At 49.1% G+C, this 72,089-nt stretch overlaps 2 protein-coding genes across 2 annotated transcripts; one reads left to right on the top strand and one right to left on the bottom strand.

The window, feature by feature from the left end:
• Positions 1-23,992: 23,992 nt before the first annotated feature.
• Positions 23,993-41,670, bottom strand: LOC100500963 (uncharacterized). Its single transcript, XM_023300693.1, has 5 exons — positions 41,455-41,670; positions 41,065-41,194; positions 39,420-39,500; positions 25,589-25,691; positions 23,993-24,456 (listed from the first exon to the last, which is right to left on the bottom strand). The coding sequence occupies exons 1-5, from the start codon at positions 41,668-41,670 to the stop codon at positions 24,261-24,263; spliced, it is 726 nt and encodes a 241-aa protein (XP_023156461.1). The 3' UTR covers positions 23,993-24,260.
• LOC103632744 (uncharacterized) lies at positions 25,926-32,131 on the top strand. The gene is made up of 2 exons (XM_008654484.4): positions 25,926-31,169; positions 31,265-32,131. The coding sequence occupies exon 1, from the start codon at positions 28,939-28,941 to the stop codon at positions 30,964-30,966; it is 2,028 nt and encodes a 675-aa protein (XP_008652706.1). The 5' UTR covers positions 25,926-28,938; the 3' UTR covers positions 30,967-31,169; positions 31,265-32,131.
• Positions 41,671-72,089: the final 30,419 nt, after the last annotated feature.

The following is a 72,089-nucleotide window of genomic DNA, read 5'->3' on the forward strand; positions in this document are numbered from 1 at the left end:
GCTAGGTGGGCTTTGACATTGGCACGATGGGACCTTGCCCCCTGGCTGTCTGTCCTGGCACGCGGTGATGCCCTGACTACGGTGGATTGAAGCTTCAGAAGACGGACGCAGACGACGCAACAACTGTCCGACAGACGACACAACAACTAGGCCACATGCAACGCTATGACAATTAGCCGGTCAAATCTAGGTACCTAGCTGCGCTGCGGAGCCACAATGGCGCAACAAAGGTGTTGGTGTCTCCATGGCACGTGGGGCTAAAAGACGTGACCACGACTTGGTGACTGGCGCATCTGATGGCTCTGTCATGGTGCGACTACAATAGGGTTTGAGGATTTTTTTGCCGTGGGGTATTGAGGTGGGCTTTGTCGCTCCGTTGGGCCTCATGGTCCACGACAAACACTACAGGAAACACATAAATTTTCGTGGGCCAGAATATTTTCGTGGGCCAGCCCACGAAAATACGGCAGTTATTTTCGTCGGCCTCTTGACCGATGAAAATGTGGAATATTTTCGTGGGCCGGGCAAAAATAGCCTTTTTTCGTCGGTTTATGCTTATTTTCGTGGGTTTTTGACCCACGAAAATATATGTGTTTCCTGTAGTGAAACTATTAGGTTAGTTAGGTATGAAAAGTAGAAAGGAGATATTTTGGTCCAAATTAACAGAATTCCTTAATTTATTTGATTCATTTTCCATTCATGCATATATACTATATACATGTATATATATTGAAGTTCTTTTATCAAAAATAATGGGTATTCATTTGAATACCCTTGAATTCAATAGGGCCCGCCCCTGGTCTTAGCTTTGGCACAAGAAGAATGAGAAATATTGCATTTGTACCAAATGAAAGAGATATGGTCAAAGGTATATACATGAGCTATGTGTGTAAGATTTCAATCAAAGTTCCGAGAATCTAGGATATTTAGTTCATTCCTAGGCTTGCTAAAAGTCTTTTCATCCAGGGGCTCGGTGAAGATATCGGCTAATTGGTTGTGGGTGCTAACATAAGCAATTTTGATATCCCCTTTCGTTGGTGATCTCTCAGAAAGTGATATCGGATGTCTATGTGCTTAGTGCGGTTGTGTTCAACAGGATTATCCGCCATACAGATTGCACTCTCATTATCACATAGGAGAGGGACTTTGCTCAACTTGTAGCCAGTCTCTGAGGGTTTGCCTCATCCGTAGTAATTGTGCACAACAATGTCCTAAAGCAATATACTTGGCTTCAACGGTGGATAGAGCTACTGAATTTTGTTTATTTGAAGCCCAAGACACCAGGGATCTCCCTAGAAACTGACAAGTTTCTGATGTGCTCTTCCTATCAATTTTACATCCGGCATAATCGGCATCGGAATACCCAATTATATCAACGGTAGATCCCTTGGGGTACCAAATCCCAAACTTAGGAGTGCAAACTAAATATCTCATGATTCTTTTCACGTCCCTAAGTTGAACTTCCTTAGGATTTGCCTAGAACCTTGCACACATGCATACATAAAGCATAATATCTAGTCATGAAGCACATAAATAGAGTAAAGAACCTATCAGCGACTGGTATACCTTTTGATCTACAGATTTACCTCCCATGTCGAGGTCGAGATGCCCATTTGTTCCCATGGGAGTCTTGATGGGTTTGGCATTCTTAATTTCAAACTTCTTGAGTATATCTTGAATGTACTTAGTTTGGCAGATGAAGGTGCCCTCTTGGAGTTGCTTGATTTGGAATCCAAGAAAATACTTCAACTCCCCCATCATAGACATCTCAAATTTATGTATCATAATCCTACTAAACTCTTCACACGAGTTGTTAGTAGACCCAAATATAATATCATCAACATAAATTTGGCATATAAACAAGTTTTTAGCAATTGTTTTGGTGAAGAGAGTAGGGTTAGCTTTTCTAACTTTGAAGCCATTAGTGATAAGAAAATCTCTTAGGCATTCATACCATGCTCTTGGGGCTTGTTTGAGCCTATAAAGCGCCTTTGAGAGCTTATAATCATGTGTAGGATACTCACTATCTTCAAAGCCGGGAGGTTGCTCAACATATACCTCTTCCTTGATAGGGCCATTGAGGAAGGCACTTTTCATGTCCATTTGATACAACTTAAAGCCATGATAAGTAGCATAGGCAAGTAATATACAAATTGTCTCAAGCCTAGCTACGGATGCATAGGTTTCATCAAAATCAAAACCTTCGACTTGTGAATATCCCTTGGCAACAAGTCGGGCTTCCTTCCTAGTCATCACACCATGCTCATCTTGTTTGTTGTGGAATACCCACTTGGTACCTATAACATTTTAGTTAGGACGTGGAACTAAATGCCATACCTCATTCCTCGTGAAGTTGTTGAGCTCCTCTTGTATTGCCACCACCTAGTCCGGATCTCTAAGTGCATTCTCTATCCTGTATGGCTCAATAGAAGACACAAAAGAGTAATGTTCATAAAAAATGAGCAACTCGAGATCGAGTGGTTACCCCTTGTGAATGTCACCAAGAATGGAGTTGATGGGGTAATCTTTTTGAATTGCTTGGTGAACTCTTGGATGTGGTGGTCTTTGATCTTGAATTTCTTGATCATCTTCCTTGTCTTGATCATCTTCATCTCCCCCTTGATCAAAGTCCTCCTCTTGAGATGGCTCATCGTCTTGATCTTCATCCTCTTCTTCTTGAGCCATTTCCTCATCTTGAGTTGGTGGAGATGCTTGTATGGAAGATGATGGTTGATCTTATGCTTGTGAAGGCTCTTCGGATTCTTATGCTTGTGAATGGACATGTTCCTTAGCGCAAAGCACAGAGCCTCTTCATCATCTAACTCATCAAGATCAACTTGATCTACTTGAGAGCCATTAGTCTCATCAAACACAATGTCATAAGAAACTTCAACTAATCCAGTGGACTTGTTGAAGACTCCATATGCCCTTGTGTTTGAGTCATAACCAAGTAAAAAACCTTCTACTGCTTTAGGAGCAAATTTAGAATTTTTACCTCTTTTAATAAGAATAAAGCATTTGCTCCCAAAAACTCTAAAATAAGAAACATTGGGCTTTTTACCAGTGAGGAGTTCATACGATGTTTTCTTGAGGATTCAGTGTAGGTAGAGACAGTTGATGGAGTAGCAGGCAGTGTTAATCGCCTCCGCCCAAAACCGATCAGGTGTCTTGTACTCATCAAGCATAGTCCTTGTCATATCCAATAGAGTTCTATTCTTTCTCTCTACAACACTGTTTTGTTGAGCTATGTAGGGAGAAGAGAACTCATGCTTGATGCCCTCCTCCTCAAGAAATCCTTCAATTTGAGAGTTCTTGAACTCTATTCTATTGTCGCTTCTTATCTTATTGATTCTCAATCCAAACTCATTTTGAGCTCGTTTCAAGAATATTTTTAAGGTCACTTGGGTTTAAGATTTTTCCTGCAAAAAGAATACCCAAGTGAAGCGAGAATAATCATCTACATCACAAGACAATACTTACTCATGTCGATGCTTATGTAAACAATCGGGCCGAATAGATCCATGTGGAGTAGCTCAGACGGCCTTTCGGTCGTCATGATGTTCTTGTGTGGATGATGAGCTCCAACCTGCTTACCTGCTTGACATGCGCTACAAATCATGTCTTTCTCAAAATGAACATTGGTTAGTCCTAAATGTGCTCCCCTTTAGAATCTTGTGAAGATTCTTCGTTCCAACATGAGCAAGTCGGCGATGCCAGAGCCAGCACATGTTAGTCTTAGCAATTAAGCAAGTGTCTAGTTCAACATTGTTATCATTTAAATCAACTAAATATAGCTGACCATCTAACACTCCCTCAAAAGCTATTGAATCATCTTTTCTTCTAAAGACGGTAACACCAACATCAATAAATAAACAGTTGTAGCCCATTTTACATAATTGAGAAACAGATAACAAGTTGTAATCTAAAGAATCAACAAGAAAAACATTAGAAATGGAATGGTCAGGAGATATAGCAATTTTACCCAAACCTTTGACCAAACCTTGATTTCCACCACCGAATGTGATTGCCCTTTGGAGATCATCGTTTTTCTCATATGAGGAGAACATCCTTTTCTCCCCTATCATGTGGTTTGTGCACCCGCTATCAATTGTCCAACTTGTCTCGCCGGATCCATAAATCTACAAAACAAATTTAGGCCTTGTTCTTAGGTACCCAAATGTCTTGGGTCCTTTCACATTAGAAACAAGCACCTTGGGTACCCAAACACAAGTCTTGGGACTCTTGTGTTTGCCCCCAACATATTTGGCAACTACCTTGCCTGATTTGTTAGTAAGCACAAAAGATGAATCAAAAGTCTTAAATGAGATGCTATGTTCATTTGATGCATTAGCAATCTTCTTTTTAGGCAATTTGATATGGGTTGTATGCCTAGAGCTAGAAGCCTCATTACTATACATGTAAGCATGATGAGAAACAGAATGAGATTTTCTAACATGAATTCTTCTAATCTTGTGCTCAGAATAGTTCTCAGGATATAAAATGTAACCTTCCCTATCTTGAACCATGGGAGCCTTGCCCTTAATAAAGTTAGAAAGCTTGTTTTTAGGGGCATTAAGTTTGATGTTGCTTTGGCTTTCTTGTTGGAAACCAATATCATCCTTAATGCCCGGACATCTCCCATTATAAAGCATAGTACGAGCAAATTTAAATTTTTCATTTTCTAACTCATGCTCAGCAATTTTAGCATTTAATTTAGCTATGTGATCATTTTATTATTTAATTATAGCAAGGTGATCATTCATAGCATCAATATTAACATCTCTACATCTAGTACAAATAGTGACATGCTCAACAGTAGATGTAGAAACATTGCAAGCATTCAATTCTTCAATCTTAGCAATTAAACTAGCATTTTCAGTTCTAAGACAAGAAATTGAATCATTGCAAATATCAAGCTCTTTAGACAAGTTTTCACATTTTTCTACTGCAAGAGCATAGTCATCTTTGAGCTTACAAATTTCTTATTTTCCTTAATGAGCAAGTCCTTTTGGCTTTCCAAGATGTCATCCTTCTCGTTAATGGTTTTTATCAATTCATTGATCTTCTTCTTTTTATCTTTGGTAAGGTTTCCAAAAAGAGCAGTTAAATCATCATTATCATCACTAGAGCTACCCTCATCATCGGAAGTATTGTATTTGGGGGTATCTCTAGAATGTACCTTCGTCTTTTTGTTGTCCTTAGCCATGAGGCATTTGTGGCCGACATTGGGGAAGAGAAGCCCTTCGTTGACGACAATGTTGGCGGTGTCCTCGTCGGAGGAGGAGTCAGTGGAGCTCTCGTCGGAGTCTCATTCCTGCCCCATGTGTGCTTCGCTACCCTTCTTGTTGTAATTTCTTTTCTTCTCCATCTTCTTATTCCCTCTCTTGTCGTCGTCCCTGTCACTATCACTTGTATATGAACATTTACCTATAAAGTGATTGGAATTACCACACCTGTAGCACACCCTCTTGGAACGGGGTTTGTAGTCCTTCCCCTTCCTTTGCTTGACGATTTGTCGAAAGCTCTTGATGATAAGAGCCATCTCCTCGTTGTCGAGCTTGGAGGCATTGATTGGGAGTCTACTTGGTGTAGACTCTTCCTTCTTTTCTTCTGTTGCTTTGAATGCAACGGGTTGCACCTCGGGCGTGCAGGTGGCGCCTTGCTCCAAGTTGACAATGTGTTTGGAGTCTTTGATCATAAGTTCTAAGCTCACAAACTTGCCAATGACCTCCTCAGGAGACATCTGTTTATATCTAGGATCTCCATGAATTAGTTGAACTTGAGTGGGATTACGAAAAAAAGAGATCTTAGAATAACCTTGACCATTTCATGGTCATCCCACTTGGTGCTCCCGAGGTTGTGGACTTGGTTGACCATCGTTTTGAGTCGGTTGTACATTGCTTGTGGCTCCTCTCCTTTGTTGAGGACGAATCGACCGAGTTCTCCCTCAATCGTTTCGCGCTTGGTGATTTTGGTCACCTCGTCCCCTTCATGCGCCATTTTGAGGACGTCCCAAATTTCTTTAGCACTCTTCAACCCTTGCACCTTGTTATACTCCTCTCGACACAAGGAAGCGAGGAGTATAGAGGTGGCTTGGGAACTAAAGTGCCTTATTTGCGCGGCCTCATCGGAGTCGTAGTCCTCATCGCCCACCTATGGTGCCTGTACTCCAAACTCAACAATATCCCATATACTTTCGTGGAGTGAGGTTAGATGGTGGCATGGTGCCTCATTTTATCACTCCACATACAATAGTCTTCACCATCAAAATATGGTGGTTTGCCTAGGGGTACGGAAAGTAGAGGAGCACATTTAGGATTGCAAGGATAGCGAAAAGGCATCTTACTATACTTTTTACGCTCTTGGCGCTTCGAAGATGTGGACTCAGCGTCGGATGTGGAACGTGAGGAAGAATCGGTCTCGTAGTAGACCACCTTCTTCATTTCTTTTTCTTCTTGTCACCCTTCCTATGTGACTTGATGGAGCCGGCTGATTCCTCCTTGTGCTTGTCATTGGCCTCCTTCGATGGAGTCCATTCTTCGTTCTTCTTTCCCGAAGATTCAGGCTTTTCCCCGGTCACCATCTCTCTTTTGGCGTGTTCTCCCGACATTACTTCGAGTTGTTAAACTCTAATGAAGCATTAGGCTTTGATACTAATTGAAAGTCGCCTAGAGGGGGGTGAATAGGTGAAACCTGAAAATTATAAACTTTGAACACGCACTTCACCAGGGGTTAGGGTTAGAAATAAATAATAGCGAGTTCGGAGTGTAGAAGATAATTCCTCTTGCTATGAGTTGCTCAATCAATGTGGATATCTTTGGGAGCCAACTCAAAATAATATGAGCAAGAGAACTTTAGAGAGAGAGGAGAGGGAAGAAACAAATCGAGTGATGTAGATGAACACAAATGAACACTGTGATTTTTTCCCGAGGTTAGGTCCCAAGAAACCTACTCCCTGTTGAGGAGGCCATAAAGGCCAGGTCTATTCCAACCTTTTCCCTCTCTCAATCGGTCACTTAGACCGATCGAGTGCTTCTTCTTAATCACATGGGTCACTAAGACCCCGCAAGGATCACCACACAATTAGGTGTCTCTTGCTTGCTTTACAAAGTACTTGAGAAGTTTAGGATGAGAAGAAGAAAGCAACCAAGCAACAAAACAAACACACATCACCCTCTCTCAAGTCACTAAACGCTTTTGATCACTTGACTTGATTTTGGAACTTGGAGAGGATTGAATGCTTTGATTGTGTCTTTGGAGTGTATTCTTTGCTCTTGTATTGAATAAGAAGAGTGAGAAGCTTGGATAGCTTGAATGGTGGTTGTTGGGGGGTATTTATAGCCCCAACCACTTTTCCAGTCGTTGCTTCCGATGGGCACACCAGACAGTCTGGTGGTGCACCGGACACTCTACTGTTCACTGTCCGATGAGTGCCATGTCAGCCGACAGTTGGGGTTTGGAGCGGTTGACCGTTGAAGTCTTCTGTCTTCTTGCTGCACCGGATAGTCTGGTGGCACACCAAACAGTCCGGTGCATTCTGACTTTGCAGACTGACTTCTAACTTCTGCGCTGCAGACTGCATGTAGTCAGCGTAGTCGATCGTTGGGCAAAGTTGACCGTTGCTTCGTTGTCTCACTGGACAGTCCGGTGGCACACCAGACAGTCCGATGAATTTTAGTGGATTCGCGCTGAGAAAACCCGAGAGCGGCCAGTTCGCGAGGGGCTACAGCCTATGCACCGGACAGTGTCCGGTGCGCCACTTGCTGCACCAAATCTTATATGCTCCAAACTTTGTAGAATTCCCTCAAATCTTTTTCTTTGTATGTTTATGTTGAACTTTATGCACCTGAGAAAAACATCCACTAGGCAAACTAGTTAGTCTATATGGTTTGTGATGGACATCAAACACCAAAATCAATTACAGGAAATGTTCAGGTCATTTCCCTTTCAGATCTAGAATAGCAGACCCACCGTGGATCTGAATCCACCTTAGATTTATCGAGGAAATGTTTGGGTACACAACAGTTCTATTTCATGTAAGAGCATTTTAGTTGGAATTACTTTTTTGCCCTTGTGATAGACCCCACGTGTCAGTTTCTATCATACTTTCTTCCTCCGACCAAAAAACCGGGATAGCGTGGTCAGGGCCGATCAGGCGGTCGGCTGTGGCAAGCACAACGTGTGGCTAGACTGGGGCTAGGGACAAGCACATAGCTAGGCCGAGGCTTGGGGAAAGCGTGACCAGGCTAGGGCTAGGGGAGTGCGTGGCTAGTGTCACTGAGGTGGATATGCAGAGGTGGGGTGAGTGCGGACAAGGTTGGGGTAGAAAAGTTGAGGAAGAATAAGAGGCGCCTAATAATGAAACATGAATAAAAATGAATGGGTATAGGGAAAGGATTTGTAACCAATGGTATGGCGGGTAATTTTATCCAACTCTACCAAACTTGAGTTGGTGGAGCACCCCTTGAGGAGCTTGACCAAAATGGTGAATCTGCCACTTAGATCCACCATTTTGGTGAATTTTAATTTGGTGGATCTAAAGTGTCTACCAAACAAGCCATATATCACTAAGTCTAATCATATATCTATGCCATAAAGGGCATTTTCGATAGAGCTCCACCAGTTCTAGATTAACCAAAATATATCTTGATTCAATTTTTCGAGCCAAACACTTTTTGTATCCATCAGTTGTGCCATACATCTGGTCCACCAAAATGGTGGATCTGCCCCCAGATTCACCAAATTTGTGGAGGAGCTCAGGGGGTGCTCCACCAAATACAAGTTTAGTGAAGTTAAAAAAATACCCACCATACTACGCATTGCATACATTTTCTCTGAATTGGTACATTCTTCATTTCGTCTTTGTTTCTTCCATCGCTACTGTAAGAAAAATAACGGAGGGCTATTTAAAGTAAGGTTTTGGTGTTTGATGATGAACACTACTATTTGGATTACCACTATTTGCTAGTGTTTTTGTACATAGTTCAAAGGATGTGAAGCAGACTTAGACTAAGGCAAAAGGCTGATCTGAATGATCAACACCCCAAGCAATATGTTAGAAGACATATTGAAGACTTGCTGGTACATGCAAGAGTCAAAGGCATAAGATGGAAAGGGCCAAAGACACATGAAGAAAGACACATGAAGAAATAAAGAAGAATGCATGTAGTTAGAGAGCACCGAAGTGTCACACCGGTACACCAGACATTATAGCAGTGTGTCAAAGGAGGGCTACTATAACTGAACACGCTAGAAGCATAAGTGTGCACTAGAACTAGTCAACAGACATGTTTGGCGGGCACTAGATAAGGCAACAAATAGGATACTCAAAGATGACTATAACATGTTTGGAGAAGTCCATAAGGCACTACACATGTCTAAAGAGTATTAGATACCCCGCACCAGACAGGATACTCACAGAGAGTCGCAACACAACTAGAGAGGGCCATAAGGCATTAGACCTATCTAGTCACCACACCGAATAAAACACCATATGCCTAATCTTGAATAGTAGACAATGGCTACAATCAACATATAGTTGACGTGGACACACCGGACATGTCCGGTGAGTAGACCAGATATGTCTAGTTAGTGCATAGTACGTGTTCGGTGAGTGTGAAAAGAATCTAGTTGTCGGGGACCATAATTAGGGGTACCCTCAAGACTCCTAAATCTCAGCTGGTAACCCCCATCAGCACAAAGCTGCAAAGGCCTGATGGGTGCGATTAAGTCAAAGGTCGGTCCATTCGAGGGACGCGATCACGCCTCGCCCGAGCCCAGCCTTGGGCAAGGGCAGCCGACCCCGGAGGATCTACGTCTCGCCCGAGGACCCCCTCCAGCAACGGGCACACCTTCGGCTCGCCCGAGGCCCAGTCTTCACCAAGATGCAACCTTGGCCAAGTCGCCACGCCAGCGGACCGAATCGCAGGGGCATTTAATGCAAAGGCCTAACAAGAGGACAGCGTCGCCTGTGCCGCTCCGACTGCCGTGCCACTCGATAGAGTGAGGCTGACAGCAGCCAAGTCCGGCCTCAGGCGCCATAGGAAACTCCGCTTCGCCCGACCCCAGGGCTCGGACTCGGGCTCAGCCCCGGAAGACGACGAACTCCGCTTCGCCCGACCCCAGGGCTCGGACTCGGGCTCAGCCCCGGAAGATGACGAACTCCGCATCGCCCGACCCCAGGGCTCGGACTCGGGCTCAGCCCCGGAAGACGACGAACTCCGCTTCGCCCGACCCCAGGGCTCGGACTCGGGCTCAACCCCGGAAGACGACGAACTCCGCTTCGCCCGACCCCAGGGCTCGGACTCAGCCCTGGCCTCAGCCGACGGTCTCCGCCTCGCCCGACCCAGCGGCTCGGACTCGACCTCGGCCTCGGAAGCTAGACTCGACCTCGACCTCGGAGGAGCCTCCACCTCGCCCAACCCAGGGCTCGGACCGACCACATCATAGGAGGCGCCATCATTACCCTACCCCAAGCTGACTCAGGCTACGGGGAACAAGACCGGCATCCCATCTGGCTCGCTCCGCCAAACAAGTAATGACGGCGCCCCGCATGCTCTATGACGACGGCGGCTCTCAGCCCCCTTATGGAAGCAAGAGGACGTCAGCAAGGACCCGACAGCCCCGACAGCTGTCCTTCCACCAGGCTCCGGCGCTCCTCCGACGGCCACGACACCACACGAACCGGGTGCCAAAACCTCTCCGGCTGCCACGATGGCATGTACTTAGGGCACTAGCTCTCCTCCGCTAGACACGTTAGCACACTGCTACACCCCCCATTGTACACTTGGATCCTTTCCTTACGCCTATAAAAGGAAGATCCAGGGCCCTCTTACAGGAGGTTGGCCGCGCGGGGAAGGACGGGACGGCGCTCGCGCATGGCCGCTCGCTCCCTCCCGCGTGGACGCTTGTAACCCCCTACTGCAAGCGCACCCGACCTGGGCGCGGGACAAACACGAAGGCCGCGGGTTTCACCTCTCACGCTTGTCTCCCTCCGGCTTCTTCCCCCCTTCGCGCTCCGTCTCGCGCCGACCCATCTGGGCTGGGGCACGCGGCGACAATTTACTCGTCGGCCCAGGGACCCCCCGGGTTCGAAACGCCGACAGTTGGCGCGCCAAGTAGGGGCCTGCTGCGTGTTGACGAACAGCTTCCCATCAAGCTCCAGATGGGTAGTCTCCAGCAACCTTTCTAGCCCGGGACGGTGCTCCGTTTCAGGAGTCTTGAGTTCATGTCCCTTGACGGCAGCTACGACATGATACTCCTTCCCCCGCCGCGCGACAGCGACAATGGCGGCCGACAACCCGCCCGCCGGCGGCGGAATCGACAACGTCTTCCCCGCGTGGTGGAAGAACAACATTCGAGCTCGCCCCGTCCCCTCCCCCGCCGACGGAGGAGGAGCCGGGGCAATCAAGGCCAAGCAGGAGGCGGCACCTCGTCGGCTATCGAGCGAGTCGACGGCGCCGGCGCCCCAATGGGGGGCACGTCGGGCATCGACCTCGCGTCTGAGACGAAGACGAGCGCCATCTCCTCGCAACACGCCAACCCCAAGCAAACGGACGACGCCAGCACGCTCGCGAAGGACTTGCTGGGCGTCACCCTCGTACCTGAGACGACGGTGCAGTCAGCCCCTGACGTGACTTCGTCACCGCCCGTCGACCAAGAGGTACCAACCGATTCCTATCTCGCGCCTTTTGGATTCAGCCTCGACCCACCAAGCGACTTTGCTTCGGTGGACGCTTTAATAGAGGCGAGTCCAAACCCTCTGGAGTATCGTATGCGGTCACCCTGGGACCGGCTAACGGCCGTCTCGACCTACAGGCCCTCGGGGTCCAAGGAAGATGACGAGCCCGACTTCTGTTGGGATTTCTCCGGACTTGGTAACCCCAATGCCATGCGGGACTTCATGATCGCATGCGACAATTGCCTTTCCGACTGTTCCGACGGTAGCCGCAGCCTCAGCGACGAGGACTGCGGCCCAAGTCGTGAATGTTTCCACATCGATCTAGGGGGTCCCGACGAAGGCAACCATCTTGGTATGCCGGAGAACGGTGATCTCCCTAGTCCTGTGCCTCGCGTTGACATCCTTCGGGAGCTAGCTGTGGTCCCCGTCCCGGCGGGGGGTCATGACCCACAGCTCGAGCAAATCCGCGAGATGCAGGCCAGGCTCGACGAGGGAGCAGGAACACTTGAGCCGATCCGCCGGGACATCGGGCAGGAATGGGCGGGCCAACCTCTGGCCGGAGAAGTGCGTCATCTACCCCAGGGCCACCAGCACCGCGTCGCCGACGATGTCAGGGTAAGGCCACCACTAGTTTCCAGTAGGGTCGGCCAGAACCTGGCTGCAGCGGCAATACTTCTCCGCGCGATGCCGGAGCCATCAACCACCAAGGGGCGGCGTATCCTGGGAGAGCTCAAGAATCTCCTGGAGGACGCCGTGGTCCGACGGGCCGAAAGCTCCGCCTCCCGAAGGCAGGGGTACCCCTCGGAACATCGCGCCGCGACTTCCCGATTCATGCGGGAAGCCTCGGTCCACACCGGGCGCCCGCGCAACACAGCGCCTGCGGTCCCGGGTCGCCTCGGCAACGAGCACCATCACCACAACTGTCGGGACCACCTCGATGAGAGGGTGCGCCGAGGCTACCACCCCAGGCGTGGGGGACGCTATGACAGCGGGGAGGATCGGAGTCCCTCGCCCGAACCACCCGGTCCGCAGGCTTTCAGCCGCGCCATACGTCGGGCGCCGTTCCCGACCCGGTTCCGAACCCCGACTACTATCACAAAGTACTCGGGGGAGACGAGACCGGAACTGTGGCTCGTGGACTATCGGCTGGCCTGCCACCTGGGTGGAACGGACGATGATAACCTCATCATCCGCAACCTCCCCCTGTTCCTTTCCGACACCGCTCGGGCCTGGCTGGAGCACCTGCCTCCGGGGCAGATCTTGAACTGGGATGACCTGGTCCAAGCCTTCGCCGGCAATTTCCAGGGCACGTACGTGCGCCCCGGAAACTCCTGGGATCTTCGAAGCTGCCGACAGCAGCCGGGAGAGTCTCTCCGGGACTACATCCGGCGATTCTCGAAGCAGCGCACCGAGCTGCCCAACATCACCGATTCGGATGTCATCGGCGTGTTCCTCGCCGGCACCACCTGCCACGACCTGGTGAGCAAGCTGGGTCGCAAGACCCCCACCAGGGTGAGCGAGCTGATGGACATCGCCACCAAGTTCGCCTCTGGCCAGGAGGCGGTTGAGGCCATCTTCCGGAAGGACAAGCAGCCTCAGGGCCGCCCATCGGAAGATGTCCCCGAGGCGTGAACTCAGCGCGGCGCCAAGAAGAAAGGCAAGAAGAAGTCGCAAGCGAAACGCGACGCCGCCGACGCGGACCTTGTCGCCGCCGCCGAGTACAAGAACCCTCGGAAACCTACCGGAGGTGCCAACCTCTTCGATAAGATGCTCAAGGAGCCATGCCCCTATCATCAGGGGCCCATCAAGCACACCCTTGAGGAGTGTGCCATGCTTCAGCGCCACTTTCACAAGGCCGGGCCACCCGCGGAGGGTGGTAGGGCTCGCGACGACGATAAGAAGGAAGATCACAAGGCAGGAGAGTTCCCCGAGGTCCACGACTGCTACATGATCTATGGTGGGCGAGTGGCGAACGCCTCGGCTCGGCTCCGCAAGCAAGAGCGTCGGGAGGTCTGCTCGGTAAAGGTGGCGGCGCCAGTCTACCTAGACTAGTCCGACAAGCTCATCACCTTCGACCAGGGCGACCATCCCGACCGCGTGCCGAGCCCGGGGAAATACCCGCTCGTTGTCGACCCCGTCATCGGCAACGTCAGGCTCACCAAGGTCCTCATGGACGGAGGCAGCAGCCTCAACATCATCTACGCCGAGACCCTTGGGCTCCTGTGGATCGATCTGTCCTCGGTCCGGGCAGGCGCTGCGCCTTTTCACGGGATCATCTCCGGGAAACGTGTCCAGCCCCTCGGACAACTCGATCTACTCGTCTGCTTTGGGACGCCTTCCAACTTCCGAAGGCAGACCCTCACGTTCGAGGTGGTCGGGTTCCGAGGAACCTATCACGCAGTACTGGGGAGGCCCTGCTACGCCAAGTTCATGGTCGTCCCCAACTACACCTACCTCAAGCTCAAGATGTCGGGCCCCAACAGGGTCATCACCGTCGGCCCCACGTATCGACATGCGTACGAATGCGACGTGGAGTGCGTGGAGTATGTCGAGGCCTTCGCCGAGTCCGAGGCCCTCATCGCCGACCTGGAGAGCCTCTCTAAGGAGGTGCCAGACGTGAAGCGCCACGCCGGCAACTTCGAGCCAGCGGAGACGGTTAAATCCATCCCTCTCGACCCCAGCAACGACGCCTCCAAGCAAATCCGGATCGGCTCCGAGCTTGATCCCAAATAGGAAGCAGTGCTCGTCGACTTTCTCCGCGCGAACGCCGATGTTTTCGCGTGGAGTCCCTCGGACATGCCCGGCATACTGAGGGATGTCGCCGAGCACTCGCTGGATATCCGAGCTGGAGCCCGACCCGTGAAGCAGCCTCTGTGCCGATTCGACGAAGAAAAGCGCAGAACCATAGGCGAGGAGATCCACAAGCTAATGGCGGCAGGGTTCATCAAAGAGGTATTCCATCCCGAATGGCTTGCCAACCCTGTGCTTGTGAGAAAGAAAGGAGGGAAATGGCGGATGTGTGTAGACTACACTGGTCTAAACAAAGCATGTCCGAAAGTTCCCTACCCTCTGCCTCGCATCGATCAAATCGTGGATTCCACTGCTGGGTGCGAAACCCTGTCTTTCCCGATGCCTACTCAGGGTATCACCAAATTAGGATGAAAGAGTCCGACCAGCTCGCGACTTCTTTCATCACACCTTTTGGCATGTACTGCTATGTTACCATGCCGTTCGGTTTGAGGAATGCGGGTGCGACATACCAAAGGTGCATGAACCACGTGTTCGGCGAACACATTGCCCGAACGGTCGAGGCCTACGTCGATGACATCGTAGTCAAGACGAGGAAAGCCTCCGACCTCCTTTCCGACCTTGAAGCGACATTCGGATGTCTCAAGGCGAAAGGCGTGAAGCTCAATCCTGAGAAGTGTGTCTTCGGGGTTCCCCGAGGCATGCTATTGGGGTTCATCGTCTTCGAGCGGGGCATCGAGGCCAACCCGGAGAAGATCGTGGCCATCACCAGCATGGGGCCCATCAAGGACTTGAAAGGCGTACAGAGAGTCACGGGATGCCTTGCGGATCTGAGCCGTTTCATCTCGCGCCTCGGCGAAAGAGGCCTACCTCTGTACCGCCTCTTAAGGAAGGCCGAGTGCTTCACTTGGACCCCTGAGGCCGAGGAAGCCCTCGGGAACCTGAAGGCGCTCCTCACGAACGCGCCCATCTTGGTGCCCCCCGCTGCCAGAGAAGCCCTCTTGATCTACGTCGCCGCGACCACTCAGGTGGTTAGCGCCGCGATCGTAGTTGAGAGACGAGAAGAGGGGCATGCATTGCCCGTCCAGAGGCCAGTCTACTTCATCAGCGAGGTACTGTCCGAGACCAAGACCCGCTACCCACAAATTCAGAAGCTGTTGTACGCGGTGATTCTGACACGGCGGAAGTTGCGACACTACTTCGAGTCTCATCCGGTAACTGTGGTGTCATCCTTCCCCCTGGGGGAGATCATCCAGTGCCGAGAGGCCTCGGGTAGAATTGCAAAGTGGGAGGTGGAAATCATGGGCGAAATAATCTCGTTCGCCCCTCGGAAGGTCATCAAGTCCCAGGTCTTGGCGGACTTTGTGGCCGAATGGGTCGACACCCAGCTCCCAACAGCTCCGATCCAACCGGAACTCTAGACCATGTTCTTCGACGGGTCGCTGATGAAGACAGGAGCAGGCGCAGGCCTGCTCTTCATCTCGCCCCTTGGGAAGCACCTACGCTACGTGCTACGCCTCCATTTCCTGGCATCCAACAATGTGGCCGAGTACGAGGCTCTGGTCAACGGGTTGCGCATCGCCATCGAGCTAGGGGTCCGACGCCTCGACGCTCGCGGTGACTCGCAGCTCGTCATCGACCAAGTCATGAAGAACTCCCACTGCCGCGACCCGAAGATGGAAGCCTACTGCGATGAGGTTCGGCGCCTGGAAGACAAGTTCTACGGGCTTGAGCTCAACCACGTCGCCCGGCGCTACAACGAGACTGTGGACGAGCTGGCTAAAATAGCCTCGGGGCGAACAACGGTTCCCCCGGACGTCTTCTCCCGAGACTTGCATCAACCCTCCGTCAAGACCGACGACACGCCCGAGCCCGAGAAGGCCTCGGCCCAGCCCGAGGCACCCTCGGCTCGGCCTGAGGAACCCTCGGCCCCCGAGGGTGAGGCACTGCGCATCGAGGAGGAGCGGAGCGGGGTCACGCCTAATCGAAACTGGCAGACCCCGTACCTGCAATATCTCCACCGAGGAGAGCTACCCCTCGACCGAGCCGAAGCTCGGCGGTTGGCGCGGCGCGCCAAGTCGTTCGTCTTGTTAGGAGACGGGAAGGAACTCTACCACCGCAGCCCCTCGGGCATCCTCCAGCGATGCATTTCCATCGCCGAAGGCCAGGAGCTCCTACAAGAGATACACTCGGGGGCTTGCGGCCATCACGCAGCACCTCGAGCCCTTGTTGGAAATGACTTCCGACAAGGTTTCTACTGGCCGACGGTGGTGGCCGATGCCACTAGAATTGTCCGCACCTGCGAAGGGTGTCAGTTCTACGCAAGGCAGACCCACCTGCCCGCTCAGGCCCTGCAGACCATACCCATCACCTGGCCGTTTGCTGTGTGGGGTCTGGACCTAGTCGGCCCCTTGCAGAAGGCACCGGGGGCTACACGCACCTGTTGGTCGCCATTGACAAATTCTCCAAGTGGATCGAGGTCCGACCCCTAAACAGCATCAGGTCCGAACAGGCGGTGGCGTTCTTCACCAACATCATCCATCGCTTTGGGGTCCCGAACTCCATCGTCACCAACAACGGCACCCAGTTCACCAGCAGAAAGTTCCTGGACTTCTGCGAGTATCACCACATCCGGGTGGACTGGGCCGCCGTGGCTCACCCCATGACGAATGGGCAAGTAGAGCGTGCCAACGGCATGATTCTGCAAGGACTCAAGCCCCGGATCTACAACGACCTCAACAAGTTCGGCAAGCGGTGGATGAAGGAACTCCCCTCGGTGGTCTAGAGTCTGAGGACGACGCCGAGCCGGGCCACAGGCTTCACACCGTTCTTTCTAGTCTATGGGGCCGAGGCCGTCTTGCCCACAGACTTGGAATACGGTTCCCCGAGGACGAGGGCCTACGCCGACCAAAGCAATCGAGCTAATCGAGAAGACTCACTGGACCAGCTGGAAGAGGCTCGGGACATGGCCTTACTACACTCGGCGCGGTACCAGCAGTCCCTGCGACGCTACCACGCCCGAGGGGTTCGGTCACGAGACCTCCAGGTGGGCGACCTGGTGCTTCGGCTGCGACAAGACGCCCGAGGGCGGCACAAGCTCACGCCTCCCTGGGAGGGGCCGTTCGTCATCGCCAAAGTTCTGAAGCCCGGGACGTACAAGCTGGCCAACAGTCAAGGCGAGGTCTACAACAACGCTTGGAACATCCGACAGCTACGTCGCTTCTACCCTTAAGATGCTTTCAAGTTGTTCGTATACCTCGTTCACACGCAAAAGTTTAGTCATCAAGGAAGGGTCAGCCTTGCCTCGGCAAAGCCCGACCCTCCCTCGGGGGCTAAAAGGGGGGAACCCCCTCTGCGTCGAAATTTTTCTCGGAAAAAGATCTTTTCTGCCAGAATGTCTTTCGTGCTTTTCAACTACTTCGAAAGTGGATCCTGAAACGACGGAGTACACGTAAGCAGCCAAGGCTGACCGAGCCGAGGGACTCCTATGCCTCCGGGATACGGATACCTCACTCATCACCTTCTGCGATAAGTAAATCACGCTCGGATAAGTGATTCCACGGACCGAAGAAGTCTTCACGCTCGAAAACTCCTCTGCTAAAACGATTTTTCGGGCCTTCTCGACTGCGTCGGTGACAGAACCCTATGGACGAGTAAGAGTGCGCGTAAGCGGCAAGGCCGACCGAGCCGAGGGATTCCTACGCCTCCAGGATACGGATACCTCACTCATCACCTTCCGTGAAAAGTAACTCTCGCTCGCACAAACAATTCTGTTACCGACAAATAAGTCCAGATACTCGAAACAAGGAGAAAAGAAACGCAGCTTTACAACACGACGATGGTGTGTTTGGGCCTCGGCGGCCGCAGAAAACATACACACACTACAAGATAATCCGATCCTGTAGGCTCGGATCTTGACAGTTGAAGGGAGCAGCAGCACCCTCGGCGTCAACTACACCTTCGGCGAGGTCCGACCTAGCCTCGGACGGTGACGCGGTCGGAGGATCTCCACTCTGAAGGACGACATCAGCATCACGCCCGGGCCATCGCTGCCAGGGCCTTCTCCAGGAATCCGGCTCGAGCAGATGGCTCGGGCTGGTCACCCCGAAGCCTCAGCCAGCTGTCCCCCGAGGACATCGGCCCAGCTTGTGGCCTCGGCAACTCAACTCCGGCGTCGGTCCCGCCAGTGGACGACCCGACCAGGCTCCGGCCGACCAAATCTTCTTGTCGAGCCAACTCTGCCTCTGTCCGTGCCAACACCGCTACCTCTGGCTTCGGCTCATCGAAGAGCGGCCGAGGGTTCATTTAACCAAGCAAGAGAAGCCTCGGACAGCAAGGCCGACCGAGCCGAGGGACTCCTACGCCTCCGGGATACGGATACCTCACTCGTCACCTTTGCACGAGGCGACTCACGCTTGGTGAAGCGGTTCAGATAGCCGACAGGCGAGTCTTAGTGCTCAAAATGAGGAAAAAACACGACTCCGTGCCAAAAATACATACATGTTCAGGCCCCGACAGCCGCAATGAACAAGACACCGGCACTCAAGGTGCCATTACAAACGGAACTCTGTTTCCACCTCCGCGGGTACGAACAACCCCCCACACTGGAGGGCCCGCGGGGCGACAATGACCTCCGCTCCGGGTCGCTGAACTGCAGCAGTGATGGCCTAAGGGCGGACGCCGCCGCAACGATGTCCTCGCCCGCGACTCCGCTCGAGGGGCGAGGACAAGTACAAAGAGCCGGAGGCCGGGAGCGCGGATGGTGGCGGTGATCCCATCGGCGACGGGGACTTCTCCAGCCGCCGCCACCTCGTCACCGACGACAGGAGCCGTCTGCCCACCAGCAGATCCCCACTCGGATCCTCCCGGATGAGCGGAGCACCGACCTCCGCGCGGAGGCGCCATACCGGAGCAAAGGCAGGACAGCCCCAGAACACGAACGCCGCCCTAGCAGCGCGCGACGTCTTGGGCGGTCCTCCGGTGTGCGCGGCGCGACAACCGCCCTTGCGGTGGGAGGGGGCACCAGGAGCCAAGCCGGCGAGCCCAGCGCGCTGAAGCTGACGACGCACGCCGCCGATCGGCCCCGCGTTGTCGAAGTCCGACCCTCCCGCTGGGCCGCTGAGCGCCCTCTCCCTTGAATGCTGAGGGAGAGGCTGACCCACGAACCCGCGCGGGAGGAAGAGCTCCGGCTCAGCTCGGCCCCCGCCCCAGCCAGGATGATGAACATCCTTGAAGCTGAGGGAGGGGCGGAGGCCGCAGCCCAGCTTGCTTCTCCCCACCCAGGGGCTGGTGGTCACCGTCTTGGGTGACCACCGGCGAGGGGATGCAGCCGGGCTGCGTGATGAAAATCCTTGAAGCCGAACGATGGCTGAAAGGTACCAACTTCCGCGAAGTTGCGTTCCTCCAACGACAAGGCGGAAGGATTGCGGGAGTTCCCCATCCGGGGGCTCGGAAGGTGGAAAGACGCGATGCATAAGGGAGCGTGAAGACATGGTTAGCTTTCGAGGGGGTCCCCCCTTTTAAAGGTGACTCTCCCCACTTGCGTCCTTAGCCATCGCGGGCTGGGTCTTCTCCAACACGCTCCAAGGTCCTCCCCCTATGGCACGGGGGCTGGGTCCCACGCGTCATGCAAGCTGGCCCAGGGCAGAAGAAGCCAAACCGCCGCGCGCGGTGCATGCAACTGCCCAGCGGTTACAAGCATTCCCCCACTTTCGCCCAGACCAACGGGTGAAAGGGCGGACAGCCATGCAGGCGGCATGCAACCGCGCCAAGTGGGCGCACCCCTTCGACTCCAACGCGCCCAGCATGGAGGCCCAGGCCCACACGTCATGCAACTGGCGCGCCGGTTGCTACGTGCGAGCAACTGCACCGCCACTCGCGCCACTACCGCGCCTCCTCGACTGCGGAACCAGTACCGCGACTCGAGGCAACCCTGCGTATGACCCAACAGTGCCAGCCAGGCACGACGGTCAATACGGCCAAAAATGGGCCGGCAGTAATGGCGGTGGCAGGCGGGCGGAAGCAGCGGTCACGTCGTCAGTCGAGCTCACGTCCCCTCGTGGGACAGCGAGAGAACCCTCTCCCATGGCGTGAAGACGACGCGCCCGTGTTCTGTTCCTCGAACGGCCCGCACCCGCGCAACGGCTGCCCCGCGAACCACTCGCCCCGTCGCATTAACTCCGTGGCGGGACAGGCGGCGCCCTTGGCAGGAGAAGCGGGCGACGCTTCGCCTTCGCCATAATGACCGCGTCAAAAAAGGTGCGCCACGTCATCTCGATTTCGTATTCTTTCCCTTTTCCTCTTTCTCTCTCTTACAATAGGGACCGGGAAAGGGGGATACCCCAAAAGGGATCCTTCTCCGCGAAGGAAACAGGCCCCGAGCCCCCCTACTGATCAGAGGTTCAAAGGCTAGCCCCTCGGAGGGGTTCAACAGCCGCCTCAGAGCGCTCGGGCTCCGCGTCCGCTACTGGTCAGAGGTTCGAAGGCCGGCTCCTCGGAAGGGTTCAACGGCCACCTCAGGCCACTCGGGCTCCGCGCCCACTACTGATCAGGGGTTCGTAGGCTGGCCCTCGAAGGGTTCACAGCCGCCTAAGACACAGAGCGAGGGATGACCCTGGGTACGTTCGATACATAACCAAGGCTCGGGCTACGCTCCCGAGGTACCCTAGGACATTTCCGAGACCAGCGGGAACGATCGTGTAACGGAATCCCATCAGAGGAAGGCATCGAGCCCTCGGACCCCGTCAAAAGGGGACCGGGTCCGACAGATCACCCGTAGGTACTTTTGGAGCGCGCCTCCGGGCCTCTAGCCAACCCCTAACAAATGGGGCACGGGCGTCCACTCGGATTACCCGTCAGCAGCTCACTGGAGACACCATGTTCGGCGCCCTCCGAGGGCAACATGGCGCTTTCCCCCCCCCCCTCCTCCTCCTTGCGGAAAGGCGACACAGGGGCATATGTAAAAAAGTCGAGTCTGTCCCTGACCGTCCTCTCGCCCTGTGCGGAGGCTCGGGGGCTGCTCTCGCAAACCCGGCTCCGGCCAAACCATTGACAGCGTCAACGTACCAGCCCGAGAACTTGGGACTCGATCGTGCACCCGGGCTACGGCCAGCTCGCATGAGGGAACAACCAGTCCGGCCAAAGCATTGCGAAATGCATTAAGACCTCGAAGGAGTCAAACCACTCCTCCGAGGCCTCAGGGGCTACACCCGGCGGGTGCGCTCGCGCGCACCCACCGGAACAAAACGCAACCGAGAAAGGCTGGTCCCCTTGCAAAAAAGTGCGACAAAAGCCTCCAAGCGAGTATTAACACTCCCTTCGAGGCACGGGGGCTACTGTCGGGGACCATAATTAGGGGTACCCTCAAGACTCCTAAATCTCAGCTGGTAACCCCCATCAGCACAAAGCTACAAAGGCCTGATGGGTGCGATTAAGTCAAAGGTCGGTCCATTCGAGGGACGCGATCACGCCTCGCCCGAGCCCAGCCTCGGGCAAGGGCAGCCGACCCCGGAGGATCTACGTCTCGCCCGAGGACCCCCTCCAGCAACGGGCACACCTTCGGCTCGCTCGAGGCCCAGTCTTCGCCAAGAAGCAACCTTGGCCAAGTCGCCACGCCAGCCAACCGAATCGCAGGGGCATTTAATGCAAAGGCCTGACAAGAGGACAGCGTCGCCTGCGTCGCTCCGACTGCCGTGCCACTCGACAGAGTGAGGCTGACAACAGCCAAGTCCGGCCTCAGGCGCCATAGGAAACTCCGCTTCGCCCGACCCTAGGGCTCGGACTCGGGCTCAGCCCCTGAAGACGACGAACTCCGCTTCGCCCGACCCCAGGGCTCGGACTCGGGCTCAGCCCCGGAAGACGACGAACTCTGCATCGCCCGACCCCAGGGCTCGGACTCGGGCTCAGCCCCGGAAGACGACGAACTCCGCTTCGCCCGACCCCAGGGCTCGGACTCGGGCTCAACCCCTGAAGACGACGAACTCCGCTTCGCCCGACCCCAGGGCTCGGACTCAGCCCTGGCCTCAGCCGACGGTCTCCGCCTCGCCCGACCCAGGGGCTCGGACTCGACCTCGGCCTCGGAAGACAGACTCGACCTCGACCTCGGAGGAGCCTCCACCTCGCCCAACCCAGGGCTCAGACCGACCACGTCACAGGAGGCACCATCATTACCCTACCCCAAGCTGACTCAGGCTACGGGGAACAAGACCGGCATCCCATCTGGCTCGCTCCGCCAAACAAGTAATGATGGCGCCCCGCATGCTCTATGACGACGGTGGCTCTCAGCCCCTTACGGAAGCAAGAGGACGTCAGCAAGGACCCAACAGCCCCGACAGCTATCCTTCCGCCAGGCTCCGGCGCTCCTCCGACGGCCACGACACCACACGAACCGGGTGCCAAAACCTCTCCGGCTGCCACGATGGCATGTACTTAGGGCACTAGCTCTCCTCCGCTAGACACGTTAGCACACTGCTACACCCCCCATTGTACACTTGGATCCTTTCCTTACGCCTATAAAAGGAAGATCTAGGGCCCTCTTACAGGAGGTTGGCCGCGCGGGGAAGGACGGGACGGCGCTCGCGCATGGCCGCTCGCTCCCTCCCGCGTGGACGCTTGTAACCCCCTACTGCAAGCGCACCCGACCTGGGCGCGGGACAAACACGAAGGCCGCGGGTTTCACCTCTCACGCTTGTCTCCCTCCGGCTTCTTCCCCCCTTCGCGCTCCGTCTCGCGCCGACCCATCTGGGCTGGGGCATGCGGCGACAATTTACTCGTCGGCCCAGGGACCCTCCGGGTTCGAAACGCCGACACTAGTTTACCTCTAATGGCTAGTTTTGAACTTGGGACGATATAACCACCCCAACCGACTTAGTTATAGGCTAGAGGAAATGTTTGGAATCTAGGTTATGTGCTTACCTTCCTAGCTTTTTATGGGCTATTAGATATGTTTGGAACCTAGATTACATAATTCCTTACGGTAGGGATAAGAATATTTAGTCAAGACCGTATTTGCACATATGAAAGTTTTGTTTTGTTGCATAGGTTTTGACTAGGAGAACATTGAGTCCATAATTTAGAGAGAAACTAGATTTCATAATTCACCCCCTTAGGCATTAGCGTTCCCTTCAATTGGTATCAGAGTGTGTGGCTCAATTGTAACTTTTAGGTTTTAGATTAGCCATTGTTAAACCGACGTAACTGTTGAGCATTATTTGGCAGTGAATTTACAAGGTAGATCGCGGGATCGAGAAGTGAAGGTAAATGCACAAGGAACACGAAGAATTAAGTAGATACAAACTCTCGATGCAAGATAATATCATACGTCATGTATGCCAGTGGCTTGTTTTGATTTGATCTATCCTCTTGAGACACCACATTTCTTTTTATAGTCCAAGGAGGGGTGGTTATAAGAAATTTATCTAGTGTCGTACTAAATAAGGTTCTATATATATTAGATGATGAGGATACGTATTCTTACTCATGTCTATCTTTACATGGCATACTCGCCCCATGATTAACGGATTCCGTGGCTCCTGTTTAACATCCAACAGGAGAAGGCCGGACATCGAATTGCAAGACAGAGCTCGGCTAGGAGTTCCAGTTTGATTGCATTGATCGCCGGAGTTCAGTATTTTACACAGTACAAGTGCAGGCGTTGGGCATGTAACCAAACGAGCTAGAGACTAGGTACACGAGCCAACACAGCCGGCTCAAGATTCATAAGGGACTCAACTTCTCAAGAGTATCATGGCATCAGTGCATGGATAACCACTGTGCCACAGCAACAAGCTGCACCCGTCTACCAACATTAATACTCCTACAAGGGTAGATCTGGCTAGCAGAAGGGCTGATGGCCGCACAGGTCAGGAACATCTGAAGATGACTTGACATAACCAGAGCGCTCAAGGCACCATAATGCCCCTTGTGCGGCGTTCTCCCGTGCAGCTTTCTTCTTAGGTTTGGGGTCGCTGAAACACTCCATAATGGTGTTGACCAGTTCATCCAGGTGGACGGTCACCTTGCATGTGAATCTGCAGAATTTAAGAGGCATCAGTGATTCCCATTTCTAATCATAATAACCAGCTTATCATGGGCGGTTATGAATTACTTACTCTATGAAGAATCACAATCACACAAACAACACATGATGGCCTCTAACCAAATTCAATCACTTCAAAAATGCTACCATAGGACGCTACGAGTTACAGGTATGCATATACTGGTTCGAAAAGAGGACAAAAAAATGCCCCATTGTGGTTTGCTGTAACTAGAAATTTCAGAAAATTTCACCCACTTTTTTCTTTAACCAATTATATTCATACTAACGAGGACTTGGTTGTTTTATCCTTAGGAACAATGCTGCTATATTCTCACCTTTGCTTGTTCTTTCAGCCATCTAGATTGGATAGATCTCTGTAGCGTTCACATGCCGGTCTATTTCTTGTGCTAAAAGACAGAAACTTGCAGATAGCCTGTACTCATGGAACTTCAGTTGATTTTCCAAGTTCAGGGTTACGCTTGTGTAGTGAGTTAATGCAGCAGCAGGAGCCGCAAAGCCTGCAGTCCCGCAATTTGGGGTAGGCTAGAGTTAAAACCCAACATGAGCCCCTAGTCACGGTTCAAACACGCTCATCTCCATCTTAGGCTATCTTCAGCAGATCCCTTATTCTATCCGCTATCTCATCCCCTATTTCAAACTTCACTCTACAAACAGTATCATTTACAGTGCCGCGTCCCCTATTTTACACTATCTACCGAAGACAGCCTAAGTAGCTAAGTTTTTACACGGGCTCGCCAAGCCTACACAACTCTCCTCCTTTCTCAGGAATTGGAACCTGCTACTATGCTGAAACCCCCATAGGCACCCTAACATAGGCAGAGTTTGTGTAGAGAGTTAATGCTGCTGGCTTATTATTCATTAGTTAGTCATGACACTGGCATTATCATGTTCCAGCATTGGCATAATATCTCTCAAAATTGAAATGTGCCATAAACAATATTATGTATGATTCACCTTTTTGAAAAAAAATACAAATAAATATTGTATCACAGGATATTAAACTGATGTTATAGACATTTTGGTAACATAATGCACACCATGCTATAAATATTAGAAGTGCATGACATTTAGTTTAGTATTCATCAGTTAGTAGGGAAACTCACACTCTGTTATGCGGAGGTCCTTGTTCTTCAAAGTCAAATGATGGTTCTTTCCAGCCAGCTGCCTTGCATATTTTTGGCAGTCTCGAACTTGCTGATGTGTTACCTATATAACCACTGGATTTCAGTAAAACAATAGCTTATACGGAAAAAAAAAGAAGTCTAGATATTCAGTAAAACAATAGCTTATACGGAAAAAAAAGTCTAGATACTAGTCAAGGAAGAACCAAAGAGTACCGATGCATGTATACTCAAGTTTGTGCCATAGCACCTGGCCAACTTTCAAAAATGAATAAAATTAGCGCAAATATGGCCTGTTTGGTTCACAACTCCGGCGAGCCAAACCAAAAGTTAGAAATGCTAAAACGTGGGCAATGCCAAAACTAGGCCAAATCTACGATGAGGGTTTGAGGCCATGCCAATTGTGTGCAAGGTAAATGTATGTATGAAGAAGAATGAGTCTTTGGACTAAGGCCATTATTAAATTATTTGAAACTTATGTGAATTTCGAGGTCCACATGTCATAAACATTCTTTTCAATCAAAATGTAGGCAAGTGGGATCTTGTTTTGTAAATTTAATTGCAATGACCACCTCAACGGGGAGTAGGTTTGCGAGAACCGAACCTCGGTAAAACAAATCCGCGTGTCACATTCTTCATTCGCTTGCGATTTGTTTTGCACCCTCTCTCTCGGACTCTTTATTATTTCTAACGCTAACCCGGCTTGTAGTTGTGTTTATATTTGTAAATTTCAGTTTCGCCCTATTCACCCCCCCCCCTCTAGGCAACTTTAAGGGTGTCGAGGATCCAGGAGAAGACAACGTAATTTAATCGGCACTAGGCCTGTGTCGGCACAGCCACGTCGATGAGGATGTGGGCGTCAAGGACGTAGCGGTGGAGGGTCGGCAGGACCTGATCACGCCAGCGAGTGTACTGGGCCGAGTCCGAGGCAAGGACAACGGAGACGAGGGCCTAGATGTTGTGGAGCCCCACCGCCTGAGCGTGGAGGCTGGCGATGATTGACGCGTCGGGTGCGAGGAGGGTGTCGTCGTCGCCGATGTCATGCACGGAGTGAGAGGCATCGCCCGGGACTCCTCCAAACTGATGGAGCCCAACAAACTAGCACTCGACGGTCGCACGCTCCTGTTGCCAGGCACAGGCGGCAGCCTGCGCGCGTTGATGGGCGGTTGCAAGGTTGACGGGAGCGCAACGCTAAGAGGTGGTGAAGGCCAACGGGTGGTTGTAAACCGGTGGCGAGAGCGTGTCGACCCCCCCCCCCCCCCCCCCAGTGAGGCCGAGATTGGCACTCACCATCAGTGTTATTAAAACTACGTTTAAACGTCGAAACTCTAATTAGAGGTTGAAACCACGTTTTAGCGTTCTAATTTCTAAACTATAAAACACGATGTTTCATGCGTTTTAGACCATTAGCTACTTTTGGGCCCAGTTTGTTAGTTACTTTTGGGGTCCAATCCGGCTCATGGGTGATGTTTTGGTAAGCCACTAACCTCTTTTTTTTGGTACTTAACTTCATGTTATTGTCTAAAATTATGATATATTGGTATTTTTCCTATGTTGTTTAAAACTACGCTTAAACTTTGTTTAAACATTTAAAAGTCAAAACTTCACCCATGAGCATTTCAACGTTTTATCGTTTTAATAACCTTGCTCACCATACCCATGTACAGAAAGTGCGGAGCCAAAAGCTCGATACAAAGAGTAGCGGCGTCGGGCAGAGAAACGTGTGGCGTGGGCGCGGCTTCCCACAGCACGGTCGTGTAGAGGGCGTCGAGGGAGGCAGGGGATCCGATATCATGTTAGTGGGACTGAAACCCTAACCCTAACCAGAGTTAGAAGATGTATTTATAATAGGTGTAGTTAGGGCCTAAGCCCATTACACAAATACAACACATTACAATAGACATTACACAGTAGCTCTAACAATTAACATTGTTTATTGGTGCAAGGGTCCCGAACTTTATAATAGTAATGATACCTCAGAACACATACTAGAACAATTGTATATTAAGTAGCATATGGTTCAGAGCTATCTTCCAGAGCTATCTTCCAGAAAACAACCTACCTAGTGACCATGCATATTGTACAAAAGATAGCATGCATGGTGCTCAGTAAACTCACCAAAAACATATAAAAATAACTATTGTGAGTACAAATTTGACACCGCATCTATGCTATTAACAAGTTAACATGTGTTGTTCCATTCATCAACAGAACGGGTAGACCTAGTTTCGGAGGCTCCTGCATAAGTGTGGTCTGTGATGGAACAAGTCTTGAGCATCTAGAGGACAGCAGTCGCTTTTTGACTGTCCTCTTTTGTCTCTTTAGCATCTAGAGGACAGCAGTCGCTTTTTGACTGTCCTCTGTAGTCTCTTTAGCATCTAGAGGACAGCAGTCGCTTTTTGACTATCCTCTGTAGTCTCTTTTAGCATCTAGAGGACAATCCTGTTGTGTAGTGTGTGTGAGAAGGTGTGGTAGTGCAGCCTCTAGGGCTATAAATATGTGTCTTCAACCCTTAGATGGGTATGGCATTTTTGAGTAGTGTGTGAGAAATAAACGAAAATTGCCCCAACTCGTAGTGTCATCCTCTCGATGAGAGTTAGAGTCCCGCTGCTTACAATTGGTATCAGAACCAAACTATCCTGCAGCCTAAACATCTCGTGCTCATCTCCTTCCCGCGCCTCACCCCACACTCAGTCGGCAGCAAGAGCTCCAATTGTTCCTTCCTCTCCTGGTCAGACGAGCAACCTTTCGTCTGAGATCACTGATTACATATCGTCCGACTAATCGCGATTAGTCGCGATTAGTCGGTCTGATCGGTTGTTAGAACTCGATAAGGTGTAACGATTCGATCAGGGTAGCTGATCGTCCTTATCGTCCGCCTAATCGCGATTTATAGCGATTAATCGCCGTGTTGGGCGATCAGCCGATAGGCCTGGTAGTCCAAAAGCCATTTTAGACTTAACTGCTGTCTGGGGGAGGCCAAAGGACGCCCAATCCCTTCAGATGCATCCTGGGTAGACGTGAGCAGTCAGCAGTGCTTTAAATGCTGTCTGGGAGGTGACCAGCCTTCTCCCCCATTTTAGACGTGAGCAGTGCTTTAAATCCTGGGTAGACGTGACCAGCCTTCTCCCCCATTTTAGACGTGAGCAGTCAAGCAGCAGCAGCCTTCTCCACCATTTTAGTCGCGAAAAACAGCAGCTGAGAAGTCCAACCGAAGATGAGCTGCTTTTGCCTGTTCTTCACTCTTTGTTCTCTGCTCTCTCCCCCCCCTCTGTTCTTCATTCCTCTTTGTCCAGCAAGGTCTGGACTCTTGAGGCAGAGCTGCTATTAAGATGTTTGACGTCGCAGATATGCATGGACATCATGGTGATGGACGTCGTGTTGCTGCTGTTCAAGTCATCTTCCCACAGTCCCAAATTGCCCGAGGGAAGGCGTCCTCTGCGGCTGAAACTGGCAGCACAGATCATGTTCCATCGGCGTCGTCAACTGCTGCAGACTCAAGCACGCTTGCTGACAAGGCAATAGCAGGTCTGCCTCCAGACCTTGCTGAACAAGCTAACGATTCGAAGCGGAAGGCTAAGTCACAGGACCCTGGCTGGAAGTTCGGTTGGTGGCCTGATCCGTCTAAGAAGGAGTTCGTGCAATGTATCTTTTGCATGAAAGTGGTGCCCTCTGGAATAAAGAGGTTCAAACAGCACCTCGCCGGCAGATTCGGCGACACGATGAAGTGTGCAAGGGTCCCAGAGGTTGTTTCAAAGGACATGCAAGCTTATCTTAAGAAGAACACAAGGTCTGCACTTGTTTTGGTTGACGATGAAAGTATAGAAGGAGAAGACGATGCTGCTGCTGCCCCCGTTTCAAAGGACATGCAAGCTTATCTTAAGAAGAACACAAGGTCTGCACTTGTTTCTCAAGCTGCAATGTCCTCCTTTGTTGTTTCTGCTCCTCCGAAGCCAGTTACTCAAAAAGGTAGTAAATCAGTAGCTGCCATGCTTTGCAAGAGCCCAGAAGAAGTGATTGCTGAACGGCACAGCAACAAAGCTTCCCAGTCCACTCTAGAGCACTGCACGAAGAAAGGCAAGGAGGTCCAGCAAATTGTTGATGACCACGTTGCTGATTTCTTGTACGAGAACAATATTCCGCTGAACGTGGTCAACTCAAGAAGCTGGGAGATCATGTTGGAGTCGATAGGGCAGTATGGTCCTGGCTACCGTGGCCCATCGTACCACGACATTAGGGTTCCGTGGCTTGAAAGGGCTGTCGAGAGGACATCATTAATGACGGCGAAGCATGAAGAATCGTGGAAGGAGTATGGCTGCTCATTGATGTCAGATTCATGGACAGATGTTAGAGGACGTCATCTAATCAACTTTTTGGCAAACAGTCCAGCAGGGACACACTTTTTGTGCTCTATTGATGCATCAAGTGAGATAGCTAATGCCAACATGTTGGCAGATTTGCTAGAAAATCAGATTGACAAAATTGGCAGAGAAAATGTAGTGCAATTAGTAACTGACAATGGAGCAAACTTCAAAGCTGCTGGCAGGCTTCTTATGGAGAGGATTCCACATTTGTTTTGGACACCGTGTGCTGCCCATTGTTTGGATTTGCTGCTGGAGGACATTGGGAAGATTAAGTACTTCAACACTTGCATCAACCAAGCAAAGAGGGTGTGTCGGTTCCTATACAAACATGGGAGGCTGCACAACCTTATGAGGCAAATGATTGGAGGTGACCTTGTTAGGCCCGGTATTACTAGGTTTGCCACGTCTTTTCTCACCCTGGCTAGCATGCTCAAGCATAAGAATGGTTTGAAGAGTGTGTTTATTAGTAACGAATGGCAGCAAAGCAAGTTCTCCACCAGTCAAGAAGGCATCCAAGCTGAAAATATTATCCTCTCTACAGAGTTTTGGAATAGTGTTGAGTTCTGTCTACGAGCTTCTCAACCAATTCTCATTGCCCTAAGGATTGCTGATGGTGATGAGACACCTGCTGCTCCAGAGATTATGGCAGCTATGGATAAAGCAAAAGCCACCATCAAAGAGGCATTAAAAAATAAGGGCAAATTACTTGCAGAAGTAATCTCATGTTTTGACAAAAGGTGGGAAAGTCAGATGGAGCAGAAGCTGTACGGGGCAGCCCTATTTTTGAATCCGGGCAAATTCTTTGACATAAGGGAAAAGGACAGGAGGCAGGCTGCAAGGCTAAGATCCATGTTTAACGATGTTATGTGGAAGATGATCAGTAATGAAGATGAGCAAACAAAGATTAGTAAGCAAGCAGATGACTATGAAAGGTCCGAAGGGGAATGCTTCTCGAAGGCTGGAGCAATAAGAGATAGGGGGAAAAAATCCCTGTAAGTTTATTTCTAAATTCTCTTTGTATTAACTGAAATATGCAGTTTATGTGTTTGCGACTAAACTTACAATGTTTGTCTACTTCAGTGCTATGGTGGGGTGCATATGGAGGGTTTGCTTTCGAACTACAAACCCTTGCAAAAAGAGTTATAAGCCTCTGTTGCTCGGCCTCTGGTTGTGAGAGAAACTGGAGTGAATTTTCAGCAGTAAGTGTCTCTACTTTGTTGTTTGTTCAATGTTCATATGCAGTAACTGAAATATGCAGTAAGTGTTTGATGACTTCTTGAATTTGCTTGTGTAGATCCACACCAAGAAGAGGAACCGGCTAGAGCATCAAAGGTTATGCAAGTTGGTCTATGTGAGCTACAACAGGAAGATGAACAACAGATTTACAAAGATAAGAGAGCAAGGTTCAAAGGGAACGAAAAGCAACCCACTAGTGCTTGAAGAGCTTTTGTGGGAAAATGAGTGGGTTCAGGAGTCTGAAGAAGGTGAGGAGCTTTGGAGTGCAGTAGATGAAGTTTTAGGTGCAACTCAAGCTACCCAGGGCAGAAACTTGCCTAGGGCAGCAGCTACACGTGGTGGGAGGACCTACTCCGAGACCTATGTTAGGAGTAGGAAGCGCCAAAAAGTTACAGTGGCTCAGGACTTGCAGCAAGGAGATGGCAGTGGCAGTGACAGTCACAACGAAAATGATCATCGAGAGCCAACTCAAAATGACCAAGATGCTGCAGAAAAAGCGATTGATGATGAAGAAGAATCTGGAGCTGCTGGTGATCAATTCAAGCTGGATGATGATCTCATATAGCCATATAGGTGTTTCCTTCTTGGACCTTGGTCATACTCTACTAATCTACTGGTCTAGTAAGTTGTAGACTTGCAGTTTCATAGTCTTATATAAATAATAAACTTGTTGTTGTGCTGTTATGGACTATTTAAGTATTTATACTGCTGCAAGCCTCTATACTATATAATTATATATCTATATATAGTGTTATATATGACTATATGTCTATATATATATATATATATATATATATATATCATATATGTCCTGGAATACACAGGACGACCAGGGGGACGATTAGGGTCGATCAGGGGCGACTAATCGCCCTGATCGACGCCTAATCGCGACTAATCGCCTGATCGCCCAGTGGCTTCGATCAGGCGATCAGGCGATCTGAAAACTATGTCTGAGATAGCCTCTTCCACACGCAGCGACCCCTCACTAGCCCACCATGTCCTTACGCTCGGTCACTTCGAGTGTGCGGCGCCAGCAAGAGACCGAGGTCGCCGCGGCACAAGAACGCGAGTGAGCAGCAGCGGCGGCTGCAACGACAGCGGCGAGGGCAGCACGGCTAGCGGCGGCGAAACTGGCAGCAGCGAGAGCAGAAGTAGTAGCAACGGAGGCGGCGGATGCTGCACGTGTGGCGGCAGCAGAGCTCAAGGTTCTGCGCGGCAGTAGAGCCGGCAGCGCTGCCTCTGTCGACGACAACACCGACGAAGAGCTCAGGCTGGCGAGGGAAGCAGCGCGAGAGCAGGCGGCACAGTGGGCAGCCACGCATCCCCATGGGGGCGCGCGTGGCGGCAGCCTAGATAGGCGCCGACGCGCCGACGGTGCTCCGGGCGAGGGCGCACGCGGCGGCGGCCCAGACGGGCGTAGACACTACGCCAGCGGTGCTCCCGGCGGTGGCGACCGAGTCGACGGAGATCGCGGCCTCTACAGGCGGCGCGGCTCTCCCTCCCCGGATCGGCACCATGGTCGCCGCATGGCCCAGGCCATTGTCAGGGACATCGGTCCCGGCGGTGGGTGGCCTACCCTCACCAAGACCAACTACGTCGAGTGGGCCGCGGTGATGAGGGTACGACTCCAGGTTCGCCACATGTGGGAAGTAGTTTGGTACGGCGACGTCGACTACCACAAGGATCGACGGGCGCTGGATGTCCTCATTGTTGCAGTCCCGAAAGTTTTCGCTTTCCCAGAAGCGGACTGCCAAGGAGGCCTGGGACGCCATCGCTGCGACCCGCATCGGCAGCGACCGTGCCCGCAAGACCACATTGCAGGCACTTCGCAAGGAGTGGGAGAACCTGGCCTTCAAGCCAGGTGAGGATGTTGATGACTTTGCTCTCCGCCTCAACACTCTGTTGCAGAAGATGGTGCAGTTCGGCGACGACACCTATGAGGAGAGAGCTGTTGAGAAGCTCTTCCGTTGCATCCCCAAGAAGTACAAGCAGATTGCTCACTCGATCGAGTCTCTGCTAGACCTCTCCACGATGACAATCGAAGAGACGATAGGTCGTCTCAAGGTGGTCGACGACGACGAAACACAGGCTCCCTCTGGACCTATCACTGTCGGCGGGAAGCTACATCTTACTCGGGAGCAATGGGAGGCCTGCCAGGGTGACAAGAAGGGGGAGTCCTCCTCGACACGAGGCCGCAAACGCGGCAAGCCACGCAAGGCGCGTGGAGGCGCCCAGTCCGGGGCGCGAGGACATGCTGAGGGTGGTGCCCGTGGAGGTGCCCAAGGCGGCGCCGTCGACAACAAGAAGCCGGCACGAGACGACGGCTGTCACAACTGCGGCAAGCTTGGCCACTGGGCCAGGGACTGTCGACAGCCACAACGTGGCCAGGCCAACGTCGCACAGGCGGAGGCAGAGGAGGAGGCTCTGCTCCTAGCACATGCAAGCATCGAGCTATCTCCAGCGGCACCGGCTGCAGCGGCACTCCTCCACCTTGATGAGTCGAAAGCACGCGCTTTCCTCGGCGACGGCTCCAACAAAGACATGATCGAAGAATGGTGCCTCGACACCGGCACCACTCATCACATGGCCGGTCGACGGGAATTCTTCACCGAGCTTGACTCTAACATCCGAGGCTCCGTCAAGTTTGGGGACGCCTCCGGTGTAGAGATCAAGGGCGCCGGCTTAGTCGTCTTCACCGCCGCGTCTGGTGAGCACAGGCTGCTCACCGGAGTCTAGTACATCCCCGCGTTGAGGAACTCTATCATCAGCTTGGGACAGCTGGATGAGAACGGTTCGCGCGTGGAGGTCGAGCATGGAGTCATGAGGATCTGGGATCCCTCTCGCCGCCTTCTTGCCAAGGCACATAGGAGTCCAAATCGGCTATACATCCTCAATGTGAAGGTGGCACAACCTTGCTGCTCGTCGAGACGACAGGGCATGGCAGTGGCACGAGCGCTTCGGGCACCTTAACTTCGAGGCCCTTAAGTGGCTCAGTGCCAAGGGATGGTACGAGGCCTGCCGTGTAGAGCAATTCTGCGATGTCTGCGTGTTGACAAAGCATAGACGGCTACCCTTTCCCCAGCAGTCGAGCTTCCGAGCCAAGGAGAGGCTCGAGCTCGTGCATGGGGACTTGTGTGGCCCGGTGACACCAGCCACACCAGGAGGACGACGCTACTTCTTGCTGCTCGTCGACGATCTCTCCCGCTACATGTGGGTGATGATCCTTGGTAGCAAGGGAGAGGCTGCGAACGCCATCAGGCGTGTGCAGGTCGCTGCGGAGGCGGAGTGCGGTCGCAAGCTACACGTGTTGCGCACTGACAACGGCGGCGAATTCACGGCGACTAAGTTCGCGTCGTACTGCGCGGATGAGGGCGTTCAGCGCCACTACTCCGCGCCGTACAGCCCACAGCAGAATGGCGTCGTCGAGCGGCGCAACCAGACGGTTGTGGGGATGGCTCGGGCTCTCCTCAAACAGAGGGGAATGTCGGCTGTCTTCTGGGGAGAGGCGGTGGTGACAGCGGTCTACATCCTCAACCGCTCGCCCACCAAGGCACTCAACGGGATGACACCGTACGAGGCTTGGCATGGGCGCAAGCCGATGGTCTCTCACCTACGGGTCTTCGGCTGCCTCGTGTTCACCAAGGAGCTTGGCCACATCGGCAAGCTCGACGACAGGAGCACCCCAAGGGTGTTCATTGGCTACGCGGAGGGCTCGAAGGCCTACCGCATCCTTGACCCAGGAACAATGCGTGTGCGCACGGCGCGCGACGTAGTGTTCGACGAAGGGCGAGGATGGGCCTGGGACAAGGTGGTGGACGACAGCACGACTTCGACGTACGACGACTTCACCATCGAGTACGTCCACTTTGAGCGAGTCGGGGGAGTAGGCAATCCTTCTTCGAGTAGGCCTAATCCAGCCCCCAAGTCTCCACCGACTACAACGCCACGCTCTCCAGCTCCGGCTACAACGAGCTCTTCGCCACCACGCCATCCAGCCACGACTCCGGCTCCAGCGAGCTCTCCGTCACCACGTACTCCAGCACCGACGGTACCCTCCCCGGGAACATCCTCTCCGACGCCAGCTCGTGTCGAACATGACCCAGTGGAGCTCGTGACCCCGCTCTCCCACGACGAGGAGCGCGTCGACGCGTGCTACGACGGCGAGTCGTTGTGGTATCGAAAGGTGGAGGGCCTTCTCATCGACCCGTCGGTGCCGGGCCCGGCGTCTCGCATTTTGGCAGGAAAGTTGCATCTTGCATGCGACGATGGCGAGCCTCGGTCTTTCGCGGAGGCCGAGAAACACGCGGTTTGGCGTGCCGCGATGCAGTCAGAGATGGATGTGGTTGAGACGAACCGCACTTGGGAGCTCGCTGATCTCCCTCATGGTCATCGCGCAATCACCCTTAAATGGGTGTTCAAACTGAAGAGGGATGAAGTCGGCACCATCGTCAAGCACAAGGCTCGCTTGGTGGCACGCGGTTTCTTACAACAGGAGAGGATCGACTTCGACGATGCTTTCACCCCCGTGGCACGGATGGAATCCGTGCGGCTCCTCCTTGCGCTGTCAGCCCAGGAGGGCTGGCACGTTCATCACATGGACGTCAAGTCGGTGTTTCTTAACGGCGACTTAAAGGAGGAGGTCTACGTACACCAGCCGCCAGGTTTTGCGATCCCTGGCAAGGAGGGCAAGGTGTTGCGCCTGCGCAAGGCTCACTATGGCCTGCGACAGGCACCGAGGGCGTGGAACGCCAAGCTGGATTCCACACTCAAAGGAATGGGCTTCACGCCAAGCCCGCATGAGGCGGCCATCTATCGGCAGAGCAATGGAGGAAGTGCCCTGCTGGTGGGTGTCTACGTCGACGACTTGGTGATCACCGGTGCCAAGGATGCAGAGGTGGCAGCATTCAAGGAAGAGATGAAGGCCACTTCTCAAATGAGTGACTTGGGGCATCTCTCCTTCTACCTGGGGATTGAGGTGCACCAGGGAGACTTTGGGATCACACTTCGCCAGACCGCCTACGCCAAGCGCATTGTTGAGCTGGCTGGGCTCACCGACTGCAACCCAGCTCTCACTCCGATGGAGGAGAGGCTAAAGCTGAGTCGCGGCAGCACGACAGAGGAGGTGGACGCTACACAGTACCGGCGTCTTGTGGGGAGCCTTCGCTACCTCGTCCACACACGACCTGACTTGGCATACTCCATCGGCTACGTTAGTCGGTTTCTGCAGCGACCGACGACGGAGCATGAGCAGGCTGTGAAGAGGATCATCCGCTATATTGCGGGGACTCTCGACCACGGTCTCTACTATCCGAGGTGCCCTAGGGAGGCACACCTTGTCAGGTACAGCGACAGCGACCACGCCGGTGACATCGACACTAGCAAGAGCACAAGCGGGATCCTCTTCTTCCTCGGCAAGTGCCTCATTAGCTGGCAGTCGGTCAAGCAGCAGGTGGTGGTCATGTCCAGCTACGAGGCCGAGTACATAGCGGCCTCCACTGCTTCGACTCAGGCGCTCTGGCTGGCTCGACTGCTTGATGATCTCCTCGGGAGAGACACTAGAGCGGTGGAACTCAGGGTGGACAGCCAGTCCGCTCTGGCATTGGCCAAGAACCCCGTGTTCCATGAACAGAGCAAGCACATCCGGATGAGATACCACTTCATCCGAGACTGCTTGGCAAAAGGGAGCATCAAGGCGCGCTACATCAGCACCAAGGATCAGCTTGCAGACCTGCTCACCAAGCCCCTTTGGGAGGATCAAGTTTCTTGAGCTTTGCTCTAGGTCCAGGATGGCTCAACTTTCCCACAAGACGACGCCCAAGACTTAGGGGGAGAATGATGGAATAAGTCTTGAGCATCTAGAGGACACCAGTCGCTTTTTGACTGTCCTCTTTAGTCTCTTTAACATCTAGAGGACATCAGTCGCTTTTTGACTGTCCTTTATAGTCTCTTTAGCATCTAGAGGACAACAGTCTGGGAAAAGAAAAACCGAGGCAAGCCTTCCCCTGCAAATGCAAAGACTACTTCAAACTCGTGACCTAGACACCTAGTGACTTAGTATTTTAGTAAAACAGCCCTCACCACTGCACCAGGTCTGACCTTTTTTTGTTCAGAATACAAATTAAATCATCGTCAACCTTTTAAACCATGAGATAAACAAATTAGAAATGATCATGCGTGTGTCGGGAGGGGAGGGTGTTAGTATCGACACAATTGCACTACATATTAGTTGTAACAATAGTGATGAGAGAACAAATTTCTATAAATAAAAACTAACAAACTGACAGACTGCCAGTTACAATCCTTAAAGAGTAAGTCATTGTAAGCTTACTGAGTAACAAGAGTGGGTGATGACAAAATACTACAGAAGAACCATTTAGTTTTGTCTGGCTATAGAACAAACGCTATTTCTGGTAAGCATGCATTGTGCATTCACCCCAAATTTCGTAGTCTAGAAACCATCAAGTTGTCTGCTCAGTGTCATATCGTCTTACATAATTACATCAACTATAGACAGTAACCTTGTCCTTGCCAAAGAATTATACTCACTCACAATAAAGATGCAGATGCATATATAGAACTGTGAACGGCAATTTTTTCCAAATAAATATGAATTGGAATTTTTGAAGAAATAGTACTACAAATTTGGGATTCACCATCAGGGTGAAGCGTCAAACACAGCAGACTGGGGAATATCTACAAGCCTCGACGACCATTCTGATTCTTTTTAAAACCGCGGGGCACGCATTGAAGCACCTAATCGAACTATGTGTGCTTAGGTCAGATTAGTGGGGTCCCGCAGTACACAAATCATCCAACCTATTGAAATAGGGAGAATAAAGGGTTTCGGATTTCATGGCTTAGAATCACAGAATAGGTACAATCCTAGAATGAACCTTAGACCGAGTTTCGGTCGCTTACCAGCTAAAGAAGAAATCGGTCCGACTTCGGAATGATGGATCTCCACTCTAGCGAGTGTAAAGTGGAGAAAGTGGGAGACGATGCTGCTCAGGCGAAGACGACTGCTTTAAAGAAGGTGTTGGCGCTGCCTGGGAGAGTCAGGGAAAGATAGGGCTGGACGAAATGTTCGTGGCTCACTCGGTTCGTGGTCAGCTCAGTTCGACTCAGATCAGCTCGTCTGAATTTTTTCACGAGCTGAATTGATATCCTAGCTCGGTTCGTTAACGAACCAGCTCGGTTCTCGATTTGTTAACAAGACAGCGCGAGCTAAACAAGCTACCATATTTCAGCGAAACGAATTTATATGCATATCATTTACTAATGATTGATGAACTATGTCTATAAATTGGTCTATGCGAATATAACTGTGGGTTAAACTAATGAACATGTGTGTGAATGTGAATTGATGAGTGATAAGTTGTGTTAATTTGGTGTTATATTGATGTGATTGGTGAAACTATGTGTATAATTACTATTTTCTATTGTTAAATTAGTTTGAAATTAACTAGAAATTGGTCATTATATACATATTTTTTCTGCTCTGGCTCGCGAGCTAAACGAACCAGCTCAGGCTCGTAAACAAGCCAAGCTGAGCCAAGCCAACTCGTTAGCTTAACGAGCCAGCTCGAACTCGGCCGAGCCGAGCTGGGTCAATATCCAGCCCTAGGAAAAGACGACTCCTACTTCTTTGGTCGTCTCTGATAACGTCTCCCAACAAAGGAATCCATAACACTTTCTCATGGTCCCAACCAGCCCCTGTTTGCCTCAACTTAAGTTTTCTCCATAGTCCATACCTTGAAATCCTCCTTTAATTTGTCCCATTTGTCCTTTAGTTGTAACCTAGTCACCACAAGACATGTCCTTTCTTTGAATCCTTTTTCCACCTCAATATAACCAACTGAATTCAAACAAGTGTTTGGCTGATTCCCTCTCGCAACTTGTTCAGCAAACAACATACATATAATCCGAGTGTTGTCAATGTTCCAATCAATTTCTCACATCTAGTCTCACAAATTTAATTTCACTATGCATTTTAAAACATGACAACAACATACACATGATTTATCTAGAAAAATCACCATATACGATAAAAGTGCTACTCTATAGTTAACGCAATCTCCAAAATCCCCAATACGATACACACGATTTTTCTAGAACGTACACATGATTTATCTAGAACACAATATACGAGAGTTCAATTCTATTTGCAATAAATCAATTGTATACCTTAAGGTTTTGCTGTCTCCAGAACTTACTGTTTGCACTGTGTTCTTGAGGAATATCGGCCGATACAGAGGTTCGCAGGGAGGTCGGATGGCGTGCCCAGGTAGCCGGATGGGTTCACTTGCGTGCACAGACAGCCGGCGGTGGGCTCAGGGCATCTGGCGTTGGGCGCGCAAGCTAGCAGGGTTAGGCGGAGGCGCGGGCGCACGCAAGCCAGTCGGCGGCGGCCACACGCAGGGTTAGGAACAGGGTGCACACAGGGTAAGGCTGCGGCGCGCGCAGGCCAGCGGGCGGCGTAGCCTATCAGCGAAGACGGCGGCTGGAGAACGCAGGAAGTGGAGAGAAGAACGGCGGGGGCTCAGTGAGATCGGCCCACGAGCGAGATGGAAGCCACCTCGCCGGCTGTGTGGGTGACGGAAGCTAGGGTTTACGCTGCCCACACTGATAAACTCTAAAATAAAATAAATAGTTTATCCTTGGTAACAAGATTCTCTACTTCATACCATAATTCACCGTATTCATATTTACTTTATATATAAACTCTATATCCACTATTTCTTCCGTTCTTTTTTATTTATCTCATTTTAGTTAAATGATGTATCGAACGACCCACTTTAGTTAAAATGATCTAGCATACGATAAATATTTAAAAGCAGGAGAAGTACCACATATTTTATTACTTTTTGCCCTCTGTCGTCGCATCACTTGACACTTGTTGCCACTCGGACGTACGAACTCTACGCATAGTGTTTTCTTTGGTCTCCTTGACTTTAGAGCATCTTATATACTAGGTCGTTGCACCAACTTTTTACTCCATATATAACCACGTTACGTTGGTGGTGTAACTTTTGAAGTACCTCACTGTGGATAGTGTAATACCCCAAAATCTTATTTTGGAATTTAGTAAAATTCTCCAAAGGTTTGGAACCCAAATATCTTCTAATAAGATTTTTTTTCTTACTTTTAAAGATACTTCTCCCAAAAATAAATATCTTTTCTAATAAAAGATTAAATAAAAGAATACTAAATGAAATAAAATTCTTGCATTCATGCTGGACATTTTGGTTGTGCATTTTAAAATTGAACTCTGAATTTAAATTGGAATTTAAATTCAAAATAGAAATGTAAGGCCCAAAATGTGTATAAGAGAAAAAATATATAATTATAAAATAAATCAACAAATATAGTATTATAATGCTTTGGGAATTAGGGAATAATATATATATATATATGAGAAAGGAATTTTTCTTTTAAAGGAAACCATTTATACATCCCATGAAATAAATAACAAGGAGAAGAATAAATAATGACATTGTAAACAATAAAAGTTATATTCACATTAGTAATAATTTGGACACTTGGAAATTTGAAGATCAAACATGGATTTGAAAAGAGTGAGAAAGGTAATTATGATAATTATATATTCCTTTTTAGAACTAAATGGTGAGGAAGAAGATAAATAATAAAAATAATAATAATAAATATGATGATGGGATTTCTGTCCACATTAGAATTGTGCTTGAAATTCAAAGTTGAATTAGGTTTGAATTTAAATTCTAATTGGAATTTGAAAAGCAAACAAAAATAAAATAAAAAGAGAAAGGGCAGAAACCTCATCTTGGGTCGAGGTCACCTATTTCGGCCCACTCCTAGCGCAGCGAGCCTCACCACTGTTACCTCCTTTTCTCCCGCGCGGGGGTTCACCGTGTCGTGTGGCCCACAGGTCAGCGGCCTCAGCTGGGGTCTGCGCGCGCGCCTGGACACTGCCACGAGGGCCCCGCGCTGTCAGGCCATCTTCCCCCTGAAACTGAATACCGGAATAAGCGCAGCAAAGTCCACCTTCAGTGCTGCTTCAACCGAATAACCACTCGCCTGATACCCGCTCTGCCGACAATCGCGCTGTGGCTGCCATTTCCGTTGACCGGAGATCTCGCGGGAGGCTCGCTGTCGGCGGACTCGGTAACAAACCACACAGATCTCGCCTGGGCCACGCCATCCCGATAGAATTTAGCCCCTCTCGCAGCTACCTCTCCCCTACAGCCCTGCTTTCTCTTTCCGCGCTCGCACCTTCTTGCAACCGTGTCGCGCCATGGGTGGGTGAAGGACGCGCCACCGCATTGCTCTCACGGGGCGGTGGAGTACCAGCCTTGGCCCGGGGGTGCTCACTGGTGCTCGGAGAGGGTTGTCTGGGATCTGCGGGCACTTAGCTGGGTGGTCCGGCGGCAATTTCACGTCGTGGTACCTCCGCCGCAGCAAGGTGGTCGCGCATCGTGGCCACGCCATCGTTCTATTTCCAGAAAGGCACCCTGGTGACTCACTAATGCACGAGGAGCGTGTGCGTCATCTCTGGGTATGCAGAACGTGGGGAAATCCATCGCCAGGCCATACACCGTGACCAGTCCTCGTTGTCGCGCAGATAAAGGTATGGATGCTCCCCTTGCTTCGCCTTGATCATCGCAGCGCGTAAATCGGGTTGTTGACGACCTTTAGTCACTGGTTGGATGCGCGGTGGTACTCCGGCGAACTCTCTCCGCGTCGAGTACACAGACGCTGTCCGGCCGCCATGGTGAAGATGATGGCTCCGTGGCCGTCGATCCGGGGTTCTGCGATAGGGATTACAAGGGGGTATAGAGAGAATAGGAAATAGGAGCCGTCCATCTGGTCAGGTGGGTCGATCACCTGGCTCCGGCGGGCGCACCGCCGTGGGTGTGCCTGTATCCGCCGCTCGGTCCGCTAGAGGAAGAAGATGGATGTTGATCATTCGATTGTAGTTGGGCGATGGAGATAGGATCCCATAGTAATAGAACTCGGGCCTTCGGATTGAAAACAAGCGGTAGCGATTAAATCTGGCGCGTACCGGTCTGGTCTGATCTGGTGCGTTGGATCTTGATCGTACGACTCTCATCCGCCCATACCCCTTCGGCTGTAGAACTTTCTTAAAGAGCCCCTACCATTTCTTAATTTAACCCGCAGTCCACCGACCTTATTCACTGAGTCTAGAAAATCTTACCCATTGGCCCCTGTGGTTCTCTGAATTTGACGCGCAGTCCAGTCAGCAAAGAAAATCAGGGAAATCCATTCTAAATTCATTTTTAATACAAAAATAATCCTAGAACTTGTAAAATACATATAAAATTTATTTTAGCTCCTTTTCAGTTCATTCCAATTTCTATAATTTTATAATATTATTGTTTATTAATTGGTACCACTATTTTGACATGACAGTCACATTAAATTTTATATCCTATTTAATCTTGTACAAAACACATAAAATCCTTAGAAATTCATAACTCCTCCGTTGTAACTCTGAATTGATTCGTTCAAGTTGCGTTAGTCTCGTACAAATATTTACTATGCAATAACAACATTTATTATATCATGTCTTGTTCTTTTATATTTAGATCTTTATTTAACTCATGTTGGTTAGTCTCGTTAAACCACTTATCATTATAATCTACTAGAATATAATCTATGGTCAGTTTGTAATTTATATTAAAGTTGAATTAATTACTACTTTTGGTTATCTTTTCTCTAGAATTATAAAATAAAACCTAGTTTTAATCATTTAAATCACATCATAACTCCTTAACCATGACTCCGATCTTAGTAGTTCACGATTCCACGATCTCGTAGCAACGCGTAGATTATTATTATTCAGTTTGTACTTATGTTTGGTTTGTTGTTAATTTTCTCTATATCATGTTTGTTTGTATTGCTACGACTAGCGTGTGAACACGAGGATCTGAAGAATCACCCTGGTAACTGGAATCTCAAGTGTCAGGCAAGTTGTGTCGTTGATTCACTTTTGTTACCCAATAATGTTCTTTATTATCACTTATTCAAGGCATAAGTTTAATTTTGATGGGACCCAATAGGTCACCCTAGTTTGTTTATCCTGTTTATCTTGTTTATCCCTGAATCAATTGGGTAGTTATGCTATTGCTTTATATGGTTTTGGGATAATATTTCATTACATCCATGTTCCTATTATTTTGTTATGTTATTTATGTTCATGATAAGATCATTATGTTAATGGGAATATAGAGAACCACCTGGAAAAACAGTGCTACCACAAGGGTTTAATGGGACGCCCTTGGCTGATTAACTAGGGAAGCTAGTGGATGACTACCTTACCCGAAAGGGGCAAGGGCAGTAGGGGAGTGGTCAGTGTAGGGAAGTCTTTGGGTTGATTTTGCTGCGATGGCTGTCAGGTGAGGGATTCCTGCACTGGAGCTTCCTATAAACTGTAGCGGGTTTTCTGAAGCTAGTGAAACTTTGTAAAGGCCTCGTAGTGTTACCCTGCCTCGCTTCCTTAGTAGAGGTGTATGGGATTCATGACCCCTTGGCAGATGGGTAACACAACTTGTGGGTAAAGATGCACAACCTCTGCAGAGTGTAAAACTGGTATACTAGCCGTGCTCACGGTCATGAGCGGCTCGGACACTCACATGATTAAACTATGGAACTTAAATTCAATTGGTCATTTGCATTTGCATGGGATTATTTATTAATTTTGTTATATTATTTATTATGGTTTGGTATTTACTTATACTTAGTAATTGCTAATAAAATTTTGACCAACTTATAAAAGCAATGCTCAACTTCAACCTTTATTTTGTTGATCAGCCTTACACTTCACATGTACTCCCACCTTTGGTGAGTTCATGCCACATTATTCCCCACAACTTGTTGAGCGATGAACATGTGTGAGCTCACCCATGCTGTCTCACCCCCCCCATAAGTCAAGGACAGGTACCACTGGATGAAGCACATGGTGGATGTTGTGTTGTGTTCGTGAGAGGTCTAGGTTATCGTCTCCCAGTTGACTTTCTGGCGCCAAGGATGGATTTTAGATCCTGTTATATTTATCTTTTATTTTGTAAGACTTCCGCTATGTAATAAGTACTCTAATTATATTACGACATTCATCTCTATACACTCTGTTATTATATATGTTATCTTCTTTAGCGCATGTATGAGATGCACCCGGCTTTGTCCCTTAAAGCCCGGGGTGTTACAAGAAATCTGAAAAAAAAGGAAGACATGCACCTGTGCTGATTCCTGCACTTTCGGGCCATCAACCACCTGTGTTCCAGGCCTAGGACGCCTACCGATGGGCCCTACACTCTAGCACCATCTTCTAGCCATGCCCGACACTGTAACAAATTCCGAGTCCGCACGTTGCCGCAACAAACCAAGGAAACTCCGCTCAAGTCAGCCTCGGGCAAGGCCAATGGTCGACTCCTGCCCTTGGGTATATATGTGAGCGCCTTGTGCCCCAATCGCCACCAAAGCAGAGAGGACGTGAGATTGAGGAGCGCGTCGCATGACTGGAGCGAGAGGAGATCGGGCTACACCGGAATCCCTGTCTTCGTGGTCGTCTGGAGCCCTATTGGTGGCGGAGGATCATCACCGTGGGGTTGCAAACACCCTGATGGCGTTCGTGGGAGCCAGAAGCCACCAATGCGCGACATCGCCGAGAGAGCAGGAAAGTCACCGAAGGGAGCAGCCATCGACGCCTCGGGGTGTACGTCGTCGTGAGGATGACAATAAGGGGTTTGGGAGGATCGCCGCGACCTGGAGAACATGTTTGAAGCATCAGCATCCATGAAGAGTCTCCCAGCGACGAGGAATTGCTCGTTGGAGTAACAACGCTGTCGCGTGGCATGGACAAGGTGCCTCGTCACATGATTCTCGGTGAGGAACTCTTACATTGATTCACTTTTACCTCCTCGTCATGTAGGGCTAGGTGGAGTAGGAACCGGAGCGCCAAGATCAGTGGTGGGTGGCTCGCCGGCGTGTGCGCCGGCGTGGGAAAACAACGTCGCCGTTCAGTGCCATCGGAAGGAGGACGAAGCACTGTGTTCGTTGATCTTGTATGGGACGACCATGATTAGATGTGGGAAACCCCTTTGATACATTAAACCTATGTCGCATATCGCTTGATCAACGGCTATGAGTGCTTACCGGTTTGAGGTCTAATCCTAGCTGTCGGATGAGGATTGGATGACTAGGGAGAGATCACGTTAAGCCAGCCGAGCGAATTTGTTAAAAAGACCCTAGGTTTTTGCCAAATAAACCCACCATTCCTCACCGTTATAAGACCATTACAGTTTGGTCCAAATTTTTATAGGTCCGACCCTGAGCTTTCGTGACATATGAGCAACCATCCTAAGGCAAGTATATTTATATAAAACAAATCTGAAATTGATTTTTAAGAGTAAAATAAATCCAGGAATCATAGAAAAAGCATGTCTCCTTCACTTTAACTATGTTTTGTCCGTTCAAATTATGTTATCTTCGTCAAAATGTTTTCTACACTTTAGTAGCACTATTTTATCATGTAACATGTTTTCAAAAATAGATAACTAATTTGTTTAGCCCATGTTGAGTAGAATAACCTTTCTAAATCAAAGTTAAATCTGTCAATAACTATAGTTTGACTAAAATATGATCTCTAATAAAGTTATAGCTTAGATTAAAGATGAGTTTGTTATTTATTTAGAATATATTTCTCAAATGATTTACAAAATCAACATAAGACCTAGTTTCCATAGTTGATCACCTAAATCTTCCAAAAGCTATATCTTTTTAACCGTAACTCCGATCTTAATGGTTCTCGAACCTACGGTCTCGTATCGACGATAAATTATTCTTACATAGTTTATTATTATGCTTTGGTGTAATGTTACCATATCAATTATTTGCTTAATTGTATGTATTGCTACGAGTAGAGGCAAGGTGACGATCAATCTGGAGCCACACTTTTGGGGCAACATTTGGACAACAAGGTTATCGCAAGTATAAGGGAAGTTGTGCCCTTGATCACTTTCTTTACCTAATAATGTTCTCGATAACACCGTGACATGCTTAGGTTAACTTGATGTGACGTAATAGGTTACCCTAGTTTTTTTACCCTACACCTTGCAAACAAATGAACTATTGGGTAGACTTGCTATTACTCTATCTGGTTTTGGGATTAATGATACTTATGAATCATTACCATGTTCCATTATATTTCTTGGTTATCTAATATTGTTCATGATAATTGAAAGGGAAATAGGGTCAAACCTTTTCCTAAATGAATTTTGGTGGTTGAATTGCCCAACACAAACAATTGGACTAACTAGTTTGCTCTAGATTATAAGTTCTACAGGTGCCAAAGGTTCAACACAAACCAATACAAAGTCCAAGAAAGGGTACAAATAAAAAGAGCAAATGACAACCGAAGTGTGCCCAGGTCTGGCGCACCGGACTGTCCGGTGTGCCACCGGACAGTGTCCGGTGCACCAGGGAGGAACGACTCTGAACTGCTCAGCTTCGGGAATTTGGGGAGCCGCTCCGCTATAATTCACCGGACTGTCCGGTGTAACACCGGACTGTCCGGTGTGCCAGCGGAGCAACGGCTATCCGCGCTAACGGTCGTCTGCAAAGGAACAGTGAAACGCTACAGTGCGCGCCTGCGTGCGAAGAAGTCAGAGCAGGCGTCAGAAGGCGCACCGGACAGTGAACAGTGACTGTCCGGTGACCACCGGACTGTCCGGTCGCCCCACTTGTCAGAGCTCCAACGATCGAACCCTAACGGTTGGGTGACATGGCTGGTGCACCGGACAGTGTCCGGTGGCTCACCGGACTGTCCGGTGCGCCAAACGACAGCAGCCATCCCCAACGGTCACTTTGGTGGTTGGGGCTATAAATACCCCCAACCACCAACACTTCAAGGCATCCAAGTTTTCAGCCATTGCATTCAATACAAGAGCTCTAGACTTCACTCCAAAGACATAAACAAAGAGATCAAATCATCTCCCAAGTCCAAAGATCATTCCAATCAAATAGTGACTAGTGAGAGAGTGATATTTGTGTTCTTTTGAGTTCTTGCGCTTGGATCGCTTTCTTCCTTCCTCATTTCTTGTTCTCAAGTGTTTTGTAACCAAGGCAAGAGACCCCAAGTGTGTGGTGATCCTTGCGGGGTCTAAGTGACCCGTGAGATAAGGAGAAAGGTCACTCGGTCTAAGTGACCATTTGAGAGAGGGAAAGGGTTGAAAGAGACCCGGTCTTTGTGACCACCTCAACGGGGAGTAGGTTTGCAAGAACCGAACCTCGGTAAAACAAATCATCGTGTCATCCGTTCTTATTTGCTTGTGATTTGTTTTCGCCCTCTCTTTCAAACTCGATTATATTTCTAACGCTAACCCTGGCTTGTAGTTGTGCTTAAGTTTATAATTTTCAGATTTCGCCTATTCACCCCCCTAGGCGACTTTCAATTGGTATCAGAGCCCGGTACTTCATTAGAGCCTAACCGCTCGAAGTGATGTCGGGAGAGCACGCCAAGAAGGAGATGGTGACCGGTGAGAAGCCCGCTACAAGCCACGGGAAGGCTCCATCGGGAGAGTCCCGCAACAAGAAGAAGGAGGAATCACCTCCTCACAAGTCGCATCGGAGTGGCGACAAGAAAAAGAAAATGAAGAAGGTGGTCTACTACGAGACCGATTCTTCATCGCCATCCACCTCCGGCTCCGACGCGCCGTTAGTAACTTCTAAGCGCCATGAGCGCAAGAAGTTTAGTAAGATCCCCCTATGCTATCCTCGCATTTCCAAACGTACTCCTTTACTTTCCGTTCCATTAGGCAAACCACCGGTTTTTGACGGTGAAGATTATAACATGTGGAGTGACAAAATGAGGCATCACCTAACCTCACTCCACACTAGTATTTGGGACGTTGTTGAGTTTGGAGTGCAGGTACCATCCGTAGGGGATGAAGATTATGATTTGGACGAGGTTGCCCAAATTCGGCACTTCAACTCCCAAGCCACTACTATACTTCTCGACTCTCTAAGTCAAGAGGAGTATAATAAGGTGCAAGGGTTGAAGAGCGCCAAGGAAATTTGGGATGTGCTCAAGACCGCACACGAAGGAGACGAGGTGACCAAGATCACCAAGAGGGAAACGATCGAGGGGGAGCTCGATCGTTTTATGCTCAACCAAGGAGAAGACCCGCAAGCCTTGTACAACCGGCTAAAGACCTTGGTGAACCAAGTGCGCAACCTCGGGAGCACCAAGTGGGATGACCATGAAATGGTCAAGGTTATTCTAAGATCACTAGTTTTTCTTAATCCTACTCAAGTACAATTAATTCATGGTGATCCTAGATATAAACTAATATCTCCCGAGGAAGTGATAGGAAAATTTGTGAGCTTTGAATTAATGATCAAAGGCTCAAAGAAAATCATCGAGCAAGGCGCCACCTCAACATCCAAGGTGCAACCCGTCGCATTCAAGGCGACGGAAGAAGAAAAGAAAGACTCTACAACAAGTAGGGTCCCCATCGACGCCTCCAAGCTCGACAACGAGGAAATGGCGCTCATCATCAAGAGCTTTCGCCAAATCCTCAAGCAAAGGATGGGGAAAGACTACAAGCCCCGCTCCAAGAAAGTATGCTACAAGTGTGGTAAGCCCGGTCATTTTATCGCTAAATGTCCTTTATCTAGTGATAGTGACAGGGATAACGACAAGAGGGGGAAGAAGAAGGAGAAGAAGAGGTATTACAAGAAGAAGGGTGGCGATGCCCATGTTTGTCGAGAGTGGGACTCCGACGAGAGCTCCACCGACTCCTCTGACGATGAGGACGCCGCCAACATAGCCATCAACAAGGGCCTCCTCTTCCCCAACGTCGGCCACAAGTGCCTCATGGCAAAGGACGGTAAGAAGAAGAAGGTAAAATCAAGATCCTCCACTAAGTATGCAACTTCTAGTGATGAGGATAATTCTAGTGATGATGATGATAACTTGCTTACTCTTTTTGCCAATCTTAACATGCAACAAAAAAAGAAATTGAATGAATTGATTAGTGCTATTCATGAGAAGGATGAACTCTTGGATATCCAAGAGGACTTCCTTATTAAGGAAAACAAAAAGCATGTTAAGGTTAAAAATGCTTATGCTCTAGAAATAGAAAAATGTGAAAAATTAACTAGTGAGCTAAGCACTTGCCATGACACTATTTCTAGCCTTGGAAATGAAAATGCAAAATTAATTGCTAAGGTTGAGAAATCAAATGTTTGTGATGATTCAATTGTTAATCTTAGAAATGACAATGCTAGTTTAATTGCTAAGATTGACATGTTGAATGAATCTCTTGCTAGCCTTTAGATTGAAAATGAAAAATTGATTGCTAAGGCTAAAAATTTAAATGTTTGCAATGATGCTATTACCAATCTTAGAGATGAAAATGCTATTTTACATGCTAGGATTGTTGAATTAAATAATTGCAAACCCTCTACATCTACTGTTGAGCATGTTACTATTTGCACAAGATGTAGAGATATTAATATTGATGTTATACATGATCACCTTGCTATGATTAAACAACAAAATGATCATATAGCTAAACTAGATGCTAAAATTGCCGAGCATGAATTAGAGAATGAAAAATTTAAATTTGCTCGTAGTATGCTTTATAGTGGGAGACGCCTTGGCATTAAGGATGGCATTGGCTTCCAACAGGGAGACAATGTCAATCTTAATGCCCCTCCTAAAAGATTGTCTAATTTTGTTAAGGGCAAAGCTCCCATGCCTCAGGATAACGAGGGCTATATTTTATATCCTGTTGGTTATCCTGAGGATAAGATTAGGAGAATTCATGCCAAGAAGACTCATTCTATTTCTCACCATGCTTTTATTTATAAGAATGAGGCTTCTAGCTCTAGGCGTTCTACTCATGTTAAAATGCCTAAGAATAAATCTCCTATTGCATCAAATGAGCATAACATTTCATTTAAGACTTTTGATGCTTCATATGTTTTAACTAGCAAATCAGGCAAGGTAGTTGTCAAATATGTTGGGGGCAAACACAAGGGCTCCAAGACTTTTGTTTGGGTACCCAAGGTGCTTGTTTCTAATGTGAAAGGACCCAAGACTGTTTGGGTACCTAAGAACAAGGCCTAAATTTGTTTTGTAGGTTTATGCATCTGGGGGCTCAAGTTGGATCATCGATAGCGGGTGCACAAACCACATGACTGGGGAGAAAAAGATGTTCTCCTCCTACGAGAAAAACCAAGATCCCCAAAGAGCTATCACATTCGGGGATGGAAATCAAGGTTTGGTCAAAAGACTTGGTAAAATTGCTATATCTCCTGACCATTCTATTTCCAATGTTTTTCTTGTAGATTCATTAGATTACAATTTGCTTTCTGTTTCTCAGTTATGCAAAATGGGCTACAATTGTCTTTTTACAGATGTAGGTGTTACTGTCTTTAGAAGAAGTGATGATTCAATAACTTTTAAGGGAGTGTTAGAGGGTCAGCTATACTTAGTTGATTTCAATAGAGCTAAACTCGACACTTGCTTAATTGCTAAGACTAACATGGGTTGGCTCTGGCATCGCTGACTAGCCCACGTTGGAATGAAGAATCTTCACAAGCTTCTAAAGGGAGAGCACATTTTGGGATTAACTAATGTTCATTTTGAGAAAGACAGGATTTGTAGCGCATGCCAAGCAGGGAAGCAAGTTGGTGTTCATCATCCACACAAGAACATCATGACGACTGACAGGCCACTGGAGCTACTCCACATGGATCTATTCGGCCCGATCGCTTACATAAGCATCGATGGGAGTAAGTATTGTCTAGTTATTGTGGATGATTATTCTCGCTTCACTTAGGTGTTCTTTTTGCAGGAAAAATCACAAACCCAAGAGACCTTAAAGGGATTCTTGAGACGAGCTCAAAATGAGTTCGGCTTGAGGATCAAGAAAATAAGAAGCGACAACGGAACGGAGTTCAAGAATTCTCAAATTGAAGGCTTCCTTGAGGAGGAGGGCATCAAGCATGAGTTCTCTTCTCCCTACACTCCACAACAAAATGGTGTAGTGTAGAGGAAGAATAGAACTCTATTATACATGGCAAGGACCATGCTTGATGAGTACAAGACGTCGGATCGGTTTTGGGCCGAGGCGGTCAACACCGCTTGCTACGCCATCAACCAGTTATATCTTCACCGAATCCTCAAGAAGACATCATATGAACTCCTCACCGGTAAAAAGCCAAATGTTTCATATTTTAGAGTCTTTGGTAGCAAATGCTTTATTCTTGTTAAAAGAGGTAGAAAATCTAAATTTGCTCCTAAGGCTGTAGAAGGCTTTTTACTTGGTTATGATTCAAACACAAGGGCATATAGAGTCTTTAACAAGTCCACTGGACTTGTTGAAGTTTCTTGTGACATTGTGTTTGATGAGACTAGCGGCTCTCAAGTAGAGCAAGTTGATCTTGATGAGCTAGATGATGAAGAGGCTCCGTGCGTCGCACTAAGGAACATGTCCATTGGGGATGTGTGTCCTAAGGAATCAGAAGAGCCTCCACAAGCACAAGATTAACCATCTTCCTCAATACAAGCATCTCCACCAACTCAAGATGAGGATCAAGCTCAAGATGATGAAAATGAAGATCAAGAAGATGAGCCACCTCAAGAGGAGGACAATGATCAAGGGGGAGATGCCAATTATCAAGACAAGGAAGATGATGAGGGTCCAAGACTGCCACACCCAAGAGTCCACCAAGCGATTCAAAGAGATCACCCCGTGAACACCATCCTCAGTGATATTCATAAGGGGGTAACTACTCGATCTCGAGTCGCACATTTTTGTGAACATTACTCGTTTGTTTCCTCTATTGAGCCACACAGGGTAGAGGATGCACTCAAAGATTCGGATTGGGTGTTGGCGATGCAAGAGGAGCTCAACAACTTCACGAGGAATGAGGTATGGCATTTAGTTCCACATCCTAATCAAAATGTTGTAGGAACCAAGTGGGTCTTCCGCAACAAGCAAGATGAGCATGGTGTGGTGATAAGGAACAAGGCACGACTTGTGGCCAAGGGATATTCACAAGTCAAAGGTTTGGATTTTGGTGAAACCTATGCACCCGTAGCTAGGCTTGAGTCAATTCATATATTACTTGCCTATGCTACTTACCATGGCTTTAAGCTTTACCAAATGGATGTGAAGAGTGTCTTCCTCAATGGACCAATCAAGGAAGAGGTCTATGTTGAGCAACCTCCCGGCTTTGAAGATAGTGAGTACCCTAATCATGTTTATGAACTCTCTAAGGCGCTTTATGGGCTCAAGCAAGCCCCAAGAGCATGGTATGAATGCCTAAGAGATTTCCTTATTACTAATGGCTTCAAAGTCAGCAAGGCCGATCCCACTCTCTTTACTAAAACAATTGAAAATGATTTGTTTGTATGCCAAATTTATGTTGATGATATCATATTTGGGTCTACTAACAAATCTATTTGTGAAGAGTTTAGTAGGATCATGATACAAAAATTCGAGATGTCTATGATGAGGGAGTTGAAGTATTTCTTAGGATTTCAAGTCAAGCAACTCCAAGAGGGCACCTTCATCAGCCAAACGAAGTACATTCAAGACATACTCACCAAGTTTAGAATGAAGGATGCCAAGCCCATCAAGACACCCATGGGAACTAATGGGCATCTCGACCTTGACACGAGAGGTAAATCCATAGATCAAAAGGTATACCGATCGATGATAGGATCTTTACTCTATTTATGTGCATCTCGACTGGACATTATGCTTTTAGTATGCATGTGTGCAAGGTTCCAAGCCGATCCTAAGGAAGTTCACCTTAGGGCCGTGAAGAGAATCTTGAGATATTTAGTTCATACACCTAAGTTTGGTCTTTGGTACCCCAAGGGATCCTCTTTTGATTTATTAGGATATTCATATGCTGATTGGGCAGGGTGCAAAATTGATAGGAAGAGCAGATCAGGGACTTGTCAGTTTCTGGGGAGATCCCTGGTGTCTTGGGCTTCAAAGAAACAAAACTCAGTAGCTCTTTCTACCGCTGAAGCTGAGTATATTGTCGCAGGCCATTGTTGCGCGCAATTACTTTGGATGAGGTAAACCCTTATGGACTATGGCTACAAATTTAGCAAAGTCCCTCTCCTATGTGATAATGAGAGTGCAATCCGCATGGCGGATAATCCCGTTGAACACAGCCGCACTAAGCACATAGCCATTTGGTATCACTTTTTGAGAGATCACCAACAAAGGGGGGATATCGAGATAGCCTATATTAACACCAAAGATCAATTGGTCGATATCTTTACCAAGCCTTTAGATGAGAAAACCTTTACCAAACTTAGGAATGAGCTAAATATTCTTGATTCTAGGAATTTTGATTGATTCTTTTGCACACATAACTCATTTATATACCTTTGATCATATCTCTTTTTTGTCTATGACTAATGTGTTTTCAAGTATAATCTTATGCTTAGTCATAGAATTGAAAGGGAAATGGAGTATTCGGCAAAGACGACGCTTCCACTCAACTCCATTGATATTTGCCGGTATTCCGCATCATTCTCCACTTTGGTATAATCTCCACTCATATCTATTTGTTTGCCATTGGGGAGAAAGTATAAGGGCTTATATTTCACTCACAAGTATCCGTTTTTGGCGATTCATGCCAAAGGGGGAGAAAGTATTAGCCCAAAGCAAAAGAACCGCACCACCACCGAATTCTAAAAATGAACTTTTCAAATTGCTATCTTATTGTATTCAAAAGGGGGAGAAAGTTCTAGTATCTTCAAAAATTTGTAAAACCCTCTTGAACACTAAGAGGAGAATTTCATTGAGGGGGAGTTTTGTTTATGTCAAAGGAAAAGCATTTGAAACAGGGGGAGAAAATTTCAAATATTGAAAATGCTTCTTTCAATCTTATTCTTATACCTTTGACTATTTGCAAAAGGATTTTGAAAAGAGTTTCCAAAAGAATTTGCAAAACAAAACTAGTGGTGCAAGCGTGGTCCAAAATTTTAAATAAGAAGAAAACCATCCATGCATATCTAGTAGAAACAATTATTGGTTTCATTCCATGTAACCTTTGCACTTACCTTATGCAAACTAGTTCAATTCTGCACTCTTGTATTTGCTTTGGTTTGTGTTGGCATCAATCACCAAAAAGGGGGAGATTGAAAGGGAAATAGGGTCAAACCTTTTCCTAAATGAATTTTGGTGGTTGAATTGCCCAACACAAACAATTGGACTAACTAGTTTGCTCTAGATTATAAGTTCTACAGGTGCCAAAGGTTCAACACAAACCAATACAAAGTCCAAGAAAGGGTTCAGATAAAAAGAGCAAATGACAACCGAAGTGTGCCCTGGTCTGGCGCACCGGACTGTCTGGTGTGCCACCGGACAGTGTTCGGTGCACCAGGGAGGAACGATCTGAACTGCTCAACTTCGGTAATTTGGGGAGCCGCTCCGCTATAATTCACCGGACCGTCCGGTGTAACACCGGATGATCCGGTGTGCCAGCGGAGTAACGGCTATCCGCGCCAATGGTCGTCCGCAAAGGAACAGTGAAACGCTACAGTGCGTGCCTGCACGCGAAGAAGTCAGAGCAGGCGTCAGAAGCGCGCACTGGACAGTGAACAGCGACTGTCCGGTGACCACCGGACTGTCTGGTGGCCCCACTTGTCAGAGCTCCAACGATTGAACCCTAACGGTTGGTGACGTGGCTGGCGCACCGGACAGTGTCTGGTGGCTCATCGGACTGTCCGGTGCGCCATACGATAGCAGCCATCCCTAACGGCCACTTTGGTGGTTGGGGCTATAAATACCCCCAACCACCAACACTTCAAGGCATCCAAGTTTTCAGCCATTGCATTCAATACAAGAGCTCTAGACTTCACTCCAAAGACACAAACAAAGAGATCAAATCCTCTCCCAAGTCCAAAGATCATTCCAATCAAATAGTGACTAGTGAGAGAGTGATATTTGTGTTCTTTTGAGTTCTTACGCTTGGATCGCTTTCTTCCTTCCTCATTTCTTGTTCTCAAGTGTTTTGTAACCAAGACAAGAGACACTAAGCGTGTGGTGATCCTTGCGGGGTCTAAGTGACTCGTGAGATAAGGAGAAAGCTCACTCAGTCTAAGTGACCGTTTGAGAGAGGGAAAGGGTTGAAAGAGACCCGGTCTTTGTGACCACCTCAACGGGGAGTAGGTTTGCAAGAACCAAACCTCGGTAAAACAAATCATCGTGTCATCCGTTCTTATTTGCTTGTGATTTATTTTCACCCTCTCTTTCGGACTCGATTATATTTATAACGCTAACCTCGGCTTGTAGTTGTGCTTAAGTTTATAATTTTTAGATTCCGCCTATTCACCCCCCCTCTATGCGACTTTCAACAATATTATTGTGTTAATTGGAACATAGAGCTTAACCTGAGATAACAGTGCTACCACAAGGGTGGTATGGGATGCCCTTGGCTGACTAATTAGGAAAGCCAGTGGAGGACTACCTTACCCGTAAGGACCAAGGGCGGTATGAGGAGCTGTCGGTATAGGGAGGTTCTCGGGTCAATCATGTTGCGATGGCTTTTCGGATGAGGGATTCCTATATCACCCCTTTAAGAAACCGTAGCAGGTTTTTTGAAGCTAGTTGAACTTTGTAAAGACCTCGTAGTGTATGTCACACCCGGTTTTTCAAAGGCAAACCGAATGCGAAACATGTACGTGCTAGGATCAGAAACTCACGTACACAGCAATTACATAGTTGGACATCATCACACATTGCTCAAAATAATAGCGGAAATAGGTACTTTATTACATCAAGATGTCCAAGCCATACACAGAGTCATTAACTTGACATAGTCATTAACATAATCAAAGCGCGGAATACGAAACGTAGAGGATAAGGCCTTCACAGGCAACTGACTGGGGGTTGCCACTAAACACGACTAGAACTCATCGAAGTCCTGAAACTCCTGGAAATCCTACATGTTGCCTTCATCTTCACCTGAGCACTGTTGGTAATGTGGACAACCTAGAGTGAGGTGTTTTTTAAAGCAAGGGTGAGTACACATCAACGTACTCAGCAAATAACCCGTTTGGTTAAAGTGGATTAGTTATATGTGGGGTTATGGTTAAAGCAGTTGCTTTTAGTTGGTCAAGTATTTATTACTAGTAGAAAAGACAAGTTTTAGTAATATTACGCAAGTTATTACCCAAAAGTACTCCCTCCAAAAGGAAATACCAGAAACCACAGTTATAATCATCATGGGTTACCATCATCATAAAAGTATCCAAAGCTATTCTAATCACAGCGGATCCCAAGGCTTCTCTTAACCGCGAGCACGACTGATATACCAGTTTCTAACACTCTACAGAGGTTGCACACTTCACCCACGAGTTGTGATCACTTTTTGCCTCGAGGCGATCAAACCCTCAAACACTACCAAGGTGAGTAGGCAAGGTTTCACTATGTAGCCTATACAAAGATTCTCCTGGTGTGCAGTTGCTCGTTAGGTTTCGCCAGTCATACAAACATAGTACTCCTCCCTAAGGTGGGTGACTAACAAAATAAAATCGAATGAACCTCGGCACCCACCCTTAGTAGAGAAAGCACTATGCCTCGGCCCCCATTGATGGCCCTCCGACAAAGCCAACTACACCCCCCAAGTTCATCTAATTAATCAGATAAGGGTGTCCCATTCCACCCTCTTGGTTGTACTATTATCTCGGGTGGTCTCTCAATGAATAGGTCCTTACGGAGAGGTACTCAGGAAACAGCCTGAGTCCCCTAAGGTATCACAAGTTCACCATCATAATCAAGATAACATCATCGTATCATAAATATTCTCATCATGTTTGTTGATTTAAAGTAAAGCAATAGCACGAAGCTAACCATAATAACCCAAAAGGTAATCAAGGACAAGGTAAACACAAAGCTAGTCAATCCTTAGGTTTCAATTAAGTAATGTGGGACAGCGATTATAAGTAAGTAGGACATAATGGGTCAGAGGACACTTGCCTTCACCAGGTTGCTGCTTAGGGAAGTCTCCTGCAACACACTCGGAAACCTTGGACTGCTCGTTGTCTATGCAAAGCAATCATTCATTCAACACATTTGGAAAACGACAAAAAAACAGTACACCAAACATGCACAATCAAGTGAACACAAGCTCAAAAGATCAGTATAAACGCAAGAGTGAAATCTAGGTTCTAAGGTGGGCAATTACACCTAGAGATTTGTGGTTCTCTAAGTAATGCCTATCTCGGGGATCACATAACTTCATTTATCCTAACGGATTACTAAAATTATACTAGGGATGGGTTCACACCTTACATGAGATTACTTTCACAAGGTTCACCATCTAACTATTCATTAGGGTTTTCCTTTTATTTTCCTATTAATAAATAACCCATCACTTTAATCAACCTATAGTATAGACATAAAATTAGGACATGTAGATAGTGAAAGATTTATTTAAACATGTAGAGAATAATTTTATGAACATTTTGCAATTTGAACCACCCAATTTGGAGTTCATATGCAAAAGATATGAAATAAACAAGTTTTAGAATTGAAAATACAAAATTAGGCCTATTTCTGTGATAAAATAAAAGGTCAGGGGCCTGCGTGCGAAAACCAGGGATGACAGGTTGATTTCTAAAATGCCGAGGGTCTCTTTAACAAAAAGACCACGTGAAGGGGTACGAGGTATTCTCAGCCATCTGATCGCAGATCTATGTCCGAGATCAATCTCGAGCGCGAGCTCGGACTGACATGCCGGGGGCCCTACAGCGCTGGAAAGGGCTCAGGTGGGTCTGGGGTGACACGGCGGACTCGGTAGTGGGCACAACAACGGCGCAGAAGCACTAGAGGGTGGCGGTCCGCGGCGAGGTGGCTCGGCGGCGGCGCAGCTCAACTCCGACTATGATTGTGCATGCCTAAGGGCAAGGAAGCGGAAATTAGGGGCAGGGTTAGGTTAGTTACCTTAAGGGAGAGCACCGGGACCTTTGAACGGCGGCAGGGACGCGGTGAGGCCTCGGGTCGACGGCGATGGAGCCGCTGCGGCGTGGAGAAAGGGCCGGTGAGCATGGACCGAGGGAAATATACAGGAAGGGAGCGAACCGAGGGGTGTCCTAGGTCGCTGGTGACGAGGCAAAGCTCACCGAGGCAACATACACGGAGAGGGCTCGACGGCGACCGCAGAACATGCATGGGATTATGGCGGACGACGGCGGTGTCTTCGCTGGCGCGCGCATGACGTGAGGTGAGTGTGGGAGCTCTGCAGGGGGTGTGAGTGAGGGAAGGGAAGAGGGAGTGGGTGCGGGCGCTAGAAATGACCAAATGTGGGGGTGGGCGCGACCTCGGCGTGCATCATGGGCGCAGGTCGTGCCAGTGGATAGTTGGGAGGGACAGGTCCAAAAGGGGGGCCCACATACCAGCGAGAGCGGGCGAGCGAACGGGCGGCCAGCGCTAACGCGCGTGGCCCATGGGATAGAGAGAGGGCGAGGCGCGCGCATAAGGAGAGTTGGCACCGACAGGTCGGCCCCACCGGGCAGAGGGAGAGAGGGAGGGAGAGCGCGCGGACATGGGCTAGCGCTGACAGGCGGGTCCCACCTGTCAGGGAGAGCTAGCGCGCGTGCGACTGGCTGGGCCGAGCTGGGCTGCTTGGGCTGAAATTTCCTTTTCCATTTTCCTAAGTTTCTAAATGCCTTTCCTTTTTTTATTTTCTCTGTAGAATTCAAATCAAATTCAACCATGATTCAAATTCAAATAATTCAAACATGTGCATCAAACAAAAAGGATAATCTAGGCTCAACATGATGCAAACATTCACATATACCCTAGGTTTTTATATTCTCAAGGAAATAATACATCTCCCACATAATTAACCCAAAATCCTATTAAAGATAATAGAAAAGAAAAGTGAGAAAAGAAGTAACACCTGAATTTGCTAGGTATTTAGAGAAGAAATTTTATACCCCAAATTCAAGGTGTTACAAACCTATCCCCTTAAAAAGAATCTCGTCCTCGAGATTCAAGGTTGGCTAGCAAAGAATTCGTTGTATTTGGCTTTCAGATCATCTTCTCTTTCCCAAGTTGCTTCTTCCTCAAAATGGTGGCCCCACTTGACTTTACACATTCTGATGGTGCTCCTTCGATTAACTCAGTATACTGTCTCCAGAATCTGAGTTGGCTTCTCGATATAAGTCAAGTCTTCTTGAACCTCGAGATCCTCGATCGGTAATCGCTCTTCTGGCACTCGCAAACACTTCTTCAGCTAAGACACATGGAATACATCTTGCACGGCAGACAAACTTTTTGGTATGCTGAGTTGATATGCCACTTCTCCACGTCTTGCCTGAATCTGGTATGGTCCGATGTATCGAGATGCTAGCTTGCCCTTGACGTTGAACCTTTTGATTCCTCTAATTGGTGACACCTTTAGGTAAACATAATCTCCTACTTCGAAACTAACTCTCTTCTTAGAGTGTTAGCATAACTTCGTTGTCTGGACTGCGATGTCTTTAGATTTTCTTGAACCATTCTGATATTCTTTTTGGCTTCAAACAAAATGTCTGAACCAAACACCTACCTTTCGTCGGGTTGGTCCTAGTGCAACGGAGTTCGACAATTTCTCCCATAGAGTGCTTAGAACGGTGGCATCTTCAAACTAGCCTGGTAACTATTGTTGTAGGAGAATTCTGCATAAGGTAGCCTTTTATCCCAACCTAAATTGTCTTGCAAAGCACAAGCTCTCAACATATCTTTTAGGATCTGGTTGGTTCTCTCAGTCTGACCATTCGTCTGCAGGTGATAAGCTAAACTGAATTTCAAGTTCGTGCCCAAAGCTTCACGCAACTGCTGCAAAAAATGAGAAGTAAATTGGGTTCCCTGATCTAGTACTATCTTCTTAGGAACACCATGCAGGCATACAATCCGGGACATGTATCTCTGCTAACACTGCACTATTTGTTGGGTACCATAATTAGGGGTACCCCCAACGCTCCTAATCATGGCTGGTAAACACCCTCAGACCAACTGACGGGTGCGATTCAAGTCAAGACTCCGTCTACCCGAGGGACGCGATCTCACCCGAGCCCAGCCTCGGGTTGGAACAGTAGTCCCAGATGAGTTCACGCCTCGCCCGAGGGCCTCCTCAGGCAGCGGGCGCCCCCTCGGCTCTCCCGAGGCCCGGCTCGGGAAGGCTTCGTTGTGAAGCAACCTTGGCCAGACCGCCTCACCAACCGATTGCTTCGCAGACGCATTGAATGCAGGGGATGCCTGACGCCGTATCCTGACACACGCGCCTCAGTCGGGTAGGCCGAAGTGACCGCAGTCACTTCGCCCCTCTTCTTTACTGTCTAATATGATAGGAAAATAGCGCCGCTCGCTCCGCTCCGACTGTCGTGTCAACCACCCAGGCGACGACTGACAATAAGTCACGATCAACCACCGAGTTCAGCCTCGGGCGCAACAGGAAGCTCCGCCTCGCCCGACCTCAGGCTCCGGCCTCGGGAGGAGATTTCCGCCTCGCCCGACCTTAGGCTTCGGCCTCGGGAGGAGGTCTCCGCCTCGCCCGACCTCCGGACTCGGCCTCGACCCCGGTCTCGGGAGGAATTGCGTCCTCGCCCGACCCCGGCCTCGGCCTCAAGAGAAGTCTCCGCCTCGACCGACCCTGGGCTCGGACCGATCGCGCTAATAGGGGATACATCATTTCCTATTCCTAGCCTGCTCATGCTACAAGGAACAAGACCGGCGTCCCATCTGGCTTACCCCGGCGACGGGTAATGATGGTGCCCCGCGTGCACCATGACGCCGATGGCTCTCAGCCCCTTACGGCAGCAAGGACACGTCAGCAGGATCCTTGCCGCGCTGCCAGCTGTGCTCCTATAGGACTCAGGCGCTCCTCCGACGGCCACACCATCACATGTATAGAGCCCAAGCTCTCCCCCAACGGCCACGTTGGCATGTACACAGGGCTTAGGCACTATACTACCGGACACGTTAGCGCATAGCTACGCCCCCCGTTGTACGTCTGGACCCTCTCCTTGCCTCTATAAAAGGGAGGTCTAGGGCCACCCTGAGGGGGGTTCACGCGGGGGAAGCAGCGGACGAACTCTGTGTCTCTCTCTCCCTCACGCGACGCGCTTGTAACCCCTATTACGAGCGGCACCCCTGGTGCAGGATAATACAAGGCTTGTCCCACCTCTTGTGTTCCATCCCGCACCAACCCATCTAGGCAGGGGCACGCAACGATTTCACTGGTCGGTCCAAGGGACCCCCCGGGTCCGAGACGTCGACAGTTGGCGCGCCAGGTAGGGGCCTGCTGCATGTTAACGAACACCTTCCCGTTGAGTTCCAGATGGGGAGTCTTCAGCAACCTCTTCAGCCCGGGACGGTGCTCCGCTTCGGGAGTCTCAAGTTCATGTCCCTCGACGGTAGCTACGACATGGTACTCCTCCCCCGCGGCGTGACGACAACGATGGTCTCCGACTCGCCCGGCGGCAGCGAGCTCTACGACAGCATCTCCCCGCGGCAGAAGAGGAGCACTTCGGTCGTCCCCGCCACCCTCCTCGTCGAAGGAGGCGGAGACGAGGCAACCATGGCCACGCAGGAGGCGGCACCTTGTCGGTTGTCACACCAGAGCGAGTCGACGACGCCGGCACTCCCCCGGGGGACATGTCGGGCATTGTCCTCGCACCTGAGACGACGACGGGTGTCACTTCCCCGCGACGTGTCAGCCCCAAGCGGATTGATGATGCCAGCACCCTCGCAAAGGACCTGCTAGGTGTTACCCTCGTACCTGAGATGACGGTGTGCTCCGCCCCCGACGCGACTTCACCACCGTCCATCGACCAAGAGGTACCGTCCGTTTTCCATCTCGTACCTTTCCGGTTCAGCTTCGATCCACCTAGCGACCCTGCTATGGTGAGCGCCTTCGTAAAGGCGTATCCAAACCTTCCGGGGTACCACATGTGGTCGACCTGGGACCGACTGACAGCCGTCTCAACCTTCGGATCGGCGGGTTCTGAGGAAGAGGATGACCCCGACTCCGGTTGGGATTTCTCTGCCCTCAATGACCCTGGTGCCATGCGGGACTTCATGTCCGCATGTGACCACTGCCTCTCCGGTTGTTCTAACGATGGCTATGACCTTGACAACGAGGGTTATGGCCCAAGTCGCGAATGTTTCCACGTCGATCTGGGAGATCACAACGAAGGCAACCACCTCGGTATGCCAGAGGTTGACGATCCCCCTGGGCCCGCATCTCGCGTTGACATCCCGCGGGAGCTAGCTGTGGTCCCAGTCCCTGCGGGGGGTCAGGACATACAGCTCAAGCAAATCCGTGAGATGCAGGCCCAGGTCGACGGGGAAGCAGGCTGGCTTGTACAGCTCCGACAGAACATCGAATAGGAGTGGGCAGGCCGAACACTCGCCGGAGAAGCCTGTCATCGGGCCCAAGACATCCGGCGCCGCATCGTCAACAATGCCAGGGCAGCGCTGCCCCCGGCCGTCAGCCGGTCCAGCCAGGACCTAGCTGCAGCGGCGATGCTGCTTCGAGCCATGCCGGAGACATCCACCACCGAGGGACGGCGTATCCAGGGTGAACTCAAAAATCTCCTAGAAGGCGCCGCGGTTCGACGAGCCGAGAGCTCCGCCTCCCGCAGGCGAGCTGACCCCTCGGAGCATCACGCGGTGTCCTCCCGACGCATTCGGGAAGCCACGGTCCATCCCGAGCGCACGCGGGACGAGGCTGAAAGGGAAATGTGCCTTTGAGCCATTTCTAAGTATTTTGGTGATTAAGTGCCAACACAAGTGCTTAAATGTGAATCTATGCCCATGGATGAACAAAGTGCAAATCACAAGTAAAGGTATGTTTCTAAGCCTGAGTACATTGGTTTTGTGTACTAATATACTTGTCTAAGTAATAGAAACAGAGAGAAGAAGAAAGAAGAAGAGTTGGCTGTGTACAGCCAAAAGACTGCTTCGGTCTGGGGCACCGGACTGTCCGGTGGTGCACCGGACAGTGTCCGGTGCGCCAGGCTGCCTCGGGGGAAGACGCTGCTCTCGGGAATTTGCCGACGGCGTACGGCTAAAATTCACCGGACTGTCCGGTGTGCACCGGACTGTCCGGTGAGCCAAAGGTCGGCCGAGCCAACGGTCGGCCGCGGAATCTGCGCGCGACACGTGGTCTGGCCAACGGTCGGAAAGTGGCACCGGACTGTCCGGTGTGCACCGGACTGTCCGGTGCGCCAGATCTGCAACGGTCGGCAACGGTCGGCTGCACTGTTTAAGGAAGGAAATTGGGCACCGGACAGTGTCCGGTGTGCACCGGACTGTCCGGTGCGCCCGACGACAGAAGGCAAGGATGGCCTTCCAGATTTGTTCTTAACGGCTCCTAGCTGCCTTGGGGCTATAAAAGGGACCCCTAGGCGCATGGAGGAAAACACCAAGCATTCCTACAACATTCCTAAGCACCAAGACATCGATTCCACGCATTCGGTTCATTGTGATAGCATCTAGAGCTCTTGTTGAGTTGTGAACTCATTGAGTTGCGTTGCGAGCTCTTGTTGCGACTTGTGTGCGTGTTGTTGCTCTGATTTTGAGTCTTGTGTGCGTTGCTTGTTCCTCCCTTACTCCGTATTTCCTTGTGAATCTCAAGTGTAAGGGCGAGAGGCTCCAAGTTGTGGAGATTCCTCGCAAACGGGATATTGAGAAGAAAAGCATAACACTGTGGTATTCAAGTTGATCATTGGATCACTTGAGAGGAGTTGAGTGCAACTCTCGTCCGTTGGGACGCCACAACGTGGAGTAGGCAAGTTTTGTACTTGGCCGAACCACGGGATAAATCACCGTGTCCTCTCTGTGTTGATCTTCTTGTGATTATCATATTGTGCAAGATCTTCGCTCTAGCCACTTGGCATTAACTGTGCTAACACTTAATCAAAGTTTTGTGGCTTAAGTTTTTTTTAAGATTTATAGGATCACCTATTCACCCCCCCTCTAGGTGCTCTCAATTGGTATCAGAGCCGTTCTCTTCAAGAAAGGGACTAACCGCCCGAAGAGATGGATCCTAAGGGGAAGGGAATCGTGATCAACGATAAGGAGAAGGAGTCCTTCATCAACGAGCCCAAAGAAGACAAGCCTACCGACTCCGGCTCGGGCCATAGACGGAAGGAAGGGAAGAAGAAGAAGACAAGGCGCATCAAGGAGATCGTCTACTACGACGACAGCGACGAATCTTCCTCTTCCCAAAAGGACAACGACGACAACGACTATGACAAACAAAAGACAGTTAACTCAAACTTTTCTTTTGATTATTCGCGCATTCCGCATAGTTCAAATGCTCATTTGCTCCCCATTCCACTTGGCAAGCCTCCTCACTTTGATGGAGAGGACTACGGATTTTGGAGTCACAAAATGCGTACTCACCTATTTTCTCTCCATCCAAGCATTTGGGAGATTGTGGAAAGTGGAATGAAGTTTGATAGCTCGGATAGTCCTTCGTTTATTAATGAACAGATTCATAAAAATGCACAAGCTACTACTGTGTTGCTAGCCTCTTTGTGCAGGGACGAGTATCACAAGGTGAGCGGCTTGGACAATGCCAAGCAGATTTGGGACACCCTCAAGATCTCTCATGAGGGGAATGATGTCACCTTACTCACCAAGATGGAGTTGGTGGAGGGCGAGCTCGGACGATTCGCGATGATAAGGGGCGAGGAGCCGACACAAACTTACAACCGGCTCAAGATCCTTATCAACAAAATAAGGAGCTACGGAAGCACGCGATGGACGGATCACGACGTCGTCCGCCTAATGCTAAGGTCATTTACCGTTCTTGATCCTCACTTGGTGAACAATATTCGTGAAAATCCTAGGTACATCAAGATGTCGCCCGAGGAAATTCTTGGAAAATTTGTAAGCGGGCGGATGATGATCAAGGAGGCGAGGTACGTGGACGACGCGTTGAATGGCCCAATCCATGAGCCTCAACCCATTGCTCTCAAGGCAACAAGGAGCAAGGAGGCGCTGCCCAGCAAGGTGGCGCAAATTGAGGCGGCCGGTCTTAATGATGAAGAGATGGCTCTCATCATCAAAAGATTCAAGACGGCACTAAAAGGTCGCAAGGGACAACCAAGCAAGACTAAGACCAAGGGAAAACGATTATGCTTCAAATGCGGTAAGCTTGGTCATTTTATTGCTAACTGTCCCGACAGTGATAGTGACCAGGAACACGGGAGCAAGAGGGAAAAGAAGAAGCATTACAAGAAGGCCAAGGGCGAGGCACATATCGGAAAGGAGTGGGATTCGGATTGCTCCTCCTCCGACTCCGACAATGAAGGACTTGCCGCCACTGCCTTCAACAAGTCATCCCTCTTCCCCAACGAGCGTCACACATGCCTTATGGCAAGGGAGAAGAAGGTATGCAATCAAAACAATGTCACTTATGATTCTTCCAGTGATGATGAGTCTAGTGATGATGAAATAGATTACTCTAGTTTGTTCAAGGGATTGGATAGAACTAAAGTAGATAAAATTAATGAATTGATTGATGCCTTGAATGAGAAGGATAGACTCTTAGAGAAACAAGAGGATTTATTGTATGAAGAGCATGATAAATTTGTAGAAGCTCAAAGATCTCATGCTCTAGAAGTTAAAAGAAATGAAATGCTTTCATGTGAATTATCTTCTTGTCATGAAACTATTGCTACTTTAAAGAGTGTTAATGATGACTTAAATGCTAAACTAGAAGTAGCTAGTAAATCTAATTCTTGTGTAGAACATGTTGAGATTTGCACTAGGTGTAAAGATTTTGATGCTTGTTGTGATCACTTAGTTTCTATTTCAAAATTGAATGATGAATTAGCTAGTCTTAATGCTCAACTTAAGGCTAGCAAGAGTAATTTTGATAAACTAAAATTTGCTAGGGATGCCTACACGGTTGGTAGACACCCCTCAATTAAGGATGGGCTTGGCTTCAAGAGGGAAGCCAAGAACTTAACAAGCCATAAGGCTCCCATCTCCGCTAAGGAGAAAGGGAAGGCCCCTATGGCAAGTAGCACTAAAAGGAATCATGCTTTTATATATCATGATAGGAGACAAACTAGAAATGCTTATAGGAGTTATAATGCATATGATGATTTTACCTCTCATGCCATGTTTGCTTCTAGTTCTTCCTTTATGCATGGTAGAAATATGCCTAGAAAGAATGTTATTCATGCTCCTAGGAAAGTAGTGAATGAACCTTCTACAATTTATTATGCTTTAAATGCTTCCTTTGCTATTTGTAGAAAGGATAAGAAAATTGTTGCTAGGAAGTTAGGGGCAAAATGCAAGGGAGACAAAACTTGCATTTGGGTCCCTAAGGATATATGCACTAACCTTGTAGGACCCAACATGAGTTGGGTACCTAAGACCCAAGCCTAAATTTGCCTTGCAGGTTTATGCATCCGGGGGTTCAAGCTGGATTATCGACAGCGGATGCACAAACCATATGACGAGGGAGAAGAAAATGTTCACCTCCTACGTCAAGAATAAGGATTCCCAAGATTCAATTATATTCGGTGATGGGAATCAAGGCAAGGTAAAAGGGTTAGGTAAAATTGCAATTTCTAATGAGCACTCAATTTCTAATGTGTTTTTAGTTGAGTCTTTGGGATATAATTTATTATCTGTAAGTCAATTGTGCAATATGGGATATAATTGTCTTTTTACAAATGTAGATGTATCTGTCTTTAGAAGAAGTGATGGTTCACTAGCTTTTAAGGGTGTATTAGACGGCAAACTTTATTTAGTTGATTTTGCAAAAGAAGAGGCCAGTCTAGATGCATGCTTAATAGCTAAGACTAGCATGGGCTGGCTGTGGCATCGCCGCTTAGCACATGTGGGGATGAAGAACCTTCACAAGCTTCTAAAGGGAGAACACGTGATAGGTTTGACTAACGTGAAATTCGAAAAGGATAGACCTTGTGCAGCTTGTCAAGCAGGTAAACAAGTGGGAGGAGCGCATCACAGCAAGAATGTGATGACCACTTCAAGATCCCTGGAGTTGATACATATGGATCTCTTCGGACCCGTCGCCTATCTGAGCATAGGAGGAAGTAAGTATGGTCTAGTTATTGTTGATGACTTTTCCTGCTTCACTTGGGTGTTCTTTTTGCAGGATAAGTCTGAAACCCAAGGGATCCTCAAGCGCTTCCTCAGGAGAGCTCAAAATGAGTTTGAGCTCAAAGTAAAGAAGATAAGGAGCGACAATGGGTCCGAGTTCAAGAACCTTCAAGTGGAGGAGTTCCTTGAAGAGGAAGGGATCAAGCACGAGTTCTCCGCTCCCTACACACCACAGCAAAATGGTGTGGTAGAGAGGAAGAACAGGACGCTCATCGACATGGCAAGGACGATGATAGGAGAGTTCAAGACCCCCGAGTGCTTTTGGACGGAAGCCGTGAACACGGCTTGCCACGCCATCAACAGGGTCTACCTTCATCGCCTCCTCAAGAAGACGTCGTATGAGCTTCTAACCGGTAACAAACCCAATGTATCTTACTTTCGTGTATTTGGGAGCAAGTGCTACATTCTAGTGAAGAAGGGTAGAAATTCTAAGTTTGCTCCCAAAGCTGTAGAAGGGTTTTTATTAGGTTATGACTCAAATACAAAGGCGTATAGAGTCTTCAACAAATCATCGGGTTTGGTTGAAGTCTCTAGCGACGTTGTATTTGATGAGACTAATGGCTCTCCAAGAGAGCAAGTTGTTGATCTTGATGATGTAGATGAAGAAGATGTTCCAACGGCCGCTATGCGCACCATGGCGATTGGTGATGTGCGACCACAGGAACACTTGGAGCAAGATCAACCTTCTTCCTCAACCATGGTGCATCCCCCAACCCAAGATGACGAACAGGTACCTCAAGTGGAGGCGTGTGATCAAGGGGGAGCACAAGATGATCATGTGATGGAGGAAGAAGCGCAACCGGCACCTCCAACCCAAGTTCGAGCGATGATTCAAAGGGATCATCCTGTCGACCAAATTCTGGGTGACATTAGCAAGGGAGTAACTACTCGATCTCGACTAGTTAATTTTTGTGAGCATTACTCCTTTGTCTCTTCTATTGAGCCTTTCAGGGTAGAGGAGGCCTTGCTAGATCCGGACTGGGTGCTGGCCATGCAGGAGGAGCTCAACAACTTCAAAAGAAATGAAGTTTGGACACTGGTGCCTCGTCCGAAGCAAAATGTTGTGGGAACCAAGTGGGTGTTCCGCAACAAACAGGACGAGCACGGGGTGGTGACGAGAAACAAGGCTCGACTTGTGGCAAAAGGTTATGCCCAAGTCGCAGGTTTGGATTTCGAGGAGACCTTTGCTCCTGTGGCTAGGCTAGAATCAATTCGTATCTTGCTAGCATATGCCGCTCATCATTCTTTCAGGTTGTACCAAATGGATGTGAAGAGCGCTTTCCTCAACGGGCCAATCAAGGAGGAGGTGTACGTGGAGCAACCCCCTGGCTTCGAGGATGAACGGTACCCCGACCATGTGTGTAAGCTCTCTAAGGCGCTCTATGGACTTAAGCAAGCCCCAAGAGCATGGTATGAATGCCTTAGAGACTTTCTAATTGTTAATGCTTTCAAGGTTGGGAAAGTCGATCCAACTCTTTTTACAAAGACATGTGATGGTGATTTGTTTGTGTGCCAAATTTATGTCGATGACATAATATTTGGTTCTACTAACCAAAAGTCTTGTGAAGAGTTTAGCAGGGTGATGACGCAGAAATTCGAGATGTCGATGATGGGCGAGTTGAACTACTTCCTTGGGTTCCAAGTGAAGCAACTCAAGGACGGCACCTTCATCTCCCAAACGAAGTACACGCAAGATCTGCTAAAGCGGTTTGGGATGAAGGACGCCAAGCCCGCAAAAACTCCGATGGGGACCGACGGACACACCGACCTCAACAAAGGAGGTAAGTCCGTTGATCAAAAAGCATACCGGTCAATGATAGGGTCCTTACTTTACTTATGTGCTAGTAGACCGGATATTATGCTTAGCGTATGCATGTGTGCTAGATTTCAATCCGATCCTAAGGAGTGTCACTTAGTGGCAGTGAAGCGAATCCTTAGATATTTAGTTGCTACGCCTTGCTTCGGGCTCTGGTATCCAAAGGGGTCTACCTTTGACTTGATTGGATATTCAGACTCCAATTATGCTGGATGTAAGGTCGATAGGAAGAGTACATCGGGGACGTGCCAATTCTTAGGAAGGTCCCTGGTGTCATGGAACTCTAAGAAACAAACCTCCGTTGCCCTATCCACCGCTGAGGCCGAGTACGTTGCCGCAGGACAGTGTTGCGCGCAACTACTTTGGATGAGGCAAACCCTCAGGGACCTTGGCTACAATCTGAGCAAAGTCCCACTCCTATGTGATAATGAGAGTGCTATCCGCATGGCGGAAAATCCTGTTGAACACAGCCGCACAAAGCACATAGACATCCGGCATCACTTTTTGAGAGACCACCAGCAAAAGGGGGATATTGAAGTGTTTCATGTTAGCACCGAGAACCAGCTAGCCGATATCTTTACCAAGCCTCTAGATGAGAAGACCTTTTGCAGGCTGCGTAGTGAGCTAAATGTCTTAGATTCGCGGAACTTGGATTGAATTGTAGCATACATGTGTTTATGCCCTTGATCATGTTCATTTTGCATTCTGTTGCTTATTCTGGTGCTCAAGTTGTACAAACACTCCCTGGACCTCACAAGTCCGTTGCAAAGAGATGCACATGTTTAGGGGGAGATGTGTTACAACTTGACCCTTTGAGACTAACCATCTGCTTGAGTTTGCTTAATTTAGTCTCGAAGGAGAATTGAAAGGGAAAAGGTGGACTTGGACCATGAAAGACTTCCACTGCACTCCGATGAGAGGGTAACTCATTCCAAGTTCATCTCATGAACTCTTATTGCCATTTGCTCTTAATTGAAGATTTTGGTGAGGCAATGGGGTATAGGGCCAAGATTGATCCCGTTTTGGTGCTTGATGCCAAAGGGGGAGAAATTAAAGGCCAAAGCAATAATAAATGGATCAGCTACCACTTGAGAAATTTTGAAAATAGTGAAATAGAGCTTTTTGTTTTGTCAAAACTCTCTTATTGTCTCTTATTGTCTCTTTTGTCAAAAGTTGGTTTCTTGTGGGGAGAAGTAATGATTATGGGAAATAGGGGGAGTTTTTGAAATCTTTGATCAATCTCTTGTGTGTTTGACTTAGAGATAGAGATTTGAGTTTGATTTGCAAAAACAAACCAAGTGGTGGCAAAGGATGATCCATATATGCCAAAAATGAATCAAAATAGATTTGAGTTCTATTTGAAGTGATTTTGCACTTGTTCTAGTTGCTTTATGTTGTGTTGGCATAAATCACCAAAAAGGGGGAGATTGAAAGGGAAATGTGCCTTTGAGCCATTTCTAAGTATTTTGGTGATTAAGTGCCAACACAAGTGCTTAAATGTGAATCTATGCCCATGGATGAACAAAGTGCAAATCACAAGTAAAGGTATGTTTCTAAGCCTGAGTACATTGGTTTTGTGTACTAATATACTTGTCTAAGTAATAGAAACAAAGAGAAGAAGAAAGAAGAAGAGTTGGCTGTGTACAGCCAAAAGACTGCTTCGGTCTGGGGCACCGGACTGTCCGGTGGTGCACCGGACAGTGTCCGGTGCGCCAGGCTGCCTCGGGGGAAGACGCTGCTCTTGGGAATTTGCCGACGGCGTACGGCTAAAATTCACCGGACTGTCCGGTGTGCACCGGACTGTCCGGTGAGCCAAAGGTCGACCGAGCCAACGGTCGGCCGCGGAATCTGCGCGCGACACGTGGTCTGGCCAACGGTCGGAAAGTGGCACCGGACTGTCTGGTGTGCACCGGACTGTCCGGTGCGCCAGATCTGCAACGGTCGGCTGCACTGTTTAAGGAAGGAAATCGGGCACCGGACAGTGTCCGGTGTGCACCGGACTGTCCGGTGCGCCCGACGACAGAAGGCAAGGATAGCCTTCCAGATTTGTTCTTAACGGCTCCTAGCTGCCTTGGGGCTATAAAAGGGACCCCTAGGCGCATGGAGGAAAACACCAAGCATTCCTACAACATTCCTAAGCACCAAGACATCGATTCCACGCATTCGGTTCATTGTGATAGCATCTAGAGCTCTTGTTGAGTTGTGAACTCATTGAGTTGCGTTGCGAGCTCTTGTTGCGACTTGTGTGCATGTTGTTGCTCTGATTTTGAGTCTTGTGTGCGTTGCTTGTTCCTCCCTTACTCCGTATTTCCTTGTGAATCTCAAGTGTAAGGGCGAGAGGCTCCAAGTTGTGGAGATTCCTCGCAAACGGGATATTGAGAAGAAAAGCATAACACTGTGGTATTCAAGTTGATCATTGGATCACTTGAGAGGAGTTGAGTGCAACTCTCGTCCGTTGGGACGCCACAACGTGGAGTAGGCAAGTTTTGTACTTGGCCGAACCACGGGATAAATCACCGTGTCCTCTCTGTGTTGATCTTCTTGTGATTATCATATTGTGCAAGATCTTCGCTCTAGCCACTTGGCATTAACTGTGCTAACACTTAATCAAAGTTTTGTGGCTTAAGTTTTTTTTAAAGATTTATAGGATCACCTATTCACCCCCCCTCTAGGTGCTCTCAGAGGCGCCCGCCACCCGGGAATGCCTCGGCAACGAGCACCACCATCTCGACCATCGAGCCCGCCTCGACGAGAAGGTGCGCCGAGGCTACCATCCCAGGCGTGGGGGACGCTGCAACAGTGAGGAGGATCGCAGTCCTTCGCCCGAACCACCCGGTCCACGAGTCTTCAGCCGGGCCATACGACGAGCGTCGTTCCCTGCCCGTTTCCGAGCCCCGACT

The sequence above is a fragment of the Zea mays genome, chromosome 7 (genome assembly GCF_902167145.1).
Source record: "Zea mays cultivar B73 chromosome 7, Zm-B73-REFERENCE-NAM-5.0, whole genome shotgun sequence".
Classification (NCBI taxonomy): Eukaryota; Viridiplantae; Streptophyta; class Magnoliopsida; order Poales; family Poaceae; genus Zea; species Zea mays.

Bases quoted from the DNA above. Each gene is read 5' to 3' on its own strand.
- LOC100500963 (XM_023300693.1), bottom strand. From the start codon at position 41,670: ATGGCGTGGCCACGATGCGCGACCACCTTGCTGCGGCGGAGGTACCAC. The intron at 39,501-41,064 runs GTAACAGTGGTG...GCAAGTGAACCC, and splicing joins CCCGCGCGGGAGAAAAGGAG to ATCCGGCTACCTGGGCACGC. The intron at 25,692-39,419 runs GTAAGTTCTGGA...GTGGTTATATAG, and splicing joins TCAAGAACACAGTGCAAACA to GTAACACATCAGCAAGTTCG.
- LOC103632744 (XM_008654484.4), top strand. From the start codon at position 28,939: ATGTTTGACGTCGCAGATATGCATGGACATCATGGTGATGGACGTCGT.